General features: G+C 41.1%; 1 protein-coding gene across 2 annotated transcripts; it reads left to right on the forward strand.

Annotated features, from left to right (window-relative positions):
* Positions 1–23,908: 23,908 nt before the first annotated feature.
* Positions 23,909–50,571, forward strand: rab11fip4b (RAB11 family interacting protein 4 (class II) b). 2 transcript variants are annotated; one of them, XM_061084420.1, is made up of 14 exons: positions 23,909–24,325; positions 35,731–35,981; positions 36,529–36,714; positions 38,723–38,857; positions 40,318–40,353; positions 41,562–41,661; positions 42,079–42,182; positions 42,344–42,484; positions 42,806–42,887; positions 43,652–43,789; positions 43,984–44,142; positions 46,354–46,434; positions 46,900–47,043; positions 47,965–50,571. In XM_061084420.1, the coding sequence occupies exons 2-14, from the start codon at positions 35,764–35,766 to the stop codon at positions 48,079–48,081; spliced, it is 1,641 nt and encodes a 546-aa protein (XP_060940403.1). In that variant the 5' UTR covers positions 23,909–24,325; positions 35,731–35,763; the 3' UTR covers positions 48,082–50,571. The 2 variants fall into 2 exon arrangements, with proteins under 2 accessions (XP_060940403.1, XP_060940411.1); XM_061084428.1 differs by lacking the exon at positions 46,354–46,434.
* The last annotated feature ends 1,920 nt before the right edge of the window (positions 50,572–52,491 follow it).

The following is a 52,491-nucleotide window of genomic DNA, read 5'->3' on the forward strand; positions in this document are numbered from 1 at the left end:
GCAAAGTCGTCCGGTGACCTTTTTAAAACATCTCAAACCCCCTCAGTGAGCCCTGCTGTACATGTGACCCAGTTGCTACGGCTATGAGTGTGTACCATACAAAAAATTCCTAACAAGTTTTATACACTTTATTCTCACACCCTTGTTTTTTTTTGCCGTCATACAGCATCTCCCTCTTGAGAAGTGAGTCATCGTCAACTTTTTAATTTGAACCTGGGAAATCCCCTGAGGTTGTTTCCCTCTCAGTCACAAACCTGTGCTAACATTAGTGCAGTTAAAATGGAAATGGTTGTGGCTGGCTTGTAAAGAGAAGAATAAATTATTCAGCCACAGCGCAGAGGGCTCGGCGGCTGCAGCCCTCCTCAGGGAGTGCATATACTTGGTCATGGCCAATTTTATTAGAAAAATGTGAAGTTTAAAGTTGGAAGTTATTTTCAAACATTAAACTGTATATTTTTATTGTACAGAGTTTTGTGTAGCTCCGGGTAATCCACATCGGTCGACCTCTAACTGGTACATTCCTATCAAGTCATTTTAAGACTTGTATATTCTCTGGTCAAACAAACCCTTCAGAACTGTCATGTAATAAACAATAAAGACTTTACGCGGATATAGACTGTGCCTTGTTTAAAAGAGGATTAACACTAAACTGATGTCATTTAGATGTTTATTGTTGGGATTATAAACCTCCAAGGTTTTAACATTTTAACATCTCAAGCTGCCCTTTTGATGATCTAATAATGACACAGCATCACCACATCCTAAACTATTTTCTTCTGTAAACATGGAATACATATTTAACTATTCATTTTGAAAAATAATTTCGGTATTTGATGCAGAGCAAATGAACCGATGGAGCAGCATGATGCTAAATTGTGATTAACTGTATATCTCTGTAGAGAGGATGCTTGGTGTAATATTGAAAGTGTGGATGAGTCATCTGGTTTGGACTTCAGCCACCTCCCTGTCTGGGAAACCAAATGGTGCAACACGAGGCCGTGGGAGGCTCAGACCTGCATTAAAACACACAAACACACCAATACATGCGGAAGTGGCTTAGTTTCAATAGGCTGGATATCAGTGGGGTTAGTTTTCAGATGGCTACAGACACCAGGAAGATGGATTGATTTTGTCACAGAACACAGCAGGAGGAGGAGGTGTGAATAACACATAATAACAATGCCTCTCTTCTTATTTATCACATCCCTGCTATGGAGTTGTGTTTTTCTGCAAATCTCCAGCAAGAAAACCATGATTTTTGTTTCAGTTCTGTATGAAACTGGTAATTTTAAACATCGAGAGCAAAAAAAAGGTCATTGGTAAATAATTGTTTGGTGTGCTTCTCCACAGGTGAAGAGGTTGGCAAAATGTTTGGACCCCAACGCTCACGGGAGGATCAACTTCAGAGACTTCTGCTGTGGCGTGCTCACAATGAAAGGTGAGAATAGGCGACATTTTATGTGTTTTAATTAGGGCTGGGCAACGATTAAAAGTTTTAATCGCGATTAATCGCATGATTTCCCTGATTAATCACGATTAATCACATTTGTATACGCAAAATCCAATAATGAATTAAAAAGTAGTGTATAGCTCAATTTTATTTTCAATGTTCTGCCATATGAAAGGGACTCTTACCTTTGTTGCATTTGAGAATTACAGCACATTCGAATCATCCCGCCTTCCTCCAATGCCCCACCCCCTCATTCCCATCCGCGGTGTTTTTTCTTTTGTTTTTCCCCCTGGGAGCGGCTGTTTCAGTACGCCGTGGACCACTTTGGTCTGCCATCGTCAGTCGCTACGGTCGATACGGTCGCTACTCGCTACTGTCTGCCGTGGAATCAAAACAAACCCTATAGTTGAGGACGCGCCTTGATGACGCGGGCCCGAATGCGCCAGAAGAAGCAGACGGGCTTCCTGTCTGTTTCCATGCAGCAAACAGACAGGTCTGTCGGCCAATAAGGTCCTTCGGTCCGAAGAATTTTATTGGTTGAAGTTTTCACTAAATATTACGAGAGTGAAATAATTGTTTGCTTTAACTCCTGGTGGGTCTGTCTTGCATTTTAGAGTGTCATTACCTTATTAATACCAATTTAACCTTATCCACAAAAAGTGTAAAAATGCAACAAAGGTAAGAGTCCCTTGAACGAAAGTGCCATAAAATTTGTTGTGCAAACAATTTTAACATCAGCATTTAATACAGTAGCAGTTAAATAAAAAATCAGTGTAAATCTCAACTTAACAATGTTATCAAAGCAAATACAAAATTAAAGCTCAATGCCACTGCCAGGGCATTAATGTTATCCTCTTCGTTATGAAAAATGTATACTCCTCCCTGCGTCTAACGTAGTCTGCCGAAGCCTCACTCCGCTCGCTGTTTCGTTGAGTGATTTGCTGATATCAACTGTGTGTTTTGCATTTAGGTGATATTTAAGACTGGAAGTACTCCGGTGATAAGAAAATTCACCTTGGCAGTGGCTACAAATTACTTTGGTTCTGTCGACTCCGCCGTCTGGAAGAACTTTAAAATGAAAATGGCCGTGTAAAAGCTCCGTACCCTTATCCTTGGTTCTTTATCCGCCAATTATTTTCTTTTTTCCGGCTCCGCAGCAGTCAGCAACAGACTTTCACAAAATAAAAGCCTGACTTTCACAATAAAACAGTAAATAATCAAACCTGAGGTAATGCGAGATAAAATAATTGTCTGAGTTAAATAAGTGATGAGTTAACTCGATTAAAACGAGTTAACTTGCCCAGCCCTAGTTGTAATGCTTCTGTGGATACTGGCATCAGACACAGATCACGAAAACAGAATTGAGTCACAATGTATAGAATTAATAGTTTGATCACTAGCCTCATTTCAATTGAAGCAATGTTTTACTCAAGTAACCAAGCAAAACAGCTCAGCTATGGCATGAGTCTTTAATGTTTGAAGCTCACGGGTGGCTGCTTTTATCCAAAGTTTAATATGGGGTCACTTCTGCATTTGATTTGCTGAATTTGAGATTGATGACCGTGTGGGGGATCCGAACCCAACTTCCTCGCTCATTCACAGCCGTGTTTTCTTTGTATTCTGCCCAGACTGAGAGTCTGTGTAAAACCAGGTCAGTTTACCCACCACAGTGGACCAAGGCCAAACAGGACAAAGGGAGGGACACAGCCTGAGCAATAGCAGTTAGAGCAGAGGAACAAAGTGCTACTGAGTACTGAGAATGAATACTAAGATGTTAATTTAACACTGTGTGGGTCACACAGCATGTGTCGTCTATTAGACTTAATGTTCATCATCATGAAACCCCATGAAGTTTATCTCTAATAACTCCATTAAGTATCATTAAAATCACGAGGACATTTAAAGGAGCTATTATAGATATTTTTAGAATAACATGTATTAAGTGCCAATGTGAAATTAATGTGAAGGAGACGGCTTATAGTAATGAACCGAAGTATTATAACTGAAGGCTGCAGCTCCTTCTGACCTTTCAGAGCTGTAAAGTGAGTTTCAGTTTATTCTTTAATGGTCCAGTTTACAACTTGACTTTTTTCATTCACTCTGACTGGTTTCATGAATGTTTGTTCGTCGGGTATCAGAGGAGATAATTCTCAGCTTCTTTAAATCACACAGGAGAGTCTGCTTGTTGGGACTTTGGAAAGTTTTGCTGAAAATAAATGTGTTGTTGATTTGTACTTAAATTGAACTAGTGGTCTCTACTAGTATAGCACACCTTTAACATGTGGCACATCTATGCAATATGCTGTAACCAATATAATGAGAACAGTACATTGAAATTGAAATTCTGTACCTTGCATCATGTTTTTTCCATAATCTCAAACAGACAGAGATGAGCTCCAAATGTTTTTTCTTTTTTTTCTTTGCAGGCTATGTTTTGAATTTTAAAAAGAAAAGTTCAACACATGAAACAGCCAAGAGTTATTATCAGGTAAGTTTTAACACTGTGAGTACATAACCAGTTACAGTGTCTCATGCGCAGTTTGATCACTTGGAGTAATCATGATTATAACAGCAGCAACAATACTGCAGTCAACTGAAAATACACAAAGCGTGTAATACAGTATCTTGTCCACTAGAGGGTAGTGTTTAGCTGCAAACAAACAGTATCACTTGTGTCATCACAAGAAACATCTAAGACAGGTTCTATGATACAACTCTACAAGCTGTTGGATATGTGCCTGTAGATGTTGGATTTTGGCCTTTAAGAACCTTTTGTTAAATGATAAATCATTTCATCTCTTTCACAGTTTAAGGTAAATTAGGTTTTATTACCTCTTGACAATGTCCTTTGTCTTTTAATTGATTTAATGTTGTGATGTGCGGGTTCACTGAGATGATTGATTTGTTACATCAGTGAGAGGAACGGACCCAAGATGTTACGTGTGACACAGATTTCATAAATGTCTATTGTTATATCTCTAGGGAAATGTCATACTCTGTACAATGTCACTATATCTCATTAAACAGACGGGTGACTCACAGAGCCACAGACATCAGCTCAGCTCAAAAGACGCACAATATCATTGTGCGTCTTTTGATATTCTCCTTAGTTTATCTCAGCTCCAGATTGTTTACCTGGAGGCTGTGAGTCTTTTCTCTACCTCTACCATAGTATTACATTTCATCGTACCAATGGAGAAGTGCTCCTAAAATATTCACACTCTGTGAAATGCAATACGGCCGTTGCCTACTGAGCCATTCACTGACAACAACATGCGGATTTGAAAATGCTGTTTCATTTGTGCACCTCCCCTGTGAAGCAGGGCGTATAGATGAGTAGCAGTCATAACATCCCATATTCCAAGAAGAGCTTTAATCCAGGATTTCTTTTGACTGCATATCATTTTCTACACACAGTGACAGGTAGGAGTGATTTGCAGTTGCAGGTGTTGATTTATTTTGGCATTTGAATAAGAATTCATTCCGTCCACGTGTTTCCACCTCGGAGATATTTGTTCACTGACTGGGAATGAAAGCAACAAATCATCAAAGGATGGAAATTCACAAGCTACTATACTTTTGCTGTGTGAACACTAGGGCTAAGGTTAAATGTAAAAAAAAAGCAACTGTATAATAAGATATAGATAGAAGCAAATTACGTATAAAACAAAGTTCTTTGATCAAATATGAGAACACACCATACGAAGTAATGATGGTGCATACAAAGGTAGTAAAGTGATAATATAGATAAGAATGATTAATAATATAAAAGTTATGAAAAATAACTGTGTATATAAGTTGTGTTGTAAATATGATAGTTACTTTACAGTGTTTAAGGCGACGTGATGAATATGATAATTCACAATATGAAATAACAAACGCTGTGATATAGGATCATATCTCCCTTTCTTAACTGATGTTTTTTTGGAGGATAATGTTAAACATCTTTTCGCAAGGCTATAATGCTAAAATCAAAAAGATGAGATAGATTGGTAAATAATTTAGTAAGAGCCCATAGATAACTTTAATGCACTTAACCTTGTATTAGTTCTGGTTGAAGTGACGACAGCTCTGCTTACAGCTCCTCATATGAGAACTACTTGGCCTGGTTTGTTTGCATAATTGATATGTGGTATAATCTCACATTTTTCACACTGTTTTTATGTTTTATTGAATGTTGCTTGATCCCCGGGTGTAAAAAAAGGAAAAAGACTCACAAGCCCTAAACTGTGGCAAGATAGAGCCGTCACTGCATTTAGACTCATTAGAAGCTGCAGCCAGTCAATGTATGTAAATACAGGGTGTCATCAGCAGGTACTTCCTCTGTTCTCTCCTGCTTATCTCAGCTTTCCTTTAGGATGCTATTTTCCTCCTGTGGTGGAAAGAGATAAAGTGAAACTTATACCTGCTGTTTAAGCTTCTCACTGACAGCAGCCACTTTATTAACTTGTCTGTACTCGACTGGACGTCTTTTATAAACATCTCTTTGTCCTATTTTCACATAAGAGATGGTTTCTCTCTGCTTTTTGTTGGGTGAAGATATGTTGCTTATTGAAAAAATTAAATTTATGATCCACAGACGCTCAGTTATTTCAAGACTGCGGTGTTCAATTGTGGGAACGCAGTCAAGTTGCGTTTCCATAGCAAAGAGATGGAGGAATCCCAGAGCTCCCCAGGGTAGCTGTGTGTGTGTGTGTGTGTGTGTGTGTGTGTGTGTGTGTGTGTGTGTGTGTGTGTGTGTTTGTGTGTGTTTGTGTGAGTGTGTGCGTGCGTGCGTGTGTGTGTGTGTGTGTGTGTGTGTATATGAGAAAAGGTGAGAATTACTCATTATTTCAAGAGACATTGCAGTTCAGGATTTATTAGCTTGCTCTCTTCTGCTGCTGAGGCACACACAGTGTGACTCACACACACCACACACACACACACACACACACACACACACACACACACACACACACACACACACACACACACACACATACACACATACACACACACTTTGGCACATAAGACAGATTAAACTGGAGCACTAAGCATCTAGTAGGATACGTGTGTGTTTGTGTATTCATTTTTGTTACCTTTTGAGGACCTTTTCCAGCATAAACGTTGACCTTGTCAGGACCAGTAGACCTCATGGGGACCATAGGTTTGACACAATGAGGCAAAACTTGCTTTCTGAGGTCCTGCGGTTGGGGGAAAGATGTGAAATGGGGTTAGGGTCGGAGTTGGACATGAGTAGGTCATGGGTATTGATTAGATAGTGATTAGGCTGTCCACAATGAATGGAAGTCAATTTAAAGCCCTAATTAGGATATCTGCACAAACCTGCACTTAACCTGTTTATTGTCTTTTATATAATTAACATTTCAGATTGTTGATATATTTTTATTTTTCCGTTTTATCCCCTCACAGACACTGGTAGTAGAGTGGTAACTATAACCTCCCAAATACAAACCGGTGTCATCATCTTAACCAGCAGGGAACCTCACAGAACCTGAACCTATAAAAAATATGTTAAAACTCAGTGGTGGCCCAGATCTGCCACTGCAGAAAAACAATCAATAATTTACACCTCATTTGTCCTCTAATGGGGTTTTTTTTTCCTCCTCTGGGTTTCCAGGAGGTCACAGGAATCATCTGAGATCTCTGCCTCTAATGTGCCGTCCTCCTGCCAGCGCTCGTCCTCTCTGTCCCTGTGTGTTTCCTTCATGTCCTGCTTGTTTGGTTTGATCCCTGTGCTCTCAGTTATCATGGGTGAACGTCAGACAGAAATCTGTGTATGTGTGTTTGTGTGTGTGTGTGTGTGCAGAAGTGAAGGTTTGCAGGTCAGGCATAAGCACTCGAAGTGACTTTATCTTGTTCCCTCATCTGTTTCTTGGTTCCTCTCTATTTGTATCCCTAATGCTCTGTTAGTAGAACCTACCTCCTGCTTTTATCTTTATCATCCATCCCTGCCTGGTGCATGGTTGCATCACTTTCTGTTTTGCATGAACGCCTCTATCCCCTCATCTCCTCTCCCTTGCTCGCTGATATGTCTTGCTCTCTTTTTCTTTGATTTCTTTTTTGCCGTTTCCCTCTTCCATCATCCTTTGCCTCCACCCCTCCTCCTGCCGCCGTCCACATTAGCACTTCAGATGAACAGTGAGGAGGAGAGCGCTCCGCCAGCCTCTGCAGTCGTCTCATGGTCTAATTAAAGAGCTGAGATGTGTGTGGGGTGGGGGAGTGAGGAAGAGAGACGAGAACTGAGACCGGCATCAGGGGTGTAATAACGGTAAAAGTTGAAACAAAGAACAACCAAGAGGGGGATGAGAAAAGGGAAATAGAATGAAACAAAGAGCACAAGGATGACAGGGGAGGGGGAAATACAAAGGGTATGTTTACTGTTTACCATTTGTTTGTGTACGATGGGAAAATCCGCCCACTGAGCTCCAGTGTAGCACAGGCAACATCCCTGTCACTGTCTGCAACACGAACACTTCCCCATGATAACGATCCACAAGCCTTCCTCCGAGTGTCTGTTAGTGAAGTGGATCTTTTTACAGCAGAAGTTTGTTTAAAGGTCACCGTCACTTTGCCTCTGTTGTTATGTTTTCATGCAGTTTGCATTCATCGGTCGTTCCTCATTAGGTCAGTGTGTGGGCTCATGAGCTCATTTCATGCAGAAGTGACTTTTACCTATAAGACTGCATCACTTATAGTCACTGCTGCTGCATACATGTCGATGCACAGTCTGCAGGAGCACTCGCTGACAAGGAGTGAGTGACCCTGACATCACAGGTCGTTACTCTGTCGTTTCATTACTTCCACCAAGGAGGTTTTGTTTTCACTCTGTTTGTTTGTTTGTTGGTTTGTTTGTTTGTTTAGTTGTTTGTCAGCAGGATTATGCAAAAACTACCGAACGGTATTCCAAAGAACTCAGTGGAAGCAGGAGACAAAAAATGAACCCATTAACATTTTGCATGGATCCGGACAAAGGGGCGGATAGAGGTTTAGGATTAGGTAACATTGCAGGATGCCTGTAGTAGTGCAAGGTAATAACTCAGGGATCTTGATGGATAAAAAAAATCTGACAAAGTTAGAGGACTGATATTTATGAGCTAAATCAAGATCTAGCTAATTTAAATATGGTTTCTCGAGGGGATTGATGGGCCTCAGCTCCACTGTTTGCCATCCTAGTTGCCTCCCCTAAGGAGGTTGTGTTTTTGCCCTGTCTGTCTGTTGGTTGGTTTGTTTGTTCGTCAGCAGTGTGCTATTTGGTGCAGCTTGATTGAATTTAAGTGGACTACTGGGTCTTGGCACAGGTATGCGCTCTCTGCTGAGTTTTAAGCATAATGTCATTCCCTATCCTTAACAAAATGTGATGGTTCTGAACCAGATCCAGTGTCATCCTTTTCTCTTTTCTTTTAATAGTTAAGATGTTCTTTAAAACTGTCAAAATTGCCCTACGATGACTTCCACTACTTGGATTATTCATAGCGGCTTAGGTTTTGGGCACACTGCATCTGTCCACAGAGACGTGATGCCACAGGACGTTTGGACAGTCTGAGACCAACATGTCTGGCCAAACAGTTGACTGATAGTCCCGCTGACAGCCATGGTAACTTGAATATGACAGGATTTGACGGCACATATTAATAAGCTGTCCTTCAGATTTCCCATGTTTCCTGTGATTGAAGGAGAGTGTTGGCAGCATGTGGCTACTCTTTGGCGTTTTGCTAATGACACAGACCTTTCTCAGCTGCTGCGGTGAATGTTATGGTGACATTTCACTCAAGACCATTTCAATCATATGTCACACAGTGGTAAACTCAGTGTTGCTTCCTCTGTGGGAAAGAAGTACACCATTTTAAAACATGCAAAGTTAAAGGAAATGATAAGACTTAGAGATTTACAGCTGTTTTGCTGATTTATAAATGTGTGCATTTAAAAACAATCCAACCATTATGAACAGCATTTGTACAAATAAGAACAATAACATGTTGTTGGTATCTATGGCCAGAACACTAGCAGCTCATGCTCTTACAGTACCAACCAAATCACAACGGTAATCATGGTAAAAATTGAAATGGTAAAACTATACAGCAGGAAATTATGGTATGCATGGAAACCAGTTTATCATTTATTATTTATCAATGCATTATTTGGATCATGATCAAGAAGATAAGTAGTCATTCAGTTGTTCTATCATCACAAAGATGGGTGTAGTGGACAAGAAGACAGCGAAAGTACAACATTTAGAGCAGAGTGATGCAGGAAATAGGAAAAGGATCTGGCTTTATTATGGCGCCATGTCATATGCAAAGTGTACTAAACAAACACAAATGTACTAAATTTGGAAAGAGTTTGCATATGTGACTGAGAGCTTTGTCTAGACGTCTCTGAGAGAGGGAGCAAAAGTGATGGGCCGGTGACGACAGACAAAGGATCACACAAGGGAAACAGAAACGGGGAAGAAAAGAAAAGGCAGTTAGAGGAAAGAGAATATGATGTTAAAGTGAAAGATATATGGCATGTGATAGATTGAGTGTGAATGGCTGTGAGGGAATGAGACTTTGGAAAGCGATAAGAGCAGCAGATGGAATGCAGACAGAGAGATAAAGTCCGAGGAGAGATGAAAGGGAACGTAACAGAAGAACGGAGAGAAAAGAAAGACATGATAAGAAATGCAGGCAAAGCTAATGGGAAGAACAACAGAGGGAGATAAACAAAGCAGCGACTTTATCTAATTTGTCTGTGGACGTGAGTGACAGGATCCATTAGTCCAGGTTACGCTCTTCAGGCCACACTTCCAAATCTGAACAGATGGACCCGGGGAAAGGATGTGTTGAGGTCGAGCCAGAAGTGAGTGTGTGTGGTCTCTGCTGTGGCTTTTCTGCTGAGAAACATAAACGTGGTCAGCACAGGTCTCAAAAAGTGGCAAATCATATTAACTGAAGACCAATTAGGGGCTTGAACACAGTTAATTATAATTTCGTCTGTGTTTGTTAGCAGGATTACGCAAAAACTACTCCGCTGATTCCATGAAATGCTGTGGAGTTGTGGATGATGACCCGAGAAAGTATCCATTAAGTATTGGTGCCGATCTGGATCAGGGGGCAGATCCAGGAATCTTTTCTCGCTTTCCTCTGACATTTGCAAGATTTTCCCTGATTTCCCAGTGAATAATTCATGAATCTTGATGAAAAAACAACAAACAACCAGTATAGGGGACTGATATTTATGAGTTTGTGCCATTTGGTGCAGATCCAAAAGAGAATCTGGATCAAGTGAATTTAAATGTGGTTTAATTAAGGGACTGTTGGACGTTGAGGGAAATTAAATCTGAAAACTACTATTTGATCTTCTACATGTTAAATCTAACTGGGTAACTTATCCCAACAACTGATGTATTAAATCTGATGCTCCTCACAAGTGGTTGAATTTAAATGTGGTTTCATAAGGGGACTGTTGGACCATTGGCATTTGCAACTAATATTAAACGGTTCTAGGTTTTAAATTGGACTTTATACATTTTGGAGCCGCCCAGCGACCTGTGTCACCTCAGTGACAATATCTAATATTTAGACATAAGACAAAACAAATCCTGGGGTCACATGAAAAAAACTGTGGCTGTGTGTGGAAAAGAAAAATGCTGACATTTTCACCTATCAATCAAAATGCAGCAGAAGTCTGCACATGTTTCCCTTGAGGAAATCCGCTGGTCGACCAGTATTGTGGAGTTGCAAAATCATCCTCTGTTCGAGGCAGAGATCGACAGATAGTATCAATAAAGAAATGCAGCAGAGGATTCTTGGTTTTAAAAAAACAGGGTGCATGTTGCTGAATCAGCTTAAGGACCTTTATTATTTGGCTTCAGGCGACTGTGGCTCAGGAGATTAAGAGGGTCGTCCATTAACCAGGAGGTCAGTGGTTTGATCCCTTGCGTCACTAGGGTGTATTCTGAAGTGTCCTTGGGCAAGATAACCCAAATTTCCCCTGACGGCCGCACCAACGATGTAAGAATGGTGTGTGATAGAAAAAGTGCTGTGTATAGAAGCACTGTGTGAATGGGTGAATGCAACCTGTAGTGTAAAGATGACTCTAAATACGCTCAATACAAACACAATCCATTTTCCATTTGCTTCCTCTCATTCTGTAGCTGTCTCTCGGTGCTTTACATTGTCTGCTGCAATTTTTTTTTTAAATGCCATCATTCGAGAATACTGAGTGCAGAATACTGCACTTTGTTGCCGTTGCTATTGTCTCAGCTATACATCAGATTTGGAGCGGATTGGAAATGTTTGCACAATAGGCTAATTGGACAGGCGGGGAATTATATTTTGTCGATTTGGAGGAACACAAGCGTTGAACTGCCTCATGCTTTTTGGCAACAATGTTTGTGAGGCTCAGTTGGTTAATTAAAGTTTTGAAAGACACACAAACACACACATGCACAGAGTCTGGAATAGAAACAAGGCCCAGCTGAGTCCCACCAATGACAGTCAAGGACACACCGACACCAAGCCGACATGATTATGCCACAACTCGCCCGCTCTAAGGGAGGACTACTAATGAACAGAAACATCACTTGTTCACTCCGGGACCCTCCCTCTCTCTTTTTCTCTCCCTCTTTTTTTTCCCCTATCCATCTCTGTCTCTCTCATGTTCACACACACACACACAACAATTTCCTTTCTCCCATGATCTCACTGACTTGCAATGGCTATAGGCTTAACTGGCTCTCACTCATTCCAGTTGTGCTGTCCAATCCCCCAGTTAAATGTGCATGCATATGTGAACTGTACATGAGCATTAACATGCTACTTTTTTATTTTTTTTATATTTTTATTAGGAGGTATGGCACAGTAGAACAGTAATCAATGTCAAATTTACATTGGGTATCACAAAATCTCAGTACGACAATTAACAATATATAGAGATATTGACACCATAAAAACACTGTGCATCACGATGGATTAAGAGTAAGATATACAATCTTCCTCCTAGGATGTTTTTCTTATTTTATGGACCACATGAATGTGGTCATGCGAACAATACATTACAGAACTCAATGAAAATAATAAAAATAATGATAGATAGATAACTGAAAATTCTCTTAAGTAATAATTAAGTATTAAAGCTGCATAGTATAAATAAATTAAAAGAAAAAATAATAAAATTAAATTAAAAAAATAAAAAAAGTAAAAATAAAAGAATAAGTAAATGAATAAATAAAAAGGAAGAAGAAAGAGAGAAAAGGGGGGGGGGGTCCGTCAATCAGGGGGCAGGGACTGGAGAGAATGTAAGAATGTAAGAAAGGGAAGCCACTTATTATGAAATTTGTTAGAGCTACCTTTCACTGAATATCTGACATGGTGTCGTTGAGCCACTGAGTACTAGAGGGAGCTTTAGTCGACTTCCAGTGGAGAAGAAGGTGGCGTCTTGCCAACATGTTACTTTTAATAACTTCATACTTTCTGTATTGTTCCTGATCTTTCCCCCCTTTTTCCTGGCTTCAACCTCATCGTGTAGTTTGCAGAGGCTCAGTAAATACAGAAAAAAATTCAAGTACACCCAACTCTCTAACTCCACTCTCTGATAAATGATGCTGTTTTGCATTTGATTACCTCAGCCGATCCCGCCGCGTTGATTTATTATGGTGTGTGTCTGTGTCCCAGAGCTGCTTCTTCTATGTTATGCTAAACAGTCACACAATTTCACAAAGTCCGACTCCACCGAGGGTTCTTAAAAATTAAAAATCTTTTTATAGCAACATTCATATGAGAATATTACATCATGCTACAATCGGAGCTCTAGGCGTTGTGAGATGAATTATCATCGGGAAAAATAAAACTGACGCTAACGCGACGACCAAGGCTGGAGTCAGACAGGGAGCTGAAGGAGGTTGAAGTTTGCGTGACCTTATTCTGACTTTGAGCTGCCGTGGAGTTCTCTTTTTATTCGCGTGTGTGGATGTGAGTTTTCGGGTGTGATGCCACAGGTCCCGACCATCTGTTAGAGCACAGAGGTCACCTCCTGCCAGCAGCATCTGTGTGCAGAGCATGAAGCCTGACACACACATACACACAGATGGAGGATTAGCTTATATCTGTATAGCTGCACTTATTTCTGTCAAGGACGCACATCAGTTCAGATATCCAGTAATGTGAAAGTTGCATATTCAGATTGAATTGCTCAGGCTTTTCAGAAGGCAGTTCTTTTTTATATATAACTTGTCTTTGTGCAAACACGCTCCTGATTTGTTTTTATTTTTCCACAGCCTCCTCTCGTATCTTATCATGTTTTGCCAGATGGAGAGAATGAAGTGTTCTCAAACAGCAGAATTGTACCCACTGTAGCAAAGCTCGTCACTGTGGCATGTAGCCCACATTAAAGTAAAGTAAGGAAGCTTTTGCTGCAAATCAACTTTCGTACCCCAGAAATTTGTATTTTTAAAAGGTGCAATTATTTGCCTGAAGTAAGCAAAATGTACCTTTTACAATGAAATAGTTACAACTAGCAGTAGTGACAGAATCACTGTGCTACACTCTTAAATATTGTATACCTTTTAATAGGTGGATAAATAGTTTTTAAAGTCTGGTCTTTTGTAAATGTGTAAATTTGCCTCTCTACACATCAACTGGAACAATAGTCAGTCCTTCACCAGCTGTCCACCTCCAACACTGTTAGATAGAGCCAGTCTGAAAAGCACCATTACTGAGAATTGAATCTCTTCTTTGCAGTGATGGATGAGATTGTTTTTTTTCTGCCTTGGCAGCGCAGGTGCCTCAATGTGAGTTTGGCCTTTACTGGTTTAATACTGAGCTATTCTCGCCTTTAGTTCAGGCTCAGTTTCTACACACTTTTTTAAACCCCCTCAGAAACTGTATTTTGAGTCTTGCAGAATTGAAGTGTATGTCTAAGAGGTCTGTATGTTTACTGTGTGTCTTTGTATGTGGACTTGAAAGAGACAAAGACAGTGTTACATTTTGCCCTCTATCCCCACTTTTTATGATGACACCCCTTTTTAACACTTAACTTCTCCTTCTGTCCTGGGGCCTCTATCCTCATCCCCTGTAAAACAGAGCAAAGTGCAGAACTGACGTCACTTGAACCTGTACCTATAAAGTGTCCTTTCTCCAGTCAATGAAGAAGAGTGAGAGTCACAGGGCTCAGCATTAAACAGGAAATGTGCCTATCCAAGTAGATTCGATATTATTGCAAACACCTGATATACACTATTTCTTCAAAACGTCTTTATAAAATACCAGATCACATATACTTTATACACATCAGTGGATAAACGGATCGATCTCATAGCTTCAAACCAAAATATGACAACAAAGTTTTTCAAGATAGCAATATTGAGCATATATTAGCTCAGTTTCTTACTGCTTCACTTCCAATGAGAGCTAATGAAAGGGCAGGGAGGTGTCCTCTCCATGTACTGTCTGCAAGTTACTGCAGTAGTGGTCCCGACTGAAATGTATTCACAAGCAATACCATTTAGAAATGACTGTGTGGTAAGTGCTGAGGTTGCACTTTACTGAGTCTGAATGATGCCTTACAGGAAGGTGTCAAACAGCTGAATCAGTGTGACCAACACGATGCCTTCTCTGTCATTCACTCCTCTGCAGAGTCTATTTTTCCCCCTCCGTTTGCATTGTTAAAAGTGCTAGTGCTGTTTACTCTTCAGAGAAGAAACTGAACGGCTACTGGGACTGTGTGGTACTGGGCAAAACATTACCCATGTGTCATCTCTGTACCCTGAGTCTTATTGAATAAATGAGTCCACTCTTCCTCTCTTTCTGTCTGACCCTCCCTCCCTTATCTCTCCAGACCAGTGCTGAGAGTCTGGGTAAAGCTCTTCTGTCCATCTGTCTGTCTTGTTATCCATAATTAGGTTCCAGACACTATCTTCTTCTCTTCAAAGCGGATAATCTGGATTTTCTGTAACAGCACCGTTGCCCCAACCCCCCCCCCCTCTCTCTTCTCTCTCTCTCTCTCTCTCTCTCTCTCTCTCTCTCTCTCTCTCTCTCTCTCTCTCTCTCTCTCTCTCGCTCTCTCTATCGCTCTCTCTCTCTCTGCCCCCTAATATGTGCCAGTAGCATTTCTTTCATCGCTGGAGGCCAGTGAGTAAAAACCCTGGACCCCTCCTCACTACCGCTGTTACCATCCCTCTTTTCCTTTTTTCCTAGTTTCTCTCTCGTCTGCAGCCCATGTTTTATTTGGGCGTTGCCTGATTTTAATCATTGATTTTTCTCCACAGGCTCAGGATCCTCTTTCCTTTCTATCCCTCTCTCGTTGCAGATTTTTGTTTCTCTGACCCCCCCATTTTCACATTCAATCAATTCATCCCTCTTTTTTTTTACATTCCCCTTTCTTCCTCTCTTTCTTTCTCTCCTTCTTTTTGCCCCTCATTTTCTTTCTGTTTGTTTAATTAGGTCGCTGATTGTCCTGTGATGTGTGGCCTGCATATAAAAGCTGTCACAGGAGCTCAGTTCTGGATCACTGCCTCTTCCTTCTCCCCCCTCTTTCTATCTATCTCTCTTTCTTTCACCCTCTTTCATAAACAACATAGTTATACTCACACACACTCACACAAATTACCATGAGGGCTACAACCTTTCATTGCATTGTTTTGAATTTAAAAACATGATACACAACAACATAATGTAAATGAGAAATTGTAAAGTATTCATTATCAGTTCTGCAGTAGCACAGTTTTCAAACTTTATAAGTGGGGCGATGAGAGGACAGTAAGTCACTTACAGCATGTTACTGTATAAATATGACTGCAGAAATATCACTGTGGAAGTGTTTCTTCATGCTTTTTAAAAAAAATGTGTATTGTGCTGTACACTGTTGATCCTAAAACTGATTTAACATTGTTGACTCCAGCTGTGGAGATCATAGCACGGAGAAAGAAATGTAGTAATGTTGAGGGAAAGTTACTTTAGAGGAAGATTCTGGTTGCACAAACTGTTTCAACAGGTGTTTCAGCAGAATTTTAAGCTCCACAGTGTTACAACACACACACACAAACACACTCACACACACACACACACACACACACAAAGACGCACAATAACCACAGCTGGCTCATAACCTTTTCCCATGCTAACACGAACTGTGAGTAAATAAATGAGCCATTTTCGTCAAAGTGTTACAGAGACCAACTTCCGGTGTCAACATTCAGGTGTCACCACAGCAGCAGTGAGCAAATTAAATACTCCTACAAAGGCCCAGTGGTACTCACAAAAAATACGAAATACTCAAAAGCTCATAAATACAAAAATGTTACTGTTTTTAAAACAACCCCTAAAATATTTACCTCATAGAAAGAAGTGGTGTATCATGAACATAGTAATGCCACATTTGGCCACTTGTTATTTCTTTGGTTTCTGCCAGACAGTTTTTTTTTTATTGCTAACCCATAAATAGGTTTACAGAGAAGGATGACTTGGCAGCATTGACTTAGTCACTCACACACCCTCGGCTACAAAAGCAATACGATATTGAAGGACCATAAAATCTGTTGCTTTGAATTCAAATTGCATCGGTTCTAATGTCAGAATGGACTCTTAAAAAATACAGAATTAGTAGAGTAGAAAAACATATGAACTTATAAAACAAAGTATAATAGCAAGGTTCTGCTATATTACATTGTGTCTGTTGTGGTGGCACAAAACTATGAAAATCTTCATCAGGAAGAGGAGTAACCAATGACATAATGTGACCAATAAAAGGTTTTAAAAAATGCAAACTGTCCTATTTGGGATTTCAGGCTGTGATAATAAGTCCTGCCCCCTCCCTATAGTTAATCCAAATACCTTCATATTTGTTGTTTTTGTGCTCTTCGTTTATCTCATAGCAAAGTGCATTTACATTCCGATGCTCTGGTCAATAACTTCTTTCATGGTTCAGTGTTTTCTCTCCTGTCTGTGAGGATAATTAGCAGCCATTGTTAGTGGCATTGTTTCAGTTCAGCTCACACAGAGCGCCCTCCCTTATCCACTGGAACCTTTCAACAGAGGAAGTGAAAACCTCAAGGTAATCCCCAACGTCTCGCTAAAGCTCTGTACTACTTCTTCTTCAGCTTGTATCGAAGTAACAGTTCATGTTTTGCAGAAGTGTTGTTTTAAGTTTTTAATTTTGTTAATCCCTTTTCTCTTTGCTCTCTCTCTGGTTTTAATCAGACTTGTCTTTATTTTCCTCTTCGTCACCTCCTCATTGATTCCTGTGTCACCTGCTGTCTCAGAGGTCTGGTAGTGATTTGATAGATGGATGCTTTGGTCTCGTATTGATCATGGAGCTTTGATCTGCTGTCAGTCAGGTGTTAGTCAGACCTGCTCAGCATACTGACAGAGTAGATTCTCACTATTTGCTGCGGACAATGTTATCTCTTTTTTGTGTATATTTTGTAATTCTATACAGTATATCCCACAGCACATATCAGCCTTATCTTGCAAACATTTAGCCGAAATGGAGGTCAGTTTGCAGAAAGAGGAGATATTGAATCAATCATCCATGTATTATCTGTGCCCATTAACATGTATGAAATAAATCTAAACAATGAGCCTCATTCACTAAGAAGACATTTCTCCTTAAAACCCACTTACACAGGTTTTACAAAGATTCTGACATTCACCAATGTTTTCTCTGCTGGGGTTTGTTCTACACAATGAAGAACACACATAAAGAATATTCGGTCAATAATGCAAATGCAAATGTTTAAATTTGTAATGCAGGCTAAGCACCTATATAACACATTTTAAACACATGGTCACAAAAATACGTCTTTAGGTTTTACTCCCTGGTGTCTATTTAATGTGTCACATGTCTCACTGTTTTACAGCTACAGATTTTACCGCGCACTAAGCAGAACCTGAACCGGAATAATATTTAAATCATTTAGTCTGAACCCGAGCCAGCATATCTGCTCCCGATGGGTCCTGTCAAGTTCAGTTAGTGCTAACATTAAGTGATAGCGGATGTGACCAACTTCAACCTTTTACTTGCTTTGGTTTTTATGGATCTAAATTTAATGTTGCTTTAACTACATATTAGTAACGCTGAGGTGCATCCTCTGTATCTTCTCTTATACTTGACACTCGCTTTTCATTCATAACCCTGCCAGAGTACATTGTGTCCCTATACAGATGCAATCTACCCATGTAAACAGTAATCAATCTCTCCACGACACTGTGCGAGGTTTCCCTGAAGGCATCGCTAACCCAGTGGCCTCTTTTCACTCATATTGCATTGCAGCCACATTGTCACCAATATATAGATTTGTCGATGGCTCATCCTGTGCACGTCTGAGCAGCAGGAGTCCTGATGTGAAAGCCTGATCAAACGTTGCTGTAAAGTTGATCGTTCATTCATTCAAAGACGCTATCTGTTGTTGTGACTTGTCCTCAAATAGCAGGAGATAATGTTACCCAGATGTTTGCAGAGCTTTCTGTGCTGGGCTGTCTGCTCTAAATGGTTGAAATGGATCAAGGGCAAGAATTTCAAATGAGGAACTTCATACAGGAAGTTGCTCTTTGTTTGGCATTAAACCCTCATGTTTTTATGACAGGAAGTCATACCTTGATGGAGCTTAAACATTCGTTTCTGCTTCACACCTCATGATGGTGTAAATGTGTGCGTCTGTAAATGTTTATCGCCCCCTGATGAAGTTTAGTGTTGTTAAACTAACCTGAAATGTTAGAATATTTAAAGGTACAATATGAGTCTGTCAATCAAAGAAATAACAAAATACTTAATTTGATGGAGTCTTGTAGCAGCGTGGGTTCATGAGAGTTGTCGTCTTCACCACTTTTGCCGAACTACCCGATACAACTCGGGCGCAAGTCATGTTAATGGTTGAGGTAATGAATAATCCTGATCCGTTACGAGTAACCAATACTGACAATGGAAGGAAAAAACAGCAGACTGGCTAACCGTGTGTCTTTCCTTCATCATATGTTGCTCTGGAAGTAAAGCGAGTTGACAGAATGAAAATGCAACAAGATAAACATCCCATTACTTTAAATTACATTGGGGATATCTCTGTGTTTTAACATTGTTGGAAACATTTAGGAAAATGTAGACACAAGTCAACAAACATGTTACAGAGGTCTAGTCGTTTTTTTTATATCTTTAAATTAATTTGTCGTCTTTGTGATTCTCTTCCTCTGAACGTCCCTCTTTACTTCACGTCCTGTCCTTTCCTCATATCAAGATGATCTCCTAAATTTTTTCAGTCTGACGTTGTTAGACTTAGATATTAATGGCCTCCGGTGTCAAGCTATAAAGCAGTGGAAATGATCCTGCAGATTTCAGGCTGTTTGAGTCTGTCTCACTCTCCCTGACTCGTTCACTCACTCTGCCTCTGAACCTTCTTCTCGCTGCCGACACTCTCACATTGTGCAGTCCATGTTCGCATGCTGTCGGATCTCATAGGCTCTGTATCTGTAACAGATGTCAGCTTCAACTGTGCAGAGCTCCTCCAAACCGTAGTCCTGTATAATGATAGAGGATAATTGTGGGATCTAAAGCGTAACATTATAAATGTATCCGTAGTTATCAATTATGCCAGAAGTTATACATCTGCCCTGTAGCCTCATCAGGTCTGTGCCATGATTCAGACTGGACTTATGGAAATTATCAAGTGCAGGATCTCTAAAGGAATTCTCCAGGCTGGAGAATCAACTGTGTACGTGTGTTGAATACATTTTAGTTTTGAAACGCTTCACCACTCCTGCAATCACGCCTGCCTTCCACACTACTCTGGAGTTGAGAGTTGATTGGTTTGTAAACGCTGCGGCCCAGTTTTAGTTGGAAAACTCCACCACTGCTTTAGGACGGGCAAAAAGAGACGTTTGTGGCGCAGTCGCCCACATTCACTTCCTGACTTTTTATCTGTCCTGACTCGGCCACCAGCAGTGAATGTAAAACGTTGTAAACATGTAACTGTCAGATCCACCTCATCGTCAGTCCAGGAATAAAAATCACAAAATTCACTTTTCTCCATCACTGGGTCCTGTTAATAGTATTTTCAGCAACTAATCAACCAAATCTGCTTCCTGTTTACTTCAGCAAGCACACGGCCAGAGTACGACAATTGTCACTTGATATACGTTTTCAGGTGCATTAGTATGGATGGCGATTTTTTTCTTATGCAGAGCTAAAACGCTAGTTTGAACTGAGATAATTTCCGTTTTAAAAAGCCATTTTAAAATTAAGAAAAATTTATTTTTAAAAACTTTGCCCATTAACTTGGTGCAGCTCAATAACTTGAGGTCACTTTTACTGTTTGAAAGAGAAAGCTGCAACCATGCATCACCACAGGCAATTAAAACAGGCAGGTTAAGAACAGACACATAAGAACTGCTGCCCTTAATCTGACATTCAATTTGTCACACAAACACAATAAAAGTTCATATGTGACATAGAAGAAGTGCATAGAAGCATGTTTAGAGAACATTTCAATCTGTGCATGTGTCTCATATGTGCAGATATCTGGCTGCAGCAGAGTTGTTCTGAGCATCCACTGTGCTCAGCCCAAACAAGCAGCTCTACCAGCCCACTGCCCCTGAAGAGCATCCCTGCCCTCGTTTATTTCTCGTATGCTTCTCCTGCTCTCGGCCCTCTCGGCCCTCTCCCTCTCTCCCTCTCTCCCTATCTAGCGCTCTCCCTCTCTAGCTCTCTCCCTCTCTAGCTCTGCCCATGTCTTCCCCCACCCTCTTCCTCTCGATCATTCGTCTTGCTGCATTGCGAACCCCAGCAGCTGGTGGAGAATCCCCACAGAGCAGCTTCAGCCCAACTCTGCAACACATACAATTTTTTAGGTTTATGTTTTTTTTAATACAGAGCGGATTTACCCAATGATGTACAGTATGTGAAGGTGTGTTTACCTCAGTCCTGTGTCCAACTCTCTGTGAGGAGTATGATGCAGATTTTCCAGCTATCATCTCCACCTTGCCCCTACCTATTTACCCATCATGCAAAGCAGTACAACAATGTCATCCCCTCTCAGTATAACTTTAACATGACTGTGTTAACTCTCTGTGAACAGCCCCGGTCCACAGCTATGTGTTGCCTTCTTGAATGAGGCAGGTAGACATGAATAGAATTGTAAATGGCATCTGTGAAAAGGGGGAAAGGGGCCAGCCCTCTGACAAATTGCACATAAACAAACAGCCACAGGCCATTGGTTGAGCCGCTGCCAGCGTCTCTTGAGAAGTGAAGGAGAAAGAAAAGCAAATGAGAGAGAGAGCGAGAAAGAGGGAGAGAGAGAGGAGATTATAGGAGGGGTGCATTCCTTTCCACATAATTAGGTTTTATTTGGCTCCCTCAGCTTGGATCATATCTCTCCCCTCCTCTTCATCATTTTCTCTCCCTTTCTCTCTCTCTTTCTCATCACTTCATCGGACTTCTTGCAACAAGCACAGGGACTCGAGCATCCGTGGCTCTCTGATAGAAGCAGCATATGAGTCATGAAATTAACACTAGAGCACCGAAAATATGTCAGTCACACATTTGTGTAATTTTAGCAGGATTGATATTCAGAGTAACGTTCTGTTGAGGAGAGCCCTCACCTTCCTAATAATGAAATGTGATCCATTGGGTAAAGGAACTTCAAGCAAGACAGGAGTATAAAGGGAAGTTCTCAGATGACAATATTCACTGAGCGCTGATCGTAATGGTGGTTTGTTAGATCAGGAAAATCATGCAGAAATTGCAAATATATCTGTAGAAATATCAGCTGTGTCACATGTGAAACTACATGTATTTGGCAGTTCTTAACCATATATAAGATAAGTAAGATTTAGAATAGCTATAGTAACAGCTTTATCCTCCATAAAATTGTTTGTCGATATAGTTTTAATTTCAGTTGAGGCCCAAGAGCATAGTATAGTTTTAAATTAAATTAGACAATGTCAGAGCCTATAAAGTCATCTCAGGGTGGCAAATGTGGAGAGATGAATGCTTATTCAGAGGTTAACTAAAGGCTAAGAAGATACTCAGTCTTTGAAAAAGGTGGAATTTAAAGCAAACTAGCTCCTCTAAGGAATGTAGAGACTGACCACAACCTGTGACAAAACATAATGGCACAATTTTTCAGTGCTGACTCTCAAGTCGTTTTCTGTTTCCCGGAGTCAGCATTCAACTATGGGAGCAATTACAAAGATACAAGAGAATATGATGTAACTGTAGCCAGGAAAGTGATTGAAATGTCCTGCCGTGCTGAGACAAGAATTTAAAAAGAGAGAAATTATAAATATTATGAAGCATGCACTCAGATAAGTGATTGAAGTGAGTCACCTTCATTTGATCAACCAAAGTTGTACCCACTTGCAACAACATGTCCACTGCTGTAGGGTTGGGGAGTAACTGATGGAGTCGGATTTGTGATGGAGCTGGATATTACTGTTTGTATAATTAGATTGTCACTCAGTGGAGCGCAAATACCACCAAGGCCGTAGAGTTTCATGATGAAACCACATATACAGTCACTACATTCGGATCTGCACCAAATAGCAAACTCATAAATAACTGTCCCCTGAATCTCCCTGATTAGGATCCATGAATTATTAAATCTATATCTGAAAATGTAAAAAAAAAAAAAAAAAACTACTGTAGTGTTAAAGAAAGTGTAAAAAGAATCTGCCCTCTGTGGATCTGTGACAAACTTGAATGGGTTCTTTCTTGGCCCCTGTGCCATCTCCACCCAGTTTCTTAGAAATGCGTGTGGCAGCTTCTGCTTAATCTTTCTGACAGCCAAACAAACAGAGAGGTGTGAAAACACCGACCTCCTAAAAACACTGCAGCTGAAATTTGGTAAATGTAATGATTCATTTGTAAATAAATAAATAAATAATAAAAAAAATATAAACTTTTTGTTATGATTACACAGCACTTTTTTTCTCTTCTCAAAAGCCTCAGGACAGATTAAAGTGTATTTCTTTTTAGCTCTAGACAGTTTTAGCCGAGACAAACGCCTCAAGCTGATTTTCTGCCGCTCTTCATCACTCCCTCCCCTCTTTTCTCTCTGCTTTGCTTCTTTGTGACTAACCACTATGTGTTCTCTTCTTCTTTTTGACCCGTCTTGTGGAATCTGCTGCATCACTGAAGACAAACAGTTTCAGTTTGAGAGGCAACAATCACCTCCCTCCTGTCCTCTCCTCTCCTCTCCTCTCTCTCTCTCCTCTCTCTCTCCAGAGCCCACACAGCCTCTGGCCCTGGTCCACACATCACCAGCCGACACAGGCAGGCGGGGCTCCATATGCAAATATAGCCTGAGTGGGCGGTGAAGCCAGTGCAGCAATGTGAGGACTCTTAGCCAGCCCCGCCCACATAAGCCAGTTGCCAGGCAACCGCAGGCAAAGGGTGAGCGAGGGAGAAGGAGGGGGGTGGGGGGGAGGCGGTGCCATGAATTCAACAACTGTTGCCTGATCTGAGCTCTCCCCTCTCAGTGTGTGAACGAGTCAGCCGGCGAAGCAGAGCAGCCAGAGAGGGACAGTGTGTGAGGGTGCAGAGTCTGTGCTTGTGTGTGTGTGTGTGTGTAAGTGTGTAAGTGTGTGTGTAAGTGTGTGTGCATGTGTATGCATGTGTGTGTGTGTATGTGTGTGTGAAACAGTGAGAGAGAGGAAGTGCAGGTGAAGCCAGGGAGTGTTTTAAAGTGGATGGTACATTGCACTCCTCTCTGCCTCTCGCTGGACTATTCCACCAACAAGGACTCACCCTTCGGACTGTCCAGAAGCTTCCTCCTCCTCCTCCTGGGAACACCTGTGTGCATGTGTGTGTGTGCAGAGGACACAACAGACCTGGCCCTGCTGAGGGTCTCTGGCTGGGGGAGAAGGGGGGACCGCTGCTGACCATGGACTCCCCTCAATAGAAAACGGGGTAAGGAACCAGACTGCAGCCTGCCTGCTGAGAAGGGGGGGTCATTTGACAGACAGACACAGTCTATGTGTTAGGGAGGGGGCTGGCTGTTTCAACATGGGAGGGGGGGGCTCAGATTCAGTGCAGAGTCCATTGTCCGCTGCCTGTGTGAAAGTGTGCTGCTGCATGCAGTGGACCCAGCCTCCCTGCTCGCGTGTCTGTCCTGCTCAGCTGGTCGTGACTGTGTCATCACTGCCCTGTGTCGCTCTCTTGTCATTCTCTTCGCTTCAGGTGCATCCTCCTCCCATCATTTATTTTTCCTCTCCTCCGTCTCTCCTTGTTCACTTTCTGTTGCGGTTCAGCGTCTCTCTGAGGGTAATGGGATTGATTGGGAAAAACCAGGGTATAGCTGGAAGTAGAGGGAATAATAAAAAAAAAGAAGTGTGCAGTCCCAGTAAGGTAGATATAGATTGAACACGCAGGTGCTGATGGACTGAGAAAAAAAGGAAAAGGAGGAGAAATGAGTTTTGCTATCTAGCAAGGTTTCGATATTTAAATGTATGATTCAAGTTTCTTATTTACGTTTAGTTTGACCATAGATCCATGTTGAAAATGATGCAGGAGGAAGAATATTAATGGACCTCTTATAATCGCCCTTTTAATAATAGACTTAACTATATTTTAGATTGTAAAATGTCTTTCTGATCTGTAAAGTTATAAAACACGTGCAATAGTTAAGTAAAGGATAAATAAATAATACATGTGCAGTTTTTAACTGTATGATCGTGACAAGTCAGTGGATGAAACTAGCCTGTTGACAACAGAACTGTTGCGTGCACTTTTTTACCTTCTAAGATTAATTCACTAGTCCAAAAATAGAAACAAAGGCGAGGTGAGTTTTATTTGTATTGTGGGATCCCAGCAGCGACATGTGACGTCAGACTCTCTGGTGGTTTTGAATACTCCTGGTCTGTGACCGCACGTTACATAATGAGATTTACTCTTCTCCTGCTGAGCTGAAATACTCTGCTCATTGTCCCACACCCGAAACATTCCTATAGACTTTTGTTTTCCACTAAAGAAATTTAATTTATTACATTATATTAAATTAGACTCAACCCTTGTCATGAATGCTCATGAAATTGCACAGAAAGCAAGTGGGCTACAGAGACAACAACATGCACTGGCATATTATTGTCATATAATCTTACGTTGTTTCTTTCTACATTTATTTGATTTAGTTTCCTCAAACAAAACATTCAGCCAAATGTCTTTGACAGGGCACAACCTGTACACCAGGACTAGAATAACTAGATTAACATGCGGCACTGAGCTGTACTGGACAAATGGAGGATAATCTGCAGCAGTCAAAACAGTCACTCCTTATTGACACAGACAGGAAGAACACTTCCAAAGAAGAACAAAAACATCTTCACACAAATCAATAACATCATCTGAGTCACTGAGTTCCATGTTGTGTTCCAGTTGTTATTAAACCAAACATCTACACAAGCCATTTTAAATTCTTATTTTCCTTTTAGAAAATGTTCTAATGGGTTAAACAGACATTTGAATAACAACATTCACACGCAACAAATGAGGAGCGGCGGCGGCGGCTGGACCACCTGCTGAGGGTCGGCCACCAACGACTCACTGAAGGGCCCTCGTTCAATAGGCAGCAGCAACAGGCTCAACAAACAGAAAGACAATGCACTTTGCACAAAGCACGAGGTTCTTTTCTTTTCAGCAGACGTGATGTTTTTTGGCACAGAGTGGCTGTGGATGCAACACACCTCGGCTGTGAGATGACAAACTCAAACAATTAATGAAACCATTTATTTTTTGTGCGGCTACAGATTCGGCAGGTTGTTGTGCGACACTCCCCCCTCCAGTGTCGGCTGTAGGACTAAGAGCAAAACAAAGTCATGACTTTGGTTTGACTTTTGTGTAAATGCTGACTTCCTCTCAGTGTGTGTAGTTCAAACATACATGTGGTTGTCGAGCACTTGACAGCTCAGGGGCAAACTGACATTAACGGACATATAAAACTTACACTCGGGTCGACTTGATTTAACAAATCCTCGTAATTACTTTTCAATATGACACTGATGCTGTTTAAGTTTGTTTCTTTCAAGGACCAGCAGCACACGCACACAGTGACAGGAGGTCAAGTAAAGTCAAGTCAAATCTATTGCTTATAAAGGGCTTTAGAGAGAGAAACATGCAAATATATGGCACAAGATGAACACATATTTAAGTTAAATTAAAAAATAAAATAAAAGCAAAAATAAAAAAGCTGCAAACAATTATCCAGCTTACATCGCAACCTTAACCAACCTCTTTAATTTATTGTCACAAGCGCACAGTCAACTGAGACACTCTCTCACCTTGCTGCCTTGCTGAATGCAGATCAATTAAAAAGCCAATAGCTGATGCATTACAGTCAATGTTGTTGCACCTCTTTTTCTGTCCACACAGTGTTTTAGCTGCGAGCAACCAAGGACTCCCATAGGACAGTTAAGACATATGGATGTTGTCTATGTGACTAGACAGCTCACTTGTCCCGTCATGTCCTCAGGGACTGTGTCTTTAATTGAAGATGCACTTCACACATTAACTTGATTCACACACACAAAAACCAAGGACAAGAGATGTATTTCAGGTTCTTCTTATTTAACGGAACTACTGTTCGTACACACCCACGCACACACATGCGACTGTTTGCTTAATAAACTATCACTGCCTAGTATTAACCCTTTACTATCAAATTAAAACACCTGATTGATAAAGTCAGGACTGTTTTAAAGAAACTCTACTGTAGGACTAACATGGTATATTTGTGAGGTTTAGTTTCTTTTTGAGGACATTTGCGGGTCATTTGGTCACTTACACTGTTTCACCACTTTGGGTTTCCTGTGTGTATCTGAGCTGGACTTCATTGAAAATGCCTCCACACAGTGTCTCTGCTGTCGCTCCAGTCCCCTCCCTACATTGTGCTTTGTCCAGTGCAACATTCCTGGTAATCCAAGTAGCTACCTGCTTCCCTTGAGACTGAGACGGAAACAAATAGTGTGTGTGTGTGTGTGATTTATTACCTAAAGACAAAGGGGTAGTGTTTTTTATATGTGTGTGGTGTAAGTGTCGGAACTGATTTAAAAGCTGTAGTTTTGAGTTAAAGACGAACGAGCATTGAGGACGAGAGGATATATTTCAAAGTAATCACACTGGACAGCCTCAGGTGTTTTGGTCAGATGCGTGTGTTTATCTCCAAAGTGTGTGTATGTGTGTGTGTGTTTGTGTGTGTGTGTGTGTTGTGTGTGTGTGCGCCTCATTTATCGAAACCTACGTTTCTCACATGTTGACTTAACCGAATGGTAGTGAAATATGAGTCATTACTTCTCTTTGTGCAATGTGCGCATGCAGTGGGAGAGTATTGCTTTCCATGGGAGGTGATTAATACAGACACGCAGGCAGATGGATGTTATTGGTTCCCTGTAAATACAATCCATTTAGGCATGAAGATGATTATGACCCAACACGACATTACTTTTTAATAGTAATAATAGAGATGCAAAACTTATTCTTTTCATTTTTGATTAACCGACAGATTGCCACCTCGGCCAAGGAGGTTATGTTTTCACCCCTGTCCATTGGTTTGTTGTTTTGTAAAAAAATCCAAATCACCTCATTTACACAAAACATGGATGTATGAATGATGAATCCAATAACTTTTGTTGCCAATCCGGATCAGGGAGCAGATCCAGGAAAGTTTTTGTCCATTTGTCTTGTATATTTTCCCAGGAAATAATTAATGGATCTTGATGAAAACAATCTCTCACATTTAGGGAACTGATATATATGAATGTTTGACATTTAGTGCAGTTTGAATGAATTAAGGAGAGTGCTTGGCCCTGGTGGATGAATGCGCTGTGAGTGCCATTCTCGTTTGATTTTTTGTCTGCAGGATTATGCAAAAACTGCTGGATGGATTTCTAGGGAACTTGGTGGAAGGACACGCTCTATGCCATTCTAGTTTTACCATGTCTAGAAAATATCAACAAAATAATGAGTTCAGTACCAACATCAAAATATTTAATTTCATATTATGTATGACGCAGAAGGGCAGATAATATCCACACATTTATCACACTGATAATTGAATAATCAATTAATGAACAAACAATATAAGCTTTTGTTGTCAATGGGAAGTTGTGTATTATTTCCTATGGCTGTCTGACTCTTGTCGTTCCCCAGCGGCGAAATGTGAAGAGAGGTAACAGAAGTCAAAATGCTGAATATGAAAGCAGGATGATTAGACGATCCAGTTTTTAGGTGAATATTTTTGCAGCAGCAGCACTTGAGGAGCTCAGAGCTCGGAGAGAATAAAGAGAAACAGAGAGGATGAAATGAACAAAGAGAGAGAGAGAGAGACTGAGATGCAGGAAAAGCCTCTGCAGAGAAACGCCTTGTGTCACTGGAGCTCAGTCTGATAAACACAAGCAGAGAGACTCTGCTGCTCTCTGTTCTTTCTATGCTGCCTTTCTTTCTCTCTATCTCTTATTCCTCAATCCCTCTTTCTATCTCTCTCCTTTTCAATTCCTCTTGCGCTCCTCTGCTCGTCCTCCAGCCCCTTTACTGCTGACTCACACTATATCAAAGCTTCGTCAGTGTCATGGATCGATCCAGTCGATCTCACTTCATCTCTTCTCCATTCCCACCCCTGCACTGGTCTATCCCTCCATCTCTGTTCTCTCTTTTTGCACAACACTTGTTTTGCTCAATTGTTTAGCAACACGGTTACTGTCCGACTAGTTCTATAACAAACATGTAACCTGAGAAACACCTTTTAAATCCTTTTAAGCGGTATAATTCCTTCAATCTAGTTTTGCTCAAATGACTCACCACAGAAGTGCTTGTTTGGATATCCTCAGAGGGCACTCCTAAAAAGAGATCATAACTTAAAGCCTTACAAGACTCTCATAGATCCCCCATTTTATCAGGTGAAGCTAGTTCATAAAATGTAACTTTAAATATCTCAGGCAGATTCTTCACATAAGCTGATCTGCATTACTGCAGAACTTTTACAGCACGATGGGCTGCGACCATTGTTCTTGATAATTTAGATCTTCTTATGGGAAAATCTTCAAAAGCTAAAAACAAGTTAACACATTAATTACAAATGTACACAAGTGAATAAGAGACATATGGAAATCTGATATTCATATTATACAAGTGCAAGTTAAAAACCGTCCTCTGCCTTTTTTGATACATGGGAATCAATAAGGCCTTGAAACGCACCATCATCCACATAATTCTCCATTGTTCCAGAAAGACAGATGAATGATTTTTTCAGCACTCAAATAGCATTGACTCTCGGTACTCAGCACAGTCTCAGATGTGTGAGGGGAGCTGGGTGGAGACTGTTGTTGTTGTTGTTGTAGTTGAACCAGGGGCCCATCGACATAATGGTTTCAAAGTTAGAAAGCTAGTTCACTTCTTTCTAGGGTAAATCACCATGGTAACTTATGTTGAATAGAAAAACCTGTCATTGGCCCAACTACTGACCAATTAGATCATTGGGGAAACATGAGTCATTCTACACTCTACAGGATCCTGAGTTGGGCAAAACAATTTATTGCAAAGTGACAGATAATGAAGAGCAATATATATTTTCATTAAATGTTGTTTCTGTTCCAGACTTGATGCTGTAGTCTATACTCACTCTGTCACCGCAGCTCAGAACAACATGACAAGACTCTGTGATGACAAAACTAAATCCTCTGATGTCGTATTAGAGAAAATGTCAGCTCAGAGTTGAATATTTTTCCATTATTATAAATAAAAATTTCAGTCGGACTGAACTCATCACACATCAGCTGCTTCTGTCCTCTTTGCGTTGGCAGCAGAAAGAGATATCACTTACATTTTTTATCTGCATCACGTTTTCATAATAGTTTGTTTATCATCAGAATAAATACTAAATTTAATTAAACTCTTTTACTTGTACCTGTATCACAGTTTATGTTTGCCGAAATGCACAGATTTGAAAACAATGCAGGAAAGATCTGCATTTCTTTTCACATTTGACTTTAAAAACACATTTATTTACATTAATAAAGTTTGTGTTTTTGGTTGTATTTGTTTTATTTTCATTTGTGTTTATTTAGGATAAAGCTTGCCTCAAATTCCTTTGGGGTAGCGACACCTCAGGAATCATACACAGTTTTCTTTAGATATACATGTCAGGTGATTGTTTTGGTGTCAGAAATGTTTCACACAATAATATCGTTATTGTTATTGTCTCCCAACAATCCATTTAATTCTGGATTCTCTTTGTGCTTGTTTGCCAATTTTTGACTTAAGTCTTTCTCTAACACAAGTACACACTTGTTTGCTTCATGTGTAACCGGTACTGTAGCTGCAATAACATCATTTGGTTATTACCATTTTCCAAACTGTGATCTAATAGTTACTTGACTGTCAGATGTCAGAAACCCGTCAGTATTTTCAGTAACCGTGTCGGCAGGATGTGATTGGTTGTCAGCGCTCATGTTGCTTAGACTAACTGTTCACTGCTGAGGAGAATGATGTGATTCTCAAGTTCAGCTGAAAGTTAATGACTGGAAAATTAATCCAGTCACTCAGAGTTTCAGTGTCTCCTGTTTTTCTCTGCCCGATACATCTCTCTCTCCCTCTCTATTTCTCTCTACTCGACATGGAGTGGTCTCTCTCTCTTCAGCCTTCCAGAGAGAAGTGTCCTCTTCTCTTTATTCTCTCTCGTTTCCTCTCACATCGTACGTCTCTATCGCAGCTGCAGTGATTGAATAATACATTATTCCCAGAGAACCTGGCTGTGTTCGTCTCTTTGTCTTATACACAAGTATCAGTGCTACACAACTGTTCCTTTACTTGGAAGGTCTGCTCCAACTGTCTTTGTGTCTATAGGACACTCTCTGACTTATATTTTACAGGGAAGGTTTACAGGGTTAACTTGCTTTTTCAGCTGCTCGTGACATTTAATACACGACCTGTCATTAAATCTGTGACATTGGGTATTTCAGTGATGATTGAGGAGATGTAGAAGCTCATTTTTACCTGGAAACAGAAAGCAGTCACACATACACACACATTTACATTTTATACTAAAATAACACAGGACCAGGCTCGAGCTGGCCACTAACACACAGCAAAGGTCTGTTCGCTCAACCTGAATTCCTCATCTCTGAAAAAAGAGACAGAGTTCCTATTCTTTATCGCTCCATCTTTTCCTTCCCTGACACTGGTTTCACCTGGGAGAGCGGAGAAGAAGAGCAGGGAAGGACTGTCTGCATTTAAACTGGGTCAGACCCTGCGGCAACAGACACAGAGATCTGAAAGTCATCTTCTATCTTTCTTTCTAGTTTAATGGGTAAAAAATCTGTACATCAACAAATGCTGTGTACAGTAATCTTACCTTGTATCACTGACCTCTGAGAAAGGTGAACATTGGACATGGATGTTGATCAAAGCATAAAACAGAGTAGATGTTTATTATCTTGATATTTAATGTGAAGCCAATTATAACCATAGTCCAAATAATAACTAAAGATACACATGACTGCACATTACTTTACCATCTCTAACACAAGCACGTAAAGTCAAATATCGCAAAAGTTGATGTAAAAAATTTGCCTGCAAAGGATTTTTACTATGTTGTAAAATATGTTAAATACCTGATTGAAGATGTTGATAAATAAAATTGTTCCCAGCAAACATGTAAGAACAGCAATAAGAAATCCTCCTTTGGCCAAAAACAGATTTTAAGGCCCGTCAGGCTTCAGGCTGTTAAAAGCACAGCAGCTCTCCTCATCCTCGGTTCAAAGCCACTGGCAGGTTGGATGGTGTTTGGCAGCCGAGCTGTTTGTGCTGCGGGGAATCAAGCAACACAAAACACTCTGTAGAGTCATGTTTTGGCAGTTTGAGCCCCCAGGCTGAACTGGAGAAGTGGGAACAGGGAGAGGCACACTGTAAACACACACACACACACACACACACACACCGCACCTGCTTTTACTTCTATCTCTGTGAGGACAATTGACATGATAAGTTCCGTAACCTTAACCATCACAACTAAATCCTATCCTTAAATCCAAGTCTTTGCCCTTAATCGACTCAACAAAGATAAAATACAAGTACACACTCACTGTAGGATGATACCTTTCATCATTGTCTTCGTCTGAAAAGCCTTAAGTGGCAGCTTCAGTGACGGCAAATGTTCTCCTGAAACTGCTACTTGACTGCTCGGCATGAATCCTTTCTGTTTCTTTGCATGAGATCTTGACTTGAAGGACACTGACACTTATTCACCTGAACACAGGAAAATAAAGCTATTCAAATAATGTGAAAAAAGCAGTCAGCTTGCAACTAGATACAGTCTTTAGTACCCGTGTTGTATGAACTGCAGGATAATGTTGTGCTGAATCTTCTGCTTTAACTTTGCTATCAGAGTGGGCACGCTCACTGAGAGAGTCTTCCAACTGGCTCGTCAAGCCTTTCTGTCTCCACTCCTCAACTCGTGCTTAAAAAGAAGATAGGATCTCCTATCAGAGCTCTGAGATGAGCTTTGTGGTCAGCCTACGCCACCATGTCCTTCCGGTTTTTCATGGTGGTGCGTGATGGTTCGTTTGTTGGTACTCTTCCATTTCTCTTCTTCTGTTGGCTGTGCTTTCCATGGTGTCTTCTCTCAGCTGTGGATGTGAAAGTACTGAATCTGCCAATGAAGTAAATCTCCCCAGTTATAGTAACCGTCTAAAGCTGTTTTCAGACGTGATGAAGATGTCTGCATAAGACTAACCCAGCGGGAGATTTTTCAGGGTCAGACACGTTGACAACATTCAGGCAAGGGAATGCATCTCGGAAAGAGCGTGTAGTGCATGATTTTATTTTTCAGCACAGTGGCATTGAACATTATCGTCATCTTTATAGGAGTCTCCTACGTGTTTAACGCCTCTTTTTCATACTGAGATATTTGTATCCTTTCTGTTTTTTTCAGTCCTGCGTCCGTTGCTTGTTAGAAACATAATTTCGACAATTTCCTGCTGTTTTCTCACATGGGCTCACTTTGACATTTTACCAGGTGGACTGCAGGAAAAGTCCTGGAAAATCTCTGGAGCAACTGACTCAGACATTTGCGTTCTCAAGTATACAGTGCCTCAAGTGAAGTACATGTCTGAAGCCGGTTAAACAAAGTCAATACATCTGGGACTGGCTGTATATTGCATGAGCAGGATTTACTATGTTAGCAAGGACTTCATATGAAAAGCTTCATTATAAGCCCAACAGGTGTCAAGTTGCCCACTGTGTTGGTTTGCCCAGTTTTTGTAATTGTTGTGGGGGAGACCAGAGGGGGGGTGCTGCCTATTTTCTTGCCGCACACTGGGATGCTTATTCATCTGCAGGGATATACGGAGACTGGTCCGAGGAATGCTAAAGAGACCTTTATCCTTCATTTTCTTTCTCTCACAGACTCAGTCTCCGACCCTATGTTCGCTGTTTGCACAAGTGCAGTCTCAGTTAATGTGCTGAATGGATCTTATTTTTTTTAAAGCAGGTACTGTGTGTATGTTGCTGTCATTTCTCCATTGTTAACAGAAATACAACGCACACTACATACAGTACAAATAGTCTTGTGTTGGAAGGAACTGAGTATCCATTGTTCAGCCAAGAAATCTACATCAAAAAGGCACGTGTGTGTGTGTGTGTGTGTGTGTGTGTGTGTGTGTGTGTGTGTGTGTGTGTGTGTGTGTGTGTGTGTGTGTGTGTGTGTGTGTGTGTGTGTGTGTGTGTGTGTGTGTGTGTGTGTGTGTGTGTGTGGTATTCCTCATGTTGGGGGCCCTAAATCGCTTAGGATAAATGTCCAGAGATTCAATGTAGGCCAAAGTCAGTGCATTGTCCTCTGAAGTCTTCCTCTCAGACTCCCCTCTAATCTTTTTCTGCAGTTAATTCATTTTTTTAATTCTTTCTTTACTTTTTCCTTATCCTGACTTTTTAGTTCAACTCTTCTTTTTCTACACCTATTCCTCCTCCCCTTCTGACACCCATATCTTGATCCATGCCTCTCTCACCCCACATCTCTCTGGCTCCTCTCAGGGACTTGGTCTTCACCTGCTCCCCCTCCCTCACTCTGCTCTGCGTTTCAGCTGTTCAGTCATGCTGAGATAAGTCCTTGTTCTCCGTTGCGTTAGACTAGATTTGAGCCGCTAAATAGCTGAACTAGATGGAGCAGGACCTGTGACCTTTGACCAAGGCCACCCTTTCACCTCTGCCCCCCTCCAGACCCCCACCGTCAGCCTAAGACCATTCCCACAATGACAGGGATTCACTAAATGGTAAATCCTCCCTTAAACTGAATCCACTAGTTTCTCTGCATTAACTGGACCAACCTTGATTTGTGAACACCTCTCTCAAACATAAAACAGAGTAGAGTACTTAATTCCAAAGGACCTCCAATGTCTTAAATGATAAAATCACTGCGTATAAAAGATTGCAATGTATTATATTTAACAATAAGAATATTTGGCTAGTTTTCCTTGGTTTTCTTTCCCTTTTCTTATTTTCTACTTCTTTATTTACACATTCACAGTATTTCCTAGCACACAATGTGTTGTTATCTTCAGGAAGAGTTAAACTCCTATAAGTCCCGTTCAATTCTTATACAGCTGCACCAAATTTATCACACACTCATAGAAAGCAGTTCCCTAGATATGCCAGATCTCTCATCAAGATCCATGAATTATTTCCTGGACAAACAGTGTAAATGTGAACAAAATGCTCTATGTCACAATCTTGAAGAAAATAAATTCCTTGATCCACCACCTTTGTTCAGAACTAGCCCACTGTTCCACCAGGTTACTAATTAAATGGGTTCAGTAGTTTTTGTGTAGAGACAGACAAACCCACAGTTAGCAATACAACATCACCTCCTTGGCAGAGGTAATTATTTAGATTATTTCCTTTATTTCAAAGTTCACAGATATTTCAGTGACACTGAGTTGGCTGTTTAGTTAGTGGGAAATAATTTGGCTTATCGGTACCATGCTCCCATGGCCCCATGTGCTTGATTCCTCTACATTTGTGATCCCTACCCTATTAAAACCCTTACTGTGACAGCCACTGGCAGTTCCTGTCAGCAATGTCACGCTGGATTTAAATACAGCAATGAGAAAACATCAAATAATGAGGACTGGGAGAAAATATCTGAAGTTATAAGGAGTTTGTCTTTAATAAAGTGAATCCATAAAGATTTCCCATGTGATAGAAAACAATATGAGCAGAAATAACTCTATAACAGAACAGAAGGGTAACAGAAAAGGAGGACGATAATAGCAGCATTACTGAGATAACAAAAATAAACTGTGCTCTTTTTCTTTCTCGCTGACGTTCTCCAGGGTGGCGAGGAGGAGCGGGTGTGGCCGGTCATCATGTGCACGCGAGCCTGTCCTGACCCCGTCCCTGAGTGCCAGCTGTTCCCGGGAGAGGTGGAGGGGCCTGAAGAGGAGGTGGCAGACGACGGCAGGGAGAGGGAATCGGACAGAGACAGCGCTGTGGAGAGCACCCAAGGGTCGGACACCTCAGACGGGCTCATCAGACCGGGGGACAAGGAAGACGCACTCGGCGATCTCTTTTTCCCGGGGGAGAAGTAAGGACACCTCCATTTTTATTTTCATACTTCCAACAATGTTGAATACCCGTGTCAGTTTGTTGGTTTGTTTGTTAATTTGTTAGCCAGATTACGCAAAAACTACTAAACAGATTTCCACCAAACTTGGTGGAGGGATGGACCCAGAAAGGACCCATTTGATTTTGATGCAGATCCAGGATGTGGGTTTTTTTCACATGGCATTTAGGTTATCAGACCACTTCCTTTTTTATTTTCTATTTCTACATAACAACTAGACAGTCATCCGTGTTTTCACTTCCTCTTTCCTGTCTGTCTCACTGCCTCTAAATTGGACTCCAGCTCGATGGCACTCAATACTGTTTCTCTCTCTCTCTCTGAAGGAAACATATATTCTAAAGTTAATGTAAAAGTATATTTACTGTGTGTTAAAAGGTTTGATTCTGTCATCATGTGATGAAGATCTTAAGCTCATTCTCTGCTTCTTCCATTACTTATGGATTGTCTTTGTTTTAATTTCCACACATGATTATGAATATAACACCAACCTCTCCCTGTTGTTCCTCAGGTGTGGTCAGACTAGCATCTCAGTGACCTCTGACCTATCGACACGTTCCTCGGCTTCTCTGAACGAGGAGCAGTTTGAGGACTACGGGGAGGGGGAGGAGCCAGACTACACTCTCAGCAGCCCCTGTCCGGACGACGAGACTCGTACCAACGGATACTCGGACCTCGGTTCATCTGTTCCCTCGAGGTAAGGGAGAGAAAATAAAATGCTCTTTGCGTTCAGGATATTTCAATCATGAGGGAGTGAGAGAGTGATATTAACTACATTAATTATTACAATTAACAAGATGAGGAGACTTTGGAGCTTAAACCAACACAGGAAGTAGAACGCAATGAAAGCAGCCTGATGACTTAGGTGCTTTGGATGTAAAGGAGACCCCCCCACTCAGAGCCTATAGACACTGGTTGAGATGATGAAGAATGGAGTATGACGTTGGGAGGTTTAATGAAGGCTTCTGATTGGACGATTTGAATGGAGATGACCTGGTATCCAGGGTTGAGCTGGTGCAGGGGGAGATGTGGGTCACTCAGGGACGGCGGTACCGAACTAACAGCTGAATGACAGGTGGGAGAGAGAGAACATTTTAAATTCTGATAGCTTACAGGTGATTGGCTCAGGGCGAGTGTGTCAGGTTGTGATTGGATGTAAACATGTGACCTAGGAGACACATAAGCCACGTTTTATTAGTAAGGCACAAAAAGATCTTTGGGTGTGACATAAAACCCAATGCAGGAAGACAGTGAGGTCACGATAATTACCTCATAAATAACCTTCATTAGCCGTAATTAGAATGAATGTGATTATCATGTAGATTTCTTCATGAATTTGCTTCTGGCACGGTAGCAAACGTTTCCTGCTGGTAACCACAGTGCAGATAATTAATGCATTTCACTTGGCTTCTGTGCTGTAATGTGCTGATGAGGCAAAATGCAAATCACTGCCCAGTTTCTGGAGCTCAAACTCTGTTAAATACATTTTTGCTTGAGCCTCCACTCAGCAAGCTCTATAGTCTATACCTGACTCATTTATCTGAGTCCTGACTGTGTAAGTTTGGTTTTGGAGTTCTTCCCCTTGAGGCCACATTAATATTCATTAAAAATCCTGCGCTTAATGGGATTAAGTCTCCCGGCTGATAGACCAGCAATACTGCTCCATGCTCCTTCCACGCATACCAAGCAGACAGAAGTCTCCAAATGCAGTTGGCATGGAGATTGTAATTCAGAATGAGGCCCCGGTTTATTAGAAGTTTTAGACAGCTCAGCATGGGAAAGAAGTCAAGATACAGAACAATGTAGGTTAAAGGTGCACTTGCTGATTTTGATGTAGGGCCACTTAAACCAGAACATATTCTCCTAAATCGTTGGGTGTAAAGGTTTGAAACTCATCTGTGCTGACTAATATTGGATGCATAGAAAACCTTGATTGTAGATTATAATGTATAATGTATAAGTATTTCAGCGACTGTTAGGCTTATCGTCTTAATGTCCTGAATATGGACCTCTTTGCGACATAACACATAAAATAAATGGAGTCTGAATTTCTGGATCCAAATATTACCTCCAAAAAAGTGCTAACAGTGAGTTCTCATGTAGAAAATAATTTGTACACAGTCTCTCTCTCTCTCTCTCTCTCTCTCTCTCTCTCTCTCTCTCTCTCTCTCTCTCTCTCTCTCTCTCTCTCTCTCTCTCTCTCTCTCTCTCTCTCTCTCTTTCTCTCGCTCGCTCGCACACACGCACGCACACACACACACACACACACAGTGAGATTGGACACTGAAACTCTAAAACTCTAAACTTGTGTTAACTTGCATATAGAGTAAGGAAGCATGATCCAGTCAGAGTTGATCACAGAAGACACGTTCTGGAGGCATATTAATGAAAGGTGTGAACACACATACTTAACACAGTCCACCTGTGATCGGATCTCTCAGGACATATGTTGATATCAGGTCTGAACGGGGGCCCTTGTCTCTCTTTCTCTCTTTTTGACTCTCATTTTATTGGGGTTACTTAGTGGCTAGCTGGATCGGTTTTTAAAGGTCTCTTGGCAGCGGCTACTTGGTTTTATACACTCAAATGGAGACTCAATGCTCTCACACGCACATGAAATCCAAGTCGGTTCACTTTAAATTGACTCCATAGTGTTTTCATTGGCACATAACAAATTGTGTGTGTGTGTCTGTGTGTGTTTACAGTGCAGGACAGACTCCTCGTAAGGTGCGTCAGCATTACCCCGGCGAACTGATGGATGTCTATTGCTCTCAGTGCAGCAAAAAGGTCAACCTCCTAAATGACCTGGAGGCTCGCCTGAAGAACCTCAAGACTAACAGGTAGAAACACACGCACATGCACACAGAGACACACACGACACATGTGTGACACATGACAAACACCTACCATAAACCGGGGGTTGGTGCAATGGTTGCTACAAAAATAATATTTTTGTGCAGTGTTTTCATTTCCCTGCTCTCAAACCTTTCCTGCTAACCTCCATACTTTCAAATCAAGTAACCACCATATATGTGCTGACTGCGCTTTGTCCTGTCAGTTTAATGAAAATAATTGATCATAATTCCACCTACTTAAAAAGTCTGTAGCAGCGGCACAATAACCGATTCCACAAACAAAAGCTTCTTATTTAAAACAAGTAAAGCGACATATCTCGAGGAAGACTCAGCGATTATTATTCTGGCAGGTTGTCTGTACACACACATGAAAAGAGACTGGGGCTGACCTTTTCATTTAGTATAATTTAATAGGCAAGATTTTAATTAATAACAGGGGTGTTTAAAGCATTTCTCCACCTGCTTCATGTACGAACAAATTATCATTCAGATGCACACACGCACAAGCACACACACACAAACACTAATTGATAGTTACATAAGGATGTCACTCCTGTGCTTACCTCATCAGCCACTGTAATGTGGGAGCCTATTATTGGAAACATAATCCTTAGTGACCTGCAAACACATGTGCACACATGCACACAGAGTCATGTAAGAACAATAGATAGTGGAAAAATAATAAGAATAATGTTGATGAGAACAGTGAGTACTGTTTAGTTACTCTGCTGCAGGTTTGTCTCCCTATAGAGAGACAGATCTATAACCCAGCATGTCGCTCCCTATTAGACCTGTGCTTTCCCCTTATGAATAATGAAGCAGATGTGAGTATAAAGACAGAGTCAGAGTGGAAAAAGCAAGAATCAGAGAGTGAGTTGTATATCGATCGCAGAAATGACTTTGTGAGCTCATAGAAAGTGGATCTGAAAAGGATGATGATGGGATTTTATTTTGATAAAGAAGGAGGATATACTCAAACGTGTATGAACATAGGGCTGTGCAATAAAACAAAATTAATATTTTTCGCGATATATCTTTCCTCAATAGCATTATATATTCTTATTAAATTTGCCAATGTTAATGTATAGTTATATAGTTTTAGTCCCTCTGTTCTGTTCTATCAGTTATTGATGATGTTAGTTGGCTTCATTAACATTTGCATGACCCTACACTACATTTGCTCATTGTTGTTATTCCAATGTGAAACACAGACGATCTGAACATTAGACTAACAGAGTCTGTGAGTTTTGGCTCAGCAGACATAAGTGAAAATCTATTTGTATTGATATATATTTATGTTTCTTTCTCTCTCTCTTTCCACTCTTTCTGTCACAGTGAACAGCCAAAATCTTAATTGCCGTCAGCAATTATTGTGTCAGCGCATTGCCGTATCCATGACGATTTGCTCTAACAAATTGTCTGTGTTTTGTTTTCTGCCTTTGTAGCCCCAACAGGAAAATCTCCAGCACGGCGTTTGGAAGGTAGGTTACCTCTGTGTGTGTGGTGTGTGTGTTTGTGTTTCAAAAGGTCACTCCCTTGTTCTCTGTGTTTATGCATTATACAGCCTGAGATGCACGTGTTTGCTTTATTTGTTGACACACTCACAGACGAAGATAGAGCGAGATTAGCAATCCTTGCTTCCTTATCACTCCGCAGCCCGACCATTGAGCTTTAACAGCCAGTTAATTACTAACTAGTTATCCAAAGATAAAACACAATGTCTGGGTGAGATTTATCAGATCTACAAACAGAGACGTGCGGGAAGCACTTTGGTTTTACTTCCGCGCTGCGAATAAATCAGCGTTTCAGTGGCGGACACTTCATGGCCGGTTGGTCTGTACTGACTTAGATGTTTTGTATCCAGGCCTTTTGTCCTATTTCCACCCTCTGTAACTGAATTACAGTGACATAGTGAAAATGGCCTGTCAGACCTGATCTATGTATTCAATATACGGTTTGGCTCCCTCTCCTTGTTCCCTCTACTGTCCTCTCTGTCCACTTTGATTATGTCTTTCACTTTATTGCTCTCTTTATCTTCTGCTTTTTCTTTCGGTTTCCTCTCCTCTCCTCTCCTCTCCTCTCCTCTCCTCCTCTCCTCTCCTCTCCTCTCCTCTCCTCTCCTCTCCTCTCCTCTCCTCTCCTCTCCTCTCCTCTCCTCTCCTCTCCTCTCCTCTCCTCTCCTCTCCTCTCCTCTCCTCTCCTCTCCTCTCCTCTCCTCTCTAATCTCAATAATGGAGCAGAAGCTTGTTGTTGATACATTTTTCCATCAGTGAAAGAGGGGTCATATTGGCATGTATGCCCCACTTGACTGAGTGACACAGTCCCATATACACACAAACACACCTTTGTGGGTGTCTCTGTAAAGCTATGTGTACTCATTTTTTATTCTGCTTGCACAAGCTCTCCCTCATGGGACTGTCCTTGTATCCCTATATCATTTATCTTCCAGAAGCCTCTATGCAGGGCAGATCACACTTACTTTCAGGCTCTCTCTCTCTCTCTCTCTCTCTCTCTCTCTCTCTCTCTCTCTCTCTCTCTCTCTCTCTCTCTCTCTCTCTCTCTCTCTCTCTCTCTCTCTCTCTCTCTCTCTCTCTCTCTCTCTCACACACACACACACACACACACACCAGATATTGCTCACATGGATCTATCCTCAGCTGGTTCTTTCTATCCCTGTGTGTTTGAGCAGGCAGCTCCTACACAACAGCAACTTAAGCAGCAGCAACGGCAGCACGGAGGACCTGTTCCGAGACAGTATCGACTCCTGTGACATCGACATCAATGAGAAGGTATGGTTGTGTGTGTGTGTGTGTGTGTGTGTGTGTGTGTGTGTGTGTGTGTGTGTGTGTGTGTTTGTGTTTGTGTGTGTGTGTGTGTCGCAGGTTTGTCTAGATGCTATGTTGTGAGCTCTTTTAACCAACAAATAGATGGTCTTTGGTAAGTACTGGCTTTCTGTATTCCTGTGTGACTATTAACAAACCATAAAAGAATATACACTTATACACTATTCACCTTCAGCCCTTATTTGCACTGTTAGTGGTGGCTCTAAAATACCAGAGAGTGACATGTGGTGGATGTACAGCTTAAGTAGAAAATGCTAATTTATGATCATCCCTGTCAGGATTCCTCTTGTGTCTGCAAAGTACGGAGATATGTCATGTTCATTTTGTGTTCAGTTTTCAGTAAATCTTCTCTGTTTCCATCAGGTGACTTCTCTGGAGAAGAAGGTGGCAGAGCTGGAAAATGAGATTCTAATGAATGGCGATCTCAAATCCAAGCTGAGGCAGGAGAACACGCAACTAGTTCACAGGTACAGAAAGCTGTTCTTTCAAAAATGGATGAGATTTATTTTAGAAAAAGTAAGTTGGCTGTAATGCAAGTTTTTTTCTCCAAATTACAAAACTGATCGTCAGACATAATGTTTGTGACTTAGCATTTCAAAAAGTAACAGTTTATATATCATCATGTCAGGGTTAATGAGCTGGAGGAGCAGCTGAAAGACACAGAGACACGAGCAGATCAAAACCTGAAGGAGGGACTGAGACGACATCGAGAGGCCTACGGCAAGATGGAGCGAGACAAGAACACACAGACAGAGCTGCTGAACAACCGGTGAGACACATACACACACGTATACTAATGTACACAAGGTAAAGACTCCTTTTTTTCAGTATGAGAGGATTAGATGAGTCAGTGTTGCTTTTAAATCCCTTGATATGGGGAAACATGTACAATGACGTGTCTGCAAGTTAAGAGAAAATACTGTGAAACCGCTGGGGTCTTAGATATTCCTCCTCTACATTAGTCAGCTACTTCTGGAGCCATAGAACATACTGTGTTTGTTTGGCTGAACCTGTTCTAGGACTGGACTGACTATGAGGCACTCATTTATATATACATTTAAACTGACACGCTGGATCCTGTGTTTTTCAGAGTAAAGCAGCTGGAGGAGGAAAACTGCGAGATGTCTCTTCACATGTGCCGACTCAGGTCACAGACGGAGAAACTGGATGAGGTGAGTCATGTTTACTTGTCCATGTATATTTGTTCATTTTAATCCTGTTTTTCTTTTCGTTTACCTTTGTTTTTAAAGAACACATTTTCTGCTAATTTTTGCATGTTTTTTTCTCTACTTTATGATAGAGGTTTTTGTGTTTGTAAATGTCATCGACGTTTAAAAGCCAAAAGTCTGCGTTAAAGTCACAAACAATACTGCTCGTCAAGGCCCGGATATAACTTCTCAGTCGTCCGGCCGATGCTACCGCCACATAATTATGACATGTGACTCATCATTTGCATAATACATGCCTAGTTGACACACCCAGGGGAAGCAAGGGCAGAGACCAGCATTTCCAAAAGTTGACCAATCACAACAGAGCGGGCCAGCTGGCCAATCAGAGCAGACTGGGCTTTATCAGGAGGGGGCCTTAAAGAGACAGAGTTTTCTGAAAGGCAGAGCATCTAAATGTTTTCAAGTAATATCCCAAATAAAACCTGAATATGATGAGCATATTATGTTTCCTTTTAATACATCCAGCTGATTCTTTAAGCAGAGCAACTTGTGAGGAACTCTCATTTTAGTTACAGGAGGAGGTGGGAGAACAGCTGCGTATTGAACCACACCTCTATTTTGAGGGTAAACAAGAAACACCAAACCGGATACCTGTCAGTCACACATGTTGTCGAATGTGCAGCCAAAAGTGTCAAGGAAACAAAACTCTTTGTATTAAAACTATTCTTAAATACATGCACTCTTAAACAAGACCTGTCCATTTTCAGGAGAAGCAAAGAATGACGGACAAGTTGGAGGACACCAGTCTGCGCCTGAGGGACGAGATGGACCTCTACAGGAAGATGATGGACAAACTGAAACAGAACAGACTCCAGTTCCAGAAGGAGAAGGACGCCATGCAGGAGGTGGGAGGGTTGTTCTTTGCAATTACACACAGACACGCTAATCAAAATGGATCTGTTCTACTGCTTACTCTCTGTCACTCCTCTCCCTCGCTCACTCTCTCACTGCAGTTATGTCACCTCATACACCTACACTTGGAAAAAAGCTGCATTGACATTATGTAACGTTGTTCATCGGCCCTTTATCTTTTGTCCAGCTGATAGAGGACCTGCGTCGAGAGCTGGAGCATTTGCAGCTGTTCAAGCTGGAGACTGAGAGGCCTGGCCGCGGCCGCACCTCCTCCTCGAGTCTGGCCGACTTCAACTGCAGGACCAGGGAGGTGGAGCTGGAACACGAGGTGAAGAGACTCAAGCAGGTACTGTGATGAAAGTCTCTCTCTGCAAATACTTTACCTGGTACGAGTTGTAGCTCTTGGTTTTTGGGGATGTCTGCGTAGTGAGGGAGCTTTAAAATGCTGAGATGATAATAAAACACCTTCATTTAGATTCAGAACCCTGAATCCTGTATTGCTGAGCTGTTATTGAAAGATTGGGCCTGTTTAGGTTTACGTTGCACTGAAAAGTTGCACAGAGTGTATCTAAGTGAGTTACCTTAATATGTCACAGATTTAATACAGTAGAAAATGGAAGGTGTTTAATTTCACACAGGATACTCAGCAGTTTTTATTTATTTCAAACATGGAAGAAATGTTTCTACTTGTTTTCCTATCCTTGATTTTTAAAGTGTGTCTTAATGTAATCTGTGGCTTGTCTCTGCCTTCAGCCAGTCTCTCCAGGAATGTGAAATATTGTAATACTTAAAAAACTGCACAGTCCCTGGATTATTTTTGACAAAGAAATGCTTTACACACAAAGACAAATTTGTGTTTTTATGCCAATAATCAATTTTTTTCTGTAAAATGTTACAGTTGCTGTACAAAAACAGTACATTAATTTTATATTACAACCAGTTCTGTAGCTCTTGGAGGAAATACATGCAGGATGATTCAGGTGGTTTCAGATGATGCAGCTCATAGATTCATACTCAAGTTACATTCACCCCTGCAGAGCTCGGTGCACTTAACCAGGCTCTCACAGTGGTTTCCATTTAACATGATGTGTTACTGAGCATCACATCCTGCAACGCCCACATTCAGGGAACAATTATGCTATTTTTTGCCGCGGCAGGCGATTATCATTCACCTGCATTCAGGTGTGTGTGACCGTGCCGATAGCGTGGACATGTGGTTGGTCAAGATCCTGTTGGCTCTTCTCATTCCCTTAAGGTCCCTTTAAAAGCAGCACTATCCTCAGCATAGTGTGCTAATAGTGATGCAACAGAGAGTCCAGTGGACCTTAACCCAGCTCAGTGTGGCAATACTGTGTAACATATTGATTCACTGTTCTCTGGTTTCACTTTTCCCAAAGTACATTTGCCTCTAGGTATCTGCCAACCAAAGTTTGAGACTAAGATATCAGGTTTCTGCTTCCGGTCTCAGTGCACAGACCTGATGCAAAGTAAACATGAGAGATAAGGGAGCAGATGAGAGTGTTACTCAAATGTCATCTGATAAGACTCGTAAAAGAAGTTTTCTGGAAGCTGACATGTCCTCCTGTGGAGTGGGAATTGTGCTTCCACTGACTTTAGCCAAAAGTAATTATCAAAGTGAGAAGTTGCTTAAACCACCTGGCCTTGAGGTAACTGTGAAGTGATGCACAGCCAGTCAGAGAGGATTGCTGATTCATACAGTGTGTGCATTTGAACAGAGACTGATATAGGATGATGTGAGGTCCATGTCCTCCTGTAGCCTCCAGCCAAGTGCAGACGAGGAAGAAGAGATCATTCTATTACCAGCTGCAGTCTGCAGATCATTTTTTTCATGTCTTTCTTTATATCACCTATTACTGGCAGTTTTAGCTGGATGAAAAAAGGGACGCTGTGTGTAGGTCACTTTTCTGATTTGACAGACGCTGCCCTGCAAGATCTATGAGAAGGACAATGTCACTATCTGGGACCCCGTTCAGACCTGGTATTATCATCTGTCCTGAGTGATACGATCACAAGTGGTCAGCGCTGAGTTCAGATCTGAGCGCAACCAAATGCATCCGGAGATCCAATCACTAAATCACATTCGCCGCTGGTCCTGGATGCATGGCCACAGGTTTTTTGTTCAAACCAACTACTCAGCTGACGTCCTCTGACCCACTACAGCTTCACCGAGAATCAAACTTATTATCATGCTTCTCAGTGACAATATATTCAATTTATTTGTGGTCACAATATCAACACTAACCCCCACATAATGACTGAGTTTGCCACCATACACACACACACACACACACACACACACACAGTGACATCAGATGCATCTGTAAAAACCACACAAATGACATTCATGTATATTTATGTATAGAGCGGTAAAGTGTTCCCAGGGGACACATTCTGGATGCATTTCAGTACGAGGTGTGAACGATCGTACTTACAGCTGTCCACTCTTCATTAGGTCTCAGGATGGATGTTAACACCAGATGTGATCAGGGTCACTCTTGCCTGTGCACAATGTAAATGTCTGTATATGTGTGTCCAGCCGTTTGCGTCCCAGGACTTTCCTCCCTCTGAATTCCAGCACCTGGTGTTGTCTGGGGCTTGGTTCCATCCTGGCCTGATGGTAAAATTGCTTCTATGACATCTGACCTCCCGATTAACCACTAATCACATTGGAGTAGAGTGAACTTGCCCGAGCTGAATTGGGGTCAGTGTTGCAAACCCCCCCTTCCCAACTGATGGTTCAAAAGGGAATGAGGGTATAAAGCAAACTGACCTCTTGTCAGCGCTCGCGGGCAACCTAATCCTGGAGCTTTCATAACAAAGCAGGGGAGCAGTTTGTCCTGTAACACGCGTAACCCATGTAATGTCCTGTAGGTGTCGCCGAAATAGATATGCATTGCTGTGTTTGCTAATGGCTGAGGTAGCACATGCAGTGTTTTGGCGTATGGGCTGAGTGAGGCTTGAGTAGTGGTCATTTAAAAAAAAGCATAAGCAGCTTTAATGTGCTTGTGTGGTCCAGATGCATATCTCATTCTCCCCCCTGTCTCTCTGTCTCTTTCCCTCCCTCCCTGACTCTGTATCTTAGGAGAACCAGAAGCTGAGGGAGCAGAACGATGATCTGAACGGTCAGATCCTCAGCCTCAGTCTCTATGAAGCAAAGAACCTGTTTGCCACTCAGACCAAGGCCCAGTCTCTGGCTGCAGAGATAGACAATGCCTCGAGAGACCAGGTACATATTGGGAGCAGAAACATTCTACCTACTTTACATTATGATAATGCAGTCCATTTAAACTAGTGTCTCATTAATGACAATGAAAATGGTCAACATATATTATTCTGAACAATAGACTGGATATAATCATGGACGTTATGACTGATCCCTAAAAGTGAAGCATCTCAATCTGTTGGCTCGCTGCAGTATATGTCAGAAATCCTCCATGTTAGTGGATGGGACATGGGCTAAACTAATAATTATAACATTTTACATTGCACTTATCACACTATTTTTCCAGTTTGTATGGTTTTAATAAGTTAATTGATGATGTAAAAAGGAGGGAAACTTCAAGATTGACAGCTTAGACTGACACGATTGGTCGAGCGCATGTATCGGCGGGTCATCGCTCCATTTCCCAATCACTAGTTCATACACTCCGGCTCCAGATGCCCAAACTGGCAGTGTTCAACTTCATTTCTGGATAGTGGAAGAACATACAGTCTACGAACTGAACTCTTTGTCTGAATTGTCCACTTATCTGCATCTGATTATTTTCTTAAATGGATTTCATCTGAACTAGGTTACATGATCCTTATTTACAGTTGTTAGAGCCTAACTGTATATCTAGCACCAGTGTTCTGAATATTACACTATTGTAGATTTGAATATGTAGGTCATCACCAAGATATACCACACACATAACTGCTGACCAGTCCCATGGAAATAATCCATAATACAAATGATTTATGCATAAAAAGACCAGCAGCATTTCTCTGTACAAAGAGAATTTGTTTGTTGCTTTTTATTAATTTAGTATATTCTGGCATTGGGTCAACAAAAGAGTGGTTGTATAACGATACAATTAATAAGACTGAAGTGTGCAGTGTTAAAAATAACTGAAATGAAAATATGTTTGACATACTTCTCTATCCCCAGCTGATGGAAGCCCTGAAGGAGCAGGAGGAAATCAACCTGCGCCTGCGACAGTACATGGACAAAATCATCCTGTCCATCCTGGACCACAACCCCTCCATCCTGGAGATAAAAAACTAGCAGTGACTCAACTGGAGTGAATCTCATCCTGGGACTCGGGAGGACGAGGATCATTCCAGTTGCTGCATCAAGACCTGATTCTGTAAAGGAAAGCAGAGACAGGGCAGGGCCAGTCGGAAACCGGGACATATAAATAGACATGCATCGCCCCCTGCTGTTTGTGGCTTGAAGAGGATTTATTCTGCAGCGAAGGCTCAAAGCACTGGTTGCTCACTGACTTTTGATCATACTGCTGTGACTCTGCAGCTTGAACTTTGTTTCTGTACATCCTTTGACCTGAAGACAAAACTGGAGATCCTGTTTTCAACGATCACTGGACATAATGTACTCGGGATAAAAAACTGGAACGATGTATTAAACCTGATGTGGGTTCTATTGTTTCCTGGTGTAGTGTTAGCTGAGGCAGTTTGGTACAGTGTAGAGAGAGGCGTTTAGGGCAATACAGTGACACAGACATACAAAGTTGACGTGCAAGACTGTAAACTTGAGCGAGACAGACATGAAGGCGGGTCAGTCCACTGTTGTCCAATCTGTAGACTGCTGTCTTTTCTCCCCCTGTCATGTCGGTGGTGTCTGAATGGATGTGATGTGCTCGGACCAGCAGGTGTTGAAATGAGGCTGAGGAAGGAGGCAGAAGTGGTGAGAGAAAGAAATGAAGAATGTCTTGATTTGAAGTTGAAAACGATGAATTAAGCAACAGTGGGAAGTCGGATGATGATCCACGGATCCTATCACAGGAGGTATTTGTCTTTTGTGAAGTCAGCGAAGGTTTATAGAAGGTGAAGTTTTTTGGGGGGTTTATATTCTTGAGACCATGTCTTCCAGGAACTTGAGACAGCACTTGCAGAGTCAATCAGTCCAGTGGTGAACCTTTTTTCACCAAGAAGTGTCCCTTAGGTTGGATCAGGCGAGTAGCAGAGTGTCACTTTATGAGGCTGCAACCGAGGAGTGTCTTTAAATTGTATACTTCCGTGGCTGCTGTTCGCCAGCAAGAGAACAAGCTCGTGAGGATTCTCTCGATAGCAATAGACCCAATGATGTTGCACAGAAATGTTATGATATGAATGTATAGGACGTACGGTGGAGTGACGAGTAGCCATAGTAACGTGGTTTACTTATCTCTCTGTGCTCAGTAAAAATCAACTCAGAAACTGGATGTGAGTGTCCATCACCTTTTTGGTACAAAAGGATTAGTACAGTTTTTTATTCCCAACTTTATTCAAGAACGTGGTTTTTAGTTTGACTGCAGGATGTTTTGTCACTTGCGTCTGTGCGCACATGAAACGTCTGCTCTATGATTTCTTCTCTGCTCTCGGTTATCTTTTTCTTCTGCGGTTGGATTTTTTTGTGAGATAAGTCTTTCAAAATTCCCCAACCAATAGAATGCTCGTTATAGTGTTAAAAATGAAATTGTCCCGCCCACATCGTGGGTGTGTTAGCTTTACTGCACAAGCAAAATCTGAATGTGACAAAATCTGAATGTGCCACCAATAAATCCTGCTCTCAAACAGAAACACCACGCTGTCCAATAAAGACGGGGGGGAAATCCTACAGATTAGAAATCTCAATCTCTGAAGCCAACAGGTCTCAGATTGTAGGGAATGGCTCTCTGGTACTCTCTTATACTGTAAATATCATGAATGTACAACTTGATATTTCACTTTGTGTGTGGCCCAAAAAGGCTTTTTGAATTGAAATCTGCGGTGTATGACGTGTTCAGTATTCTGTACTGCAATGAGGTTGTTTTTTTAAGATGGGAAATAATTACAATCTGCTGTGTCATGTAATGATTTAAAACTTGAGTTTTGCTTCCTTGCACAAAAAAGACGTTTGTTTCCTTTTGCATGGATCAACTTTTCTTCTGTCTGTGCCTTTTTTGAGGACATGTTTCAGGAAGACGTTGCTATAGATCTCCACAGGTACGTTTCTATGTCTGTGTCTGACATATTTTCTGGAATTTCTTGAAATGTTGTTATTATAAAGTGATAATTTGTATTCACGTGCCACTCACCACTGTTTTTTCAGATTGACAAAATGAGATTTTATACAGTTTTATCATGAGAGACCTTGTGATTGCTTTTGGTGTTCACATTAGAAAAGCACTATAGCACACTGCTTTGTAGGGTACTCAATCCAGCTTAGCAAATTTGGAATATTTGATCAATAATATTTTTGAATGCAATGGGGGACTTTTTGTTTTATGTTTTAAATTGGCCTTTTATATGGTTGTAAATCGTCTTCCTTAAGCTAAATGTTGAGCATTATGAGCAATATTTTAATATACTTAATTTCCACCAGCTGATTTTTGTCCTGTTTTTGCCTCACAAATATATAGCTGCTCGTGCCAACATAGGTTTAAACAGAAAAAGAAAATAAAAACTGTAAAAACAGTTAATCCATCTTTAATGTTATTAGGGCTGTCCAATGCAATGTTATCACTAAGTGGCAATAAAAATGACTTTGGCAGTGATGCTGGCTCATGAAACATCATCAGTTTAAACTGGTTTTTTTGTCCTCATAATAAACAACAATTTCTAAAAGATAAATCCACTTATTCTGTTCTGTCTGTGAATGCTGCTGCTCTCTTCTTAACCATCACAGTGATTAAACACTTTTTCTGTAAATAAAAAAACATTTACCACCTTGCAATTGAAATGTTTATCTATTTCAGCGTTGTCTCAAATATCCAGGGAAACAAGTAAACATATGATTGCACGTTATTTGAATTAATACCGCAGTCTGACTTAGACAAAAAGGGCCAGGTAGTGCTTCACTATGTTTTCAGTGAGAGAACGTTTGAGAGACAGCAGGATGGCATCATGAGCAGATTTTGCATCATGTAACTCTCTTTAGAAATCATTTGACCGATGTATGATAATATGAAAACAACTTCACCAATTTGACGACACTTTCAAAACGTCAAAACAAAATAGTGCTTTGTGCATATTCAAGTCTGCTACTCATCAGTGGTGAGGGAATTCTCAAAGCATTTTACTACAGAGGGCTTTTTATTCCATCACCTTTTTGGGTCCTCTTGAAACATTTCTGTTGTCGTTTTTGCAATTTGCAGCGAGTTTCTGTATTTGCATGTGTTGTGACTTTTTCTTTCAGCTCTACTGTCCTCATATTGATGAAGTTGTTTCTTTAAATTGCACCTATTTCTTCTATTTGCACTGGTTTTCCTCTATTTGCATGCGTCTGATCATTTGTAGTGCATTGAGCTCTCTCGGCCACCGTAGGTTTTTAAAAACCAAACAACCTGGCAAACGTGGAAACGCTATGACCTGTATTCGGTGGAATGGCGCCCCCCAGCGGCCCGTGTCCCTCCTGCTCCCCCTTCGCCCCTCAGTGTGTGTGGGTGTCTGCTGCTGCTGAGCTCCGGGACTCTTACAGGTAAGAGGTCAGCGGGTTGGACCAGAGAACACGAGCTCCGTAATTCAGCCTCCACTGGTTGGATCGGTTTTAGTAATCGGTTTAAATATTTCTCCATGGCAACCGCGTTCACGCACAGGCGCAGCAGCAGCAGCGGACACAGCTGCCAATCAGCAGGCTAGCAGGTGGCTAGCAGGTGGCTAAGCTAACAGGTGGCACACAGGAGAAAACTGACTTCACAAAGTTGACCTGCTATTAATGAATCCAGTGTGCTCGTCCAACACAAAACTTTCTACAAGTTGTATTATACTTGATTGGATATTAAGGAGGATTTTGTTTCTAACTATTTTATAGAAACACACAACACATGGTTTACTATTTACTATCATTTGATCACATACAAACACACACACTGATGAAGCAGTAAAATCATGCTAATGTAAAGTAAACGTGGCCCACGTTTTGTATGATTTGCTTTAAATGGGATCGTGGCTCACTTTATAAAGTACATGATTTATTATAATGACTATCATAAATAACATGATAATGTTTTAAAATCTTTATATTTCTGTCATTGGCAACAATCAAATGTGCAAAACCAAGTTAAATTATTCCTACTAAAGACGTGAATCCTTGAAATTCTTTTGTGTGCCAAACACCAGGGGAAGATAAAGTTGTCGATCAACAGTGAGCAAATGTTACTCGAACGTGTGATCTGAGGATTAAAACCTGTTAGGTGCTGTTGTGGGAGAGTATGTGGAAATGATTTGAAACGGAACACATTCAACATTATAAGGAAACCTGATCTTTTATAGTTCTTGAGTATTATTTTTAAAGATTATTTTTAAACAGTGGTTAGGATTGATGGCACAGAGGAATAAGCAACACATAATATATACAATATCACAGGATTCAAACTTTAAATGTTGTGTTTTAAGTCAAGCTATCAATACACAACTGCTCATTCACACACAAAAAAAGTTTTTTGAACCAGACTTAGACCACCTTCACTTGAAGTGGACTCAGTAAGTGGACTTC

The sequence above is a fragment of the Limanda limanda genome, chromosome 2, assembly GCF_963576545.1.
Source record: "Limanda limanda chromosome 2, fLimLim1.1, whole genome shotgun sequence".
In the NCBI taxonomy this organism is placed as follows: domain Eukaryota; kingdom Metazoa; phylum Chordata; class Actinopteri; order Pleuronectiformes; family Pleuronectidae; genus Limanda; species Limanda limanda.

Excerpts from the sequence above, each read along its gene's own strand:
- rab11fip4b (XM_061084420.1), top strand. The coding sequence starts at position 35,764 with ATGTGCACGCGAGCCTGTCCTGACCCCGTCCCTGAGTGCCAGCTGTTC. Across the intron at positions 42,888-43,651 it reads AGACGGAGAAACTGGATGAG|GAGAAGCAAAGAATGACGGA; the intron begins GTGAGTCATGTT and ends GTCCATTTTCAG. Across the intron at positions 43,790-43,983 it reads AGAAGGACGCCATGCAGGAG|CTGATAGAGGACCTGCGTCG; the intron begins GTGGGAGGGTTG and ends TCTTTTGTCCAG.